The sequence below is a fragment of the Hyla sarda genome, unplaced genomic scaffold, assembly GCF_029499605.1.
Source record: "Hyla sarda isolate aHylSar1 unplaced genomic scaffold, aHylSar1.hap1 scaffold_1024, whole genome shotgun sequence".
Taxonomy (NCBI): Eukaryota; Metazoa; Chordata; class Amphibia; order Anura; family Hylidae; genus Hyla; species Hyla sarda.
This window is the reverse complement of record NW_026607643.1, coordinates 47,845-119,933: the sequence shown is the minus strand read 5'-3', so window position 1 is coordinate 119,933 and position 72,089 is coordinate 47,845. Positions and strand designations below refer to the sequence as shown.

Genomic DNA, 72,089 nt, shown 5'->3' with positions numbered 1-72,089 from the left:
AACCAAGAGATCTCAGCCCCTTTTAAGAAGGGGAGAGGGTCAACCATTCTTAAAAGCGGCCGAGACCTCTTGGGTCGCAGCGGCCAAGAACCCCTCCCCTTCATAAAAGTGTCCGAGACTCCCTCCCCTTCTTAAAAGCGGCCGAGACCTCTTGGGTCGCAGCGGCCGAGACCCCCTCCCCTTCCTAAAAGTAACCGAGACCTTTTGGGTCGCAGCGGCCGAGACCTTCTTCCCTTCTTAAGTGCGGCCGAGACCTCTTGGGTCGCAGCTGCCAAGACCCCCTCCTCTTCTTAAAAGCGGACGAGACCTCTTGGGTCGCAGCGGCCGAGAACCCCTCCCCTTCTTAAAAGCGGCCGAGACCTCTTGGGTCGCAGCGGCCGAGACCCCCTCCCCTTCTTAAAAGCGGCCGAGACCTCTTGGGTCGCAGCGGCCGAGAACCCCTCCCCTTCTCAAAAGCGGCCGACACCTCTTGGGTCGCAGCGGCCGAGAACCCCTCCCCTTCTTAAAAGCGGCCGAAACCTCTTGGGTCGCAGCGGCCGAAACCCACTCCCCTTCTTAAAAGCGTCCGAGACCTCTTGGGTCGCAGCGGCCGAGACCCCCTACCCTTCTTATAAGTAGCCGAGACCTCTTGGGTCGCAGCGGCCGAGACCCCCTCCCCCTCATGGGGAGGGCGTCTCCACCGCTGCAAACCAAGAGATCTCGGCCCTTGTTAAGAAGGGGAGAGGGTCAACCATTCTTAAAAGTGGCCGAGTCCTCTTTGGTCGCAGCGGCCAAGAACCCCTCCCCTTCATAAAAGTGGCCGAGACTCCCTCCCCTTCTTAAAAGCGGCCGAGATCTCTTGGGTCGCAGCGGCCGAGACCCCCTCCCCTTCTTAAAAGTAGCCGAGACCTCTTGGGTCGCAGCGGCCGAGACCTTCTTCCCTTATTAAATGCGGCCCAGACCTCTTGGGTCGCAGCGCCAAGAACCCCTCCTCTTCTTAAAAACGCCCGAGACCTCTTGGGTCGCAGCAGCCGAGACCCCCTCCCCTTCTTAAAAGTAGCCGAGACCTCTTGGGTCGCAGCGGCCGAGATCTTCTTCCCTTCTTAAATGCTGCCGAGACCTCTTGGGTCGCAGCGGCCAAGACCCCCTCGTCTTCTTAAAAGCGGCCGAGACCTCTTGGGTCACAGCGGCCGAGAACCCTTCCCCTTCATAAAATTGGCCAAGACCTCTTGGGTCGCAGCGGCCAAGACCCCCTCCCTTTCTTAAATGCGGCCGAGACCTCTTGGGTCGCAGCGGCCAAGACCCCCTCCTCTTCTTAAAAGCGGCCGAGACCTCTTGGGTCCCAGCGGACGAGAACCCCTCCCCTTCATAAAAGTGACCGAGACCTCTTGGGTCGCAGCGGCCAAGACCCCCTCCCCTTCTTAAAAGTAGCCGAGACCTCTTGAGTAGCAACGGCCGAGACCTTCTTCCCTTCTTAAATGCGGCCGAGACCTCTTGGGTCGCAGCGGCCAAGACCCCCTCCTCTTCTTAAAAGCAGCCGAGACCTCTTGGGTCGCAGCGGCAGAGATCCCCTCCCTTTCTTAAAAGCGGCCGATACCTCTTGGGTCGCAGCGGCCGAGAACCCCTCCCCTTCTTAATAGCGGCCGAGACTTCTTGGGTCGCAGCGGCCGAGACCCCCTCCCACTTCATGGGGAGGGCGTCTCCATCGCTGCAAACCAAGAGGTCTCAGCCCATTTTAAGAAGGGGAGGGGGTCAACCATTCTTAAAAGCAGCCGAGACCTCTTGGGTCGCAGCGGCCAAGACCCCTCCCCTTCTTAAAAGCGAACGAGACCTCTTGGGTCGCAGCGGCCAAGACCCCCTCCCCTTCTTAAAAGTAGCTGAGACCTCTTGGGTAGCAGCGGCCAAGACCTTCTTCCCTTCTTAAATGCGGCCGAGACCTCTTGGGTCGCAGCGGCCAAGACCCCCTCCTCTTCTTAAAAGCGACAGAGACCTCTTGGGTCGCAGCGGCCGAGACCCCCTCCCCTTCTTAAAAGTGGCCGAGACCTCTTGGGTCGCAGCGGCCAAGACCCCCTCCCCTTCTTATAAGTAGCCGAGACCTCTTGGGTCGCAGCGGTCGAGACCCCCTCCCCCTCATGGGGAGGGCGTCTCCACCGCTGCAAACCAAGAGGTCTCGGCCCCTGTTAAGATGGGGAGAGGGTCAACCATTCTTAAAAGCGGCCGAGACCTCTTGGGTCGCAGCGGCCGAGAACCCCTCCCCTTCTTAAAAGCGGCCGAGACCTCTTGGGTCGCAACGGCCGAGAACCCCTCCCTTTCTCAATAGCGGCCGAGACTTCTTGGGTCGCAGCGGCCGAGACCCCCTCCCACTTCGTGGGGAGGGCGTCTCCACCGCTGCAAACCAAGAGGTCTCAGCCCTTTTTAAGAAGGGGAGGGGGTCAACCATTCTTAAAAGCGGCCGAGACCTCTTGGGTCGCAGCAGCCGAGACCCCCTCCCCTTCTTATAAGTAGCCGAGACCTCTTGGGTCGCAGCGGCCAAGACCCCCTCCCCTTCTTAAAAGCGGCCGAGACCTCTTGGGTCGCAGCGGCTAAGACCCCCTCCCCTTCTTAAAAGTAGCCGAGACCTCTTGGGTAGCAGCGGCCGAGACCTTCTTCCCTTCTTAAATGCGGCCGAGACCTCTTAAGTCGCAGCAGCCAAGACCCCCTCCTCTTCTTAAAAGCGGCCGAGACCTCTTGGGTCGCAGCGGCCAAGAACCCCTCCCCTTCATAAAAGTGGCCGAGACCTCTTGGGTCGCAGCGGCCAAGATCCCCTCCCTTTCTTAAAAGCGGCCGAGACCTCTTGGGTCGCAGCGGCCGAGAACCCATCCCCTTCTTAAAAGCGGCAGAGACCTCTTGGGTCGCAGCGGCCGAGACCCCCTCCCCTTCTTAAAAGTGGCCGAGACCTCTTGGGTCGCAGCGGCCGAGACCCCCTCCCCCTCATGGGGAGGGCGTCTCCACCGCTGCAAACCAAGAGATTTCGGCCCCTGTTAAGAATGGGAGAGGGTCAACCATTCTTAAAGGCGGCCGAGACCTCTTGGGTCACAGCAGCCGAGAACCCCTCCCCTTCATAAAAGTGGCCGAGACCCCCTCCCCTTCTTAAAAGTAGCCGAGACCTCTTGGGTCGCAGCGGCCGAGAACTTCTTCCCTTCTTAAATGCGGCCGAGACCTCTTGGGTCGCAGCGGCCAAGACCCCTTCCTCTTCTTAAAAGCGGCCGAGACCTCTTGGGTTGCAGCGGCCGAGACCCCCTCCCCTTCTTAAAAGTAGCCGAGACCTCTTGGGTCACAGCGGCCGAGACCTTCTTCCCTTCTTAAATGCGGCCGAGACCTCTTGGGTCACAACGGCCGAGAACCCCTCCCCTTCATAAAAGTGGCCGAGACCCCCTCCCCTTCATAAAAGTGGTCGAGACCTCTTGGGTCGCAGCGGCCAAGATCCCCTCCCTTTCTTAAAAGCGGCCGAGACCTCTTGGGTCGCAGCGGCCGAGAACCCCTCCCCTTCTTAAAAGAGGCCGAGACCTCTTGGGTCGCAGAGGCCGAGACCCCCTCCCCTTCTTAAAAGCAGCCGAGACCTCTTGGGTCGCAGCGGCCGAGACCCCCTCCCCTTCTTATAAGTAGCCGAGACCTCTTGGGTCGCATCGGCCGAGACCCCCTCCCCCCTCATGGGGAGGGCGTCTCCACCGCTGCAAACCAAGAGATCTCGGCCCCTGTTAAGAAGGGGAGAGGGTCAGCCATTCTTAAAAGCGGCCGAGACCTCTTGGGTCGCAGCGGCAGAGAACCCCTCCCCTTCATAAAAGTGGCCGAGACCACCTTCCCTTCTTAAAAGCGGCCGAGACCTCTTGGGTCGCAGCGGCCAAGACCCCCTCCCCTTCTTAAAAGCGGCCGAGACCTCTTGGGTAGCAGCGGCCGAGAACCCCTTCCCTTCTTAAAAGAAGCCGAGACCTCTTAAGTCGCAGCGGCCAAGACCTTCTTCCCTTCTTAAATGCGGCCGAGACCTCTTGGGTCGCAGCGGCCAAGACCCCCTCCCCTTCTTAAAAGCGGCCGAGACCTCTTGGGTCACAGCGGCCGAGACCTTCTTCCCTTCTTAAATGCGGCCGAGACCTCTTGGGTCGCAACGGCAGAGAACCCCTCCCCTTCATAAAAGTGGCCGAGACCCCCTCCCCTTCATAAAAGTGGCCGAGACCTCTTGGGTCGCAGCGGCCAAGATCCCCTCCCTTTCTTAAAAGCGGCCGAGACCTCTTGGGTCGCAGCGGCCGAGAACCCCTCCCCTTCTTAAAAGAGGCCGAGACCTCTTGGGTCGCAGAGGCCGAGACCCCCTCCCCTTCTTAAAAGCAGCCGAGACCTCTTGGGTCGCAGCGGCCGAGACCCCCTCCCCTTCTTATAAGTAGCCGAGACCTCTTGGGTCGCAGCGGCCGAGACCCCCTCCCCCCTCATGGGGAGGGCGTCTCCACCGCTGCAAACCAAGAGATCTCGGCCCCTGTTAAGAAGGGGAGAGGGTCAACCATTCTTAAAAGCGGCCGAGACCTCTTGGGTCGCAGCGGCAGAGAACCCCTCCCCTTCATAAAAGTGGCCGAGACCACCTTCCCTTCTTAAAAGCGGCCGAGACCTCTTGGGTCGCAGCGGCCAAGACCCCCTCCCCTTCTTAAAAGCGGCCGAGACCTCTTGGGTAGCAGCGGCCGAGAACCCCTTCCCTTCTTAAAAGAAGCCGAGACCTCTTAAGTCGCAGCGGCCAAGACCTTCTTCCCTTCTTAAATGCGGCCGAGACCTCTTGGGTCGCAGCGGCCAAGACCCCCTCCTCTTCTTAAAAGCGGCCGAGACCTCTTTGGTCGCAGCGGTCGAGACCCCCTCCCCTTCTTAAAAGTAGCCGAGACCTCTTGGGTCGCAGCGGCCGAGACCTTCTTCTCTTCTTAAAAGCGGCCGAGACCTCTTGGGTCGCAGCGGCCGAGAACCCCTCCCCTTCATAAAAGTGGCCGAGACCTCTTGGGTCGCAGCGGCAGAGATCCCCTCCCTTTCTTAAAAGCGGCCGAGACCTCTTGGGTTGCAGCTGCCGAGAACCCCTCCCCTTCTTAATAGCGGCCGAGACTTCTTGGGTCGCAGCGGCCGAGACCCCCTCCCACTTCATGGGGAGGGCGTCTCCACCGCTGCAAACCAAGAGGTCTCAGCCCATTTTAAAAAGGGGAGGGGGTCAACCATTCTTAAAAGCAGCCGAGACCTCTTGGGTCGCAGCGGCCAAGACCCCCTCCCCTTCTTAAAAGCGGCCGAGACCTCTTGGGTCGCAGCGGCCGAGACCTTCTTCCCTTCTTAAATGCGGCCGAGACCTCTTGGGTCGCAGCGGCCAAGACCCCCTCCTCTTCTTAAAAGCGGCCGAGACCTCTTGGGTCGCAGCGGCCGAGACCCCCTCCCCTTCTTAAAAGTAGCCGAGACCTCTTGGGTCGCAGCGGTTGAGACCTTCTTCCCTTCTTAAATGCGGCCGAGACCTCTTGGGTCGCAGCGGCCAAGACCCCCTCCTCTTCTTAAAAGCGGCCGAGACCTCTTGGGTCGCAGCGGCCGAGACCCCCTCCCCTTCTTAACATCAGCTGAGACCTCTTGGATCGCAGCGGCCGTGACCCCCTCCCCTTCTTATAAGTAGCCGAGACCTCTTGGGTCGCAGCGGCCGAGACCCCCTCCCCCTCATGGGGAGGGCGTCTCCACCGCTGCAAACCAAGAGATCTCGGCTTCTGTTAAGAAGGGGAGAGGGTCAACCATTCTTAAAAGCGGCCGAGACCTCTTGGGTCGCAGCGGCCAAGACCCCCTCCCCTTTTTAAAACCGGCGGAGACATCTTGGGTCGCAGCGGCCGAGACCCCCTTCCCTTCTTATAAGTAGCCGAGACCTCTTGGGTCGCAACGGCCGAGACCCCCTCCCCTTCTTAAAAGTACCTGGGACCTTTTGGGTCGCAGCGGCCGAGACCTTCTTCCCTTCTTAAATGCGGCCGAGACCTCTTGGGTCACAGCGGCCAAGACCCCCTCCTCTTCTTAAAAGCGGCCGAGACCTCTCGGGTCGCAGCGGCCGAGAACCCCTCCCCTTCATAAAAGTGGCCGAGACCTCTTGGGTCGCAGCGGCCAAGATCCCCTCCCTTTCTTAAAAGCGGCCGAGACCTCTTGGGTCGCAGCGGCCGAGAACCCCTCCCCTTCTTAAAAGCGGCCGAGACCTCTTGGGTCGCAGCGGCCGAGACCCCCTCCCCTTCTTAAAATCAGCCGAGACCTCTTGGATCTCAGCGGCCGAGACCCCCTCCCGCTCATGAGGAAGGCGTCTCCACCGCTGCAAACCAAGAGATCTCGGCCCCTGTTAAGAAGGGGAGAGGGTCAACCATTCTTAAAAGCGGCTGAGACCTCTTGGGTCGCAGCGGCCGAGAACCCCTCCCCTTCATAAAAGTGGCCCAGACCTCTTGGTTTGCAGCGGCCAAGATCCCCTCCCTTTCTTAAAAGCGGCCGACACCTCTTGGGTCGCAGCGGCCGAGAACCCCTCCCCTTCTTAAAAGCGGCCGAGACCTCTTGGGTCGCAGCGGCCGAGACCCCCTCCCCTTCTTAAAAGTGGCCGAGACCTCTTGGGTCGCAGCGGCCGAGACCTTCTTCCCTTCCTAAATGCGGCCAAGACCTCTTGGGTCGCAGCGGCCAAGACCCCCTCCTCTTCTTAAAAGCGGCCGAGACCTCTTGGGTCGCAGCGGCCGAGAACCCCTCCCCTTCATAAAAGTGGCCGAGACCTCTTGGGTCGCAGCGGCCAAAACCCCCTCCCCTTCTTAAAAGTAGCCGAGACCTTCTTCCCTTCCTAAATGCGGCCGAGACCTCTTGGGTCGCAGCGGCCAAGACCCCCTCCTCTTCTTAAAAGCGGCCGAGACCTCTTGGGTCGCAGCGGCCGAGAACCCCTCCCCTTCATAAAAGTGGCCGAGACCTCTTGGGTCGCAGCAGCCAAGATCCCCTCCGTTTCTTAAAAGCGGCCGAGACTTCTTGGGTTGCAGCGGCTGAGACCCCCTCCCCTTCTTAAAAGCGGACGAGACCTCGTGGGTCGCAGCGGCCGAGACCCCCTCCCCTTCTTTTAAGTAGCCGAGACCTCTTGAGTCGCAGCGGCCGAGACCCCCTCCCCCTCATGGGGAGGGCGTCTCCACCGCTGCAAACCAAGAGATCTCGGCCCCTTTTAAGAAGGGGAGAGGGTCAACCATTCTTAAAAGCGGCCGAGACCTCTTGGGTCGCAGCGGCCAAGAACCCCTCCCCTTCATAAAAGTGGCCGAGACTCCCTCCCCTTCTTAAAAGCGGCCGAGACCTCTTGGGTCGCAGCGGCCGAGACCCCCTCCCCTTCCTAAAAGTAGCCGAGACCTTTTGGGTCGCAGCGGCCGAGACCTTCTTCCCTTCTTAAATGCGGCCCAGACCTCTTGGGTCGCAGCGGCCAAGACCCCCTCCTCTTCCTAAACGCGGCCGAGACCTCTGGGGTCGCAGCAGCCGAGACCCCCTCCCCTTCTTAAAAGTTGCCGAGACCTCTTTGGTCGGAGCGTCCGAGACCCCCTCCCCTTCTTAAAAGTGTCCGAGACCTCTTTGGTCGCACCTGCCGAGACCCCTGCCCTTCTTAAAAGCAGCATGAGAGCCTCTTAGGTTGCAGCGGCCGAGACCCCCTCCACTTCTTTAAAGCGTCCGAGACCTCTTGGGTCGCAGTGGCCTGGACCACTTCCCATTCCTAAAAGCGTCTCGGCCCCTGTTAAGAAGGTGAGGGGGTCAACCATTCTTAAAAGCATCCGAGACCTCTTGGGTCGCAACGGCCGAGACCGCCTCATCTTCTTAAAAGCGGCCGAGACCTCTTGGGTTACAGCGGCCGAGACCCCCTCCACTTCATGGGGAGGGCGCCTCCACTGCCGAAACCCAAGAGTTCTCGGCCCCTGATAAGAAGGTGAGGGGCTCAACCATTCTTAAAAGCGGCCGAGACCCCATCCCTTTCTTAAAATCGGCCGAGACCCTTTTCGGTCGCAGCGGCCGTGACCCCTCCCCCTTCTCAAATGTGGCCTCTGGACCTTATAATGCCTATAAATTGAATTTTTTTTTACACATATAGGAATTGGAGATTTATCCTTACCCCGGTAGAGATAGAGGGGGAGATTTATCAAAACCTGTGCAGAGGAAGAGTGGTGCAGTTGCCCATAGCAACCAATCAGATTGCTTTTTTCATTTTCCACAGGCCTCTAAAGAGGCCTGTGGAAAATGAAGGAAGCAATCTGATTGGTTGCTATGGGCAACTACACCACTCTTCCTCTGCACAGGTTTTGATCAATTTCCCCAAGAGTGGGTCAGCTTACCATAGCAACCAATCAAATTGTTTCATTTTAAAAAAAGAGGCCTCTGAAACATGAAGCAATCTGGTTGCTATGGTAACTACACCACTCTTCCTCTGCACAGGTTTTGATAAATCTCCCCAAGAGTGGGTCAGCTTACCATAGCAACCAATCAAATTGTTTAATTTAAAAAAAAAAAGAGGCCTCTGAAACTTGAAGCAATCTGGTTGCTATGGTAACTACACCACTCTTCCTCTGCACAGGTTTTGATAAATCTCCCCAAAAGTGGGTCAGCTTACTATAGCAACCAATCAAATTGTTTCATTTAAAAAAAAAGAGGCCTCTGAAACTTGAAGCAATCTGGTTGCTATGGTAACTACACCACTCTTTTTCTACACGTTTGGATAAGTCTTCATTATACAGCCTGCAAACACTGTACATATTTCTCTATGGGGCAGATTAGAACATTTTAGTCATTTAACATCCCCATCGACGCCATTTCAAATGTTATCTATGTGATGTACAGATTGGTTTTATAGCAGTCACTAAATTATATGGCACCTTATCATGAACAGCACCCCCATCTGTCCTTCACTGTACAATGTGGACGTATTGTCCTGTGTGTTTTGGGTGCAGCAGCACTTACTGTAGATAGTTCAGCGAATACAGGAGATCTGTGTTGTTAGTCAGGCATCTGAAAGAGAAAAATGACACAAATCCACACAAGAATCCCTAAAAAAAGGGAAAACACAGGACATCAGAGGAGTTGTTGTTGTGTCCTCCATCGTGGCAGTTGGTCGCTGACCTCACGAGCCAGTGCAGGTGCACAAACAAGTTTTTTTCTTTTTTTTTGTATTGTAAAAACTTTATTAACAACCAATCATCATCATAAACATGCATACAGTGTAATGCAATGCAGGCTGGAAAACATGCACAAATCATTTCAAATAGCATGCCTGTACCCTTTAATCAGGGCCGGATTGACCATCGGGCACATCAGGCAGTCCAGTGGGCTGTCAGCCTACCTCATTGCAATAGTTTTTTTTGCTTATTTTATTGATTTACTAATTTAAGTTTGCAGCTCTGGACGCTCTGCCTCTTCTCCGGCCGCTCGGAGGGAAGGGACTATGGCAGGTGCAGTGGCTGATGGAGGTAGACATGTCTGTTGTGTCCTGTTCCAACCCCTGTTGCACACTTTGGTGTTATCGCTGCCTTTACCTGATTACTCCAACCTCGCTACTTTGCCTAGGTCAGGAATGTGAGTGGACTGGGGAGGGGAAGAAGACAGACGATGGATGGGGGGGGGGGGGGTGTGTGTGATTGTATGGATGGTGTCTGTGTATGTAAAATAGGTGTGAGTTAGGGCTGCACAATATATCGCAAAAGCAATCGAATTGCGCTTCTTGCTGCAGGCGGGGGCTGGCTAGAGCAGGTAAAAACAAATGTAAATGCTAAAAGTCAGTGTTTCCCAACCAGGGTGCCTCCAGCTGTTGCAAAACTACAACTCCCAGCATGCCCTGATACAGCCTGTGGCTCAACAGCTGCCCCAAATGAAAACTACAACTCCCAGCATGTTGCATTATATAGTAGTATATAGTATAGATCAGTATTTTCCAAACAGGGTTGCCTCCAGCTGTTGCAAAACTACAACTCCCGGCATGCCCTGATACAGCCTGTGGCTCAACAGCTGCCCCAAACGAAAACTACAACTCTTAGCATGTTGGATTATAGATGATATAGTAGTATATAGTATAGGTCAGAATTTCCCAACAAGGGGTGCCTCCAGCTCTTGCAAAACTACAACTCCCAGCATGCCCGGACAGCCGTTGGCTGTCCGGGCATGCTGGGAGTTGTAATTTTGCAACAGTTTGAGGCGCTCTGTTTGGGAAACACTAGTATAGTATATGGTGTAACATTCAGGGAGTTGGAGGATTGGTTGGATAAATACCTGCAACGGTAGGTATTTTTGATATAAAAAATACTGGCAGGGTGGCCAAAATACCGGTGGCAATCCTAGCTATGTACCCTGTGTGAAACATACCCTTCCTTATCAGGATCCAAGAGGTCCAATGTATATGGCCAGCTTAAAAGGCTTATACTGGATTAGGAAATCATGGCTGCTTTCTTCTAAAAACAGCACCACACTTGACTTCAGGTTATGTATTGTATAGCAGCTCACCCCCACTGGGTGGCTAGGCTGCTATATGACCATGACAGCTGTGGTGATGGTTTCAGCAGAACCTTCATGTTCTTTTAATGGTGTCTCTAAAGGGTGAAAAACATCCAAAAGGCAAGTTCACACAAGTATGGTGAACTCCCCCCCCCCCCTCTAATGGCTTTATAGTAAGGCAGGCACCTGCGCAGAATAAAAAAGCGTCAGTCAGTTCAATAACGTTAATGGGATCTTTATGACTCTCTGCTCAGTGAACAGGAGCAGGGAATCCTCCCTTTGACAGTAGTCCCTGCTCCTGTATGCCATTTGTCTAAAGGAATCCTATAAAACTCAGACAAATCAGAATTTTGGGGGGAATATTCAGAGCTAACTCGATTTATTTATTATCGATTATTATCTCTTCCGGCTCGATGCACATATTTACTGTGTAAACCGGGAAAATCTTCAGGGGTAACAACCAAACTTATCTAAGAGTTTTCTCCAATTTTGCTGAATGGTTCTATATCATAAGGTAGCAATATTCTCACCTGACATTAGGAGGACCTGACATTAGGGGTACTCCACCCCTATCTAAAGGAGAGGGAATAAGATGTCTGCTCGTGGGGGTCCGCCGCTGGGGACCTCTGCGATCTCCCTGCTGCACCCAGCGTTCGTTTAGAGCGTTGGGTGCAGCCCCGGAGGCTCGTGACGCCACGGACACACCCTGCTTATGACGTCACAGCCACGCCCCCTCAATGCAAGTCTGCCCCCTCCCATAAACTTGCATTGAGGGGGCATTGCCGAAGTTTGCTCCGTGCACCGGATGTCTGGGGTACTGCAGCCAAGATCTTTGGATAGGGGATGAGATGTCTAAGGGCGGAGTACCCCTTTAATAGGTTTGGTTGGCATATCCGTCAAGGCTATTTCTTTGTGTATACAAAAGGTGCAGTGTGAATTGGGGTTCAGCTCTCCTAATGTATCTGCCATCACATATACATTATACAAGCCAAATGTATAAAAAGGACATTAAAGGACAATAGACTTTATATGGCAGTTCTGGGTATCCGTATACTCGTGCTCTTTCCACCAGCCCACCCTTCACCTCAGGTTAAGAAAACCCAGCAGCTTCATAGTGTCTCTGCACCCTGCAACCACCACACCGCACCCACATGTGGGAACGGAGGTTGGGTCATGTCACTCCTGGCATGAAGTTTGTTTTAAGCTTTGATCTTCAAAAGCTTTGCATCTATCAGAGATATACTGTCACCCTCCTGGGCCACTCGGTAACCTCTGTTGACTTATGTGTGTTTTTGTAAAGAAATAGAGTACTTAGGACTCAGTTACTAATATTAAACTGTTAGATATTGAGATGACTTGTCCCACCCAGTCAGCCCATTTCCGAGCTTGTTTGATCCCTGTCCACTCTCAGCAATGTCGGAGATATTGGGCAAAGTCCAACAGGTAAGACTCCATTTTGTCTCGGACAAGTCATCTCTATGGCCGACATTTATCAATTAGTTTTTTTTCTCCGTACAAAAGGCGCTATTTTGGCGCACTGTGTGTTATTTTGCGCCTTTTGGTGGTAGAATATTTTAGTCATTCCAGATGTTTTGGAGTAGCAGTACACGCTTTTCAATTCAGCGTATGCCATGGACTGAAATTTATGAACTGCGCCTTTTTGTAAAAAAGGCGCAAAAAAGGCGCAAAGCCACTGAAAAGTGTCTAAAACTACACCATCCCAGACCTGGCGTAGCTTTTTGGTGTATGTGAAGAGAGAAATTTCAGAAAATGTTTACCTGCACAAAATTTATCAAATGCTCTGTGAACATTTAATACATTTGGTGCTCCTACACATTATCAGCACACAAAAAAAGGTTGTAAAAAAATGCTTCACTTACACCTACAATGATAAATGTGGGCCTATATGAAGTTTAACCCCTTAACGACGAAGTTTAACCCCTTAACCCTTCAGATGCGGCGATCAAAGCTGACCACCGCGTCTGAAGTGAAAGTGACCCGGCTGCTCAGTCGGGCTGTTCGGGACCGCCGCGGTGAAATTGCGGTGTCCCGAACAGCTTACAGGACACCGGGAGGGCCCTTACCTGTCCCTATAGGACCTATAACACTGCAAAAAAATAAATAAAAAAAAGTGTTAATAAATGTCATTTAACCCCTTCCCTAATAAAAGTTTGAATTACCCCCCTTTTCGCATAAAAAAAATAAAACAGTGTAAATAAAAATAAACATATGTGGTATCGCCGCGTGCGAAATGTTCGAACTATAAAAATATGTAGTTAATTTAACCGCACAGTCAATGGCGTACACGTAAAAAAAATTCAAAGTCCAAAAAAGCGTATTTTGGTCACTTTTTATACCATTAAAAAATGAGTAAAAAGTGATCAAAAAGTCAGATCAAAACAAAAATGGTACCGATAAAAACTTCAGATCACGGCACAAAAAATGAGCCCTCATACTGCCCCCTACGCAGAAAAATAAAAAAGTTATAGGGGTCAGAATATGACATTTTTAAACGTATAAATTTTCCTGCATGTAGTTATGATTTTTTCCAGAAGTACGACAAAATGAAACCTATATAAGTAGGGTATCCTTTTAATCGTATGGACCTACAGAATAATGATAAGGTGTCATTTTTACCGAAATATGCACTGCGTAGAAACGGAAGCCCCCAAAATTTACAAAATGGCGTTTTTTCTTCGATTTTGTCGCACAGTGATTTTTTTTCCGTTTCGCCGTGAATTTTGGGGTAAAATGACTAATGTCCCTGCAAAGTAGAATTGGTGACACAAAAAATAAGCCATAATATGGATTTTTAGGTGGAAAATTGAAAGGGTTATGATTTTTAAAAGGAAAGGAGGAAAAAACTAAAGTGCAAAAAATGAAAAACCCTGCGTCCTTAAGGGGTTAAACTGCTCATTTAGAGATCACTTTAAAAAAAAACATTAAATTGTGTAATCTGGAATATGTTGACATCAATTCCAGCATATTCCCATCTCTACAATAACTAAATGCCGATTATGAGAAAGTTCCATCTAGAGGTTATGGCCAAATCTCGCGGTAAATGAGACCAGGTGGCCGCTGTCGTCTAACAAAGCCAAAATATATGACACTTGTTGACATACTGGTAGTGGTCCCATGTCTCAATTATATCTGTGTGGTCACTGGAAATTTTCCTGTAGATGGGTACTGCATAGCGCCATCTGCAGGGGAATTTGCACAGTGCTGTCATGGGGAGGCCATTTATACCCATTGGTTAAAGGTACAAACTGTTCCAAACGCTGGAGCCGGCGCCGGGAGCTCGTGACGTCATAGCCCTGGCCCCTCATGACATCACACCCCCTGATGTCATCAGGGGTGGGGCTATGACGTCATGATGACTGAATTAGATATGTTCATGTATACAATATGTAAATGTATCTGTCTGAAGATGGTACCGGTGAATGCCCTATAAAAAGGAAGTGATTGCTTGAGAAATGTCTCATTAGGTGAATAAAGCCACTTGTTTCTTTTATTTGGAGTGCTGTTTCCCTCTTCTTGGAATTTAGAATCTAGATCTACTCTAGAATCTACAGTAGCCGTTTGGACGCAGAACACCCACCTTCAGGGACTACAAGCTGTAGCACAGTACAGGTTTTACTGAACTATCTTTTGACCTTTTGAGGAATACAGTTGACATAAAGAGGTATACACAGGGCCAATTTTAGATATAGTGGCGTAGCTTTGGAGGACACAGCGGTTGCATTTGTGGTAGCCACGGGGTGTTAGTGGAAATACCTGATCATTTTGTGACGCCAGGGCACCGTTATCCTATACATGGTCCAAGTTTGGAGACAGCTTCTGCTGGGCCAGACCCGGGGAGTATATGAACACACCGACGGATTACGGATAACTGTCTTTACTGAGCTGGTGCAGATTATATTAAACAGACAGATGGCTTTGCGTGTAAGAGTGAAGCTTAACTCCTTGGGAGCCCTGTTGCCTTGCTGGGATTTGTGGTGCTTTTAACAATGGGATTTATACTTACTTGTAAGACAGGTAGATGAATCCTGGTAGGTAGAGTCCTGTCAAGATATCGAAGCCTTCTTTGCCGGGGCATGAACTTCCACCGTATGGGAGATTCTTGCAGAGAGTAGATTTGCCACTTCACTATATACAGCTGTAGACAGACCCAACAATACGACCAAATTGGCATGAGGTCAGTGTCTGCACCGCTGCTGCCTGCCATGACCTGTCTTCCTGTACACAAGTCTGCCTGCCCAAAACCTCTTTTAGTACCCACATTTGTCTCTGCTTAACCTCCTAGTGCCTTGCATGAGCATTTGTTGCCAGCTGCCACTTGGTAATCCACTGCTGCAAAGCCAGGCCCATCTTGAAGAGACTTAAAGGGTGAAACTTAGACAATGCCCTTGGCACAGCATGTCCACATCCGCTGCCCTTTACACATATATTCCAGGGCAGGATCTTGTGTCTGAAGGAGCAATCAAGTGCAGTCTAACAAGATGTTCCCATTAAAGGGGTACTCCGCCCCTAGACATCTTATCCCTTATCCTAAGTATAGGGGACAAGATGTTTGACCGTGGGGGTCCCCATATCTCGGCTGCGGCACCCTAGTCATCTGGTGCATGGAGGGAACTTCGTTCCGTGCCGGATGACTGGTGCGATGCGGGGCAGAGGCTTGTGATGTCACGGCTACGCCCCCTCAATGCAAGTCTATGGGAGGGGGCGTGACGGCATAGACTTGTATTGAGGGCTCGATCTAAACGAACGCCGGGTGCAGCAGGGAGATCGCAGGGGTCCTCAGCAGTGGGACCTCTGTGATCAGACATCTTATCTCCTATCCTTTGGATAGGGGATAAGATGTCTACAGGCAGAGTACCTCTTTAAGGGTTACACTTTGTCTCACATAGTGCTCATTCCATGTGCTGGCCATCCTCTTGGCCTGATCGTAGGTCAAACACAGGATAGCTATGGAGGAAGCTCCCATTGAGTTCTCAGCTGTCAGAATGCTGAAAATCATCAGCTAGAGAGATTAAGGAAACACAGCATTGAGCTCCTTATCTACAACAATCATACGGGCTGTGGGCCAGTTGGTCTTCCTCCTCAGTGGGTACCTGGCAGTGGGCCTAGGTGCTCTCCATGGATACATGTGGGACGGAGGTTGGTGGACCAAGAGCCAGGATAAATCTTAACCCCTATTGGCACCTCTAATATAAATAACCCTTCTCAGTAAATAAATGCTTCCCAACGCACCTTCCACAGGAAAACTAGAGTACACAATGAGAATGTTCAGAAAAACGCAGATTTCTAGACTAAATATCCTCCTCACTTTGAAGGATGTATTATATGCAGGATACTTCATAACACGTATTTTTCTTACATCATCTTCAGAGAAATACAACTTAGAAACCATGGATGCCAAGGCAATGACTGCTTATTTTTTCTATGACTCTCCCATTTTCACTTCTGAAGGATATACAGGGCAATACACATCAATAGGTTGCAACACTGTTTTTGTAGAATAGTCATCTAAAGAGCTATGTTAGTCAACACAAGATTCAACAAAGACTATAGGGGAGATTTATCAAAGCCTGTGTAGAGAAAGAGTGGTGCAGTTGCCCATAGCAACCAATCAGATCGCTTTTTTTATTTTTAGAAAGGCCTCTGAAACATGAAAGCAGCGATCTGATTGCTTGCTGTGGGCAACTGCTCCACTCTTCCTCTACACAGGTTTTGATAAATCTCCCCCTCTGTGCCTGCTTCCTAAATACCAAAAGAAAAAATAAAATAAATAAAAAAAACAATATGAACCTTGTATCCCCTTCTCCAGTGTAGGGCACCCATGGCCATCTTCCCTAAGAATGTCTTTCAGGTAGTAAATTATAAATATGTGACACCAGAGGCGTAACTAGAGTCCTGTGGCCTCCCTACTCTGTCCCCATATAGTAGTTAGGCTCTCCATACTGCCCCCATATAGTAATTAGGCCTCAAACTACCCTTGTATAGTAATTAGGCTCCCACTGCCCCTATAAAGTAATAAGACTCCCCACTGCCCCCATAAAGTAATAAGACTCCCCACTGCCCCCATAAAGTAATAAGAATCCCTACTGCCCCCATATAATAAGACTCCCTACTGCCCCCATATAGTAATTAGGCTTCATACTACCCCTGTATAGTAATTAGGCTCCCCACTGCCCCCATAAAGTAATAAGACTTCTCACTGCCCCCATGAAGTAATAAGACTCCCCACTGCCCCCATAAAGTAATAAGACTCCCCACTGCTCCATATAATAATAATAAGGCTCCCCACTGCCCCCATATAGTAATTAGGCCCTCCATACTTTCCTGAGGACTGTTGTTATCAGAATCACTGTGTTATTATAGTACAGTGTAATAGTATTGTTACGCCTAGCGCTCCGGGTCCCCGCTCCTCCCCGGAGCGCTCACGGCGTCTCTCTCCCCGCAGCGCCCCGGTCGGTCCCGCTGACCGGGAGCGCTGCACTGTCATGGCCATCGGGGATGCGATTCGCACAGCGGGACGCGCCCGCTCGCAAATCGCATCCCAGGTCACTTACCCGTCCCGGTCCCCTGCTGTCATGTGCTGGCGCGCGCGGCTCCGCTCTCTGGGGCGCGCGCGCGCCAGCTCTCTGAGACTTAAAGGGCCAGTGCACCAATGATTGGTGCCTGGCCCAATTAGCTTAATTGGCTCCCACCTGCTCCCAGACTATATCTGATCACTGCCCCTGCACTCCCCTGCCGGATCTTGTTGCCTTGTGCCAGTGAAAGCGTTTAGTGTGTCCAAAGCCTGTGTTACCTGAACCCTTGCTATCCATCTTGACTACGAACCTTGCTGCCTGCCCCCGACCTTCTGCTACGTCTGACCTTGCCTCTGCCTAGTCCTTCTGTCCCACGCCTTCTCAGCAGTCAGCGAGGTAGAGCCGTTGCTAGTGGATACGACCTGGTTGCTACTGCCGCAGCAAGACCATCCCGCTTTGCGGCGGGCTCTGGTGAACACCAGTAGCCTCTTAGAACCGGTCCACTAGCACGGTCCACGCCAATCCCTCGCTGACACAGAGGATCCACTACCTGGAAGCCGAATCGTGACAGTAGATCCGGCCATGGATCCCGCTGAGGTGCCGCTGCCAAGTCTCGCTGACCTTACCACGGTGGTCGCTCAGCAATCGCAGCAAATTGCCCAACAAGGACAGCAGCTGTCGCAGTTGACCGCCACGTTACAGCAACTTCTGCCTCTGCTACAGCAGCAACCATCTCCTCCGCCAGCTCCTGCACCTCCTCCGCAGCGAGTGGCCGCTCCTAGCCTCCGCTTGTCCCTGCCGGACAAATTTGATGGGGACTCTAAACTCTGCCGTGGATTTTTGTCTCAGTGTTCCCTGCATATGGAGATGTTGTCGGACTTGTTTCCTACAGAACGGTCTAAGGTGGCGTTCGTAGTAAGCCTTCTTTCAGGAAAGGCCTTGTCTTGGGCCACACCGCTCTGGGACCGCAATGATCCTGCCACAGCCACAGTCCAGTCCTTCTTCGCTGAAGTCCGGAGTGTCTTCGAGGAGCCAGCCCGAGCTTCTTCTGCCGAGACTGCCCTGTTGAACCTGGTCCAGGGTAATTCTTCAGTGGGCGAGTACGCCATCCAATTTCGTACTCTTGCTTCCGAGTTATCATGGAATAACGAGGCTCTCTGCGCGACCTTTAAAAAAGGCCTATCCAGTCGCATCAAGGATGTGCTGGCCGCACGAGAGATTCCTGCCAACCTGCAAGAACTCATCCATTTGGCTACCCGCATTGACATGCGTTTTTCTGAGCGATACCAAGAGCTCCGCCAGGAAAAAGACTTAGATCTCTGGGCACCTCTCCCACAGTATCCGTTGCAATCTACGCCTGGGCCTCCCGCCGAGGAGGCCATGCAAGTGGATCGGTCTCGCCTGACCCAGGAAGAGAGGAATCGCCGTAGGGAAGAAAATCTCTGTCTTTACTGTGCCAGTACCGAGCATTTCTTGGTGGATTGCCCTATCCGTCCTCCACGTCTGGGAAATGCACGCACGCACCCAGCTCACGTGGGTGTGGCGTCTCTTGGTTCTAAGTCTGCTTCTCCACGTCTCACGGTGCCCGTGCGGATTTCTCCTTCAGCCAACTCCTCCCTCTCAGCCGTGGCCTGCTTGGACTCTGGTGCCTCTGGGAATTTTATTTTGGAGTCGTTTGTGAATAAATTCAGCATCCCGGTGACCCGTCTCGTCAAGCCGCTCTACATTTCCGCGGTCAACGGAGTCAGATTGGATTGCACCGTGCGTTACCGCACAGAACCCCTCCTGATGTCTATAGGACCCCACCACGAAAGGATTGAGTTATTCGTCCTTCCCAACTGTACCTCTGAGGTCCTCCTCGGTCTGCCATGGCTCCGGCTTCATTCTCCCACCCTTGATTGGACCACCGGGGAGATCAAGAACTGGGACTCTGCCTGCCATAGGAAGTGCCTCTCCCCCCCTCCCAGTCCCGTCAGGCAAGCCTCAGTGCCTCCTCATGGCCCCCGTCCTGGTGTCACACTGCCCCGTGCCAGGCTTCGCCCTCTGCCCTCCCTCCCCATTCCCACTCCTGCTGTGCTGCCTGCCGTTGAGGAAACCCTCCATTCTTTCCCGGTGTCCTCATCCCAGGGGAGGCAGTTACCGGACAAAGAAAAGGGGAGACCTAAGGGGGGGGGTACTGTTACGCCTAGCGCTCCGGGTCCCCGCTCCTCCCCGGAGCGCTCACGGCGTCTCTCTCCCCGCAGCGCCCCGGTCGGTCCCGCTGACCGGGAGCGCTGCACTGTCATGGCCATCGGGGATGCGATTCGCACAGCGGGACGCGCCCGCTCGCAAATCGCATCCCAGGTCACTTACCCGTCCCGGTCCCCTGCTGTCATGTGCTGGCGCGCGCGGCTCCGCTCTCTGGGGCGCGCGCGCGCCAGCTCTCTGAGACTTAAAGGGCCAGTGCACCAATGATTGGTGCCTGGCCCAATTAGCTTAATTGGCTCCCACCTGCTCCCAGACTATATCTGATCACTGCCCCTGCACTCCCCTGCCGGATCTTGTTGCCTTGTGCCAGTGAAAGCGTTTAGTGTGTCCAAAGCCTGTGTTACCTGAACCCTTGCTATCCATCTTGACTACGAACCTTGCTGCCTGCCCCCGACCTTCTGCTACGTCTGACCTTGCCTCTGCCTAGTCCTTCTGTCCCACGCCTTCTCAGCAGTCAGCGAGGTAGAGCCGTTGCTAGTGGATACGACCTGGTTGCTACTGCCGCAGCAAGACCATCCCGCTTTGCGGCGGGCTCTGGTGAACACCAGTAGCCTCTTAGAACCGGTCCACTAGCACGGTCCACGCCAATCCCTCGCTGACACAGAGGATCCACTACCTGGAAGCCGAATCGTGACAAGTATAGTGTAATATACAATTTGTGCCTTGAAATATAAAAGGAAACTGGAAGTAAATGTGTATAGTCTCCTGTAGTCCCCCTTTCTACCAATAATCAACAACAGACCGGACCTGGCTGCCTATTAATCACTTAAGGACCCGGGGTTTTTCCGTTTTTGCATTTTAGTTTTTTCCTCCTTACCTTTAAAAAATCATAACTCTTTCAATCTTTCACCTAAAAATCCATATGATGGCTTATTTTTTGTGCCATCAATTCTAATTTGTAATGACTTCAGTCATTTTACCCAAAAATATACGGCGAAACGGAAAAAAAATCAATGTGAGACAAAATTGAAAAAAAAATACGCCATTTTATAACTTTTGGGGGCTTCCGTTTCTGCACAGTACATTTTTCGGTAAAAATGACATCTTCTTTTTATACTGTAGGTCCATACGGTTAAAATGATGCCCTACTTATGTAGGTTTGATTTTGTCATACTTCTGGAAAAAATCTAAACTACATGCAGGATAATTTATACGTTTAAAATTGTCATCTTCTGACCCCTATAACTTTTTTATTTTTCCGCGTATGGGGCAGTATGAGGGCTAATTTTTTGCGCCATGATCTGAAGTTTTTATCGGTACCATCTTAGCATTGATAGGACTTATTGATTGCTAATATGATATAAAAAGTGACCAAAAATGCACTATTTTGGAATTTTGAATTTTTTTGTGCGCACGCCATTGACCGTACGGTTTAATTAATGATATATTTTTATACTTCGGACATTTCTGCATGCGGCGATACCACATATGTTTATTTTTATTTAGGATGAAGCAAAAAAGAGGAAAATCCGGCTCCCAGGACTGGATAAAAAAGTAGCTTTAATGAATCATATTAAAATCCAAAGTAGAAAAAAAGAATAGGCTAAAAGCACAAACGAAACGCACCAATGCGTTTCGTTTGTGCTTTTAGCCTATTCTTTTTTTCTACTTTGGATTTTAATATGATTCATTAAAGCTACTTTTTTATCCAGTCCTGGGAGCCGGATTTTCCTCTTTTTTGCTTCATCCTCTGTACCTGGGAACACGGCCCTTGCTCATTTCGTGGCTTCCGCTGGAAGGTGTGCTGAGTTCATTGTGATCTGGGTCTGCATGCTGCTTATGGTGAGCTGAACCTTTACCTATACTTTTTTGGACTTATTTTTATTTACACAGTTTTTTTTTATGGGAAAAGGGGGGGTGATTCAAACTTTTAATAGGGGAGGGGTTAAATGATCTCTGTTCACTTTTTTTTTCACTTTTTTTTGCAGTGTTATAGCTCCCATAGGGACCTATAACACTGCACACACTGATCTTTTACATTGATCACTGGTTTCTCATAAGAAACTAGTGATCGATGATTCTGCCGCTTGACTGCTCATACCTGGATCTCAGGCACAGAGCAGTCATTCGGCGATCGGACAGCGAGGAGGCAGGTAGGGACCCTCCAGCTGTCCTGTAAGCTGTTCGGAATGCCGCGATTTCACCGCGGCTATCCCGAACAGCTCCCTGAGCTAACCGGCATACTTTCACTTTCATTTTAGACGCGGTGTTCAACTTTGGTTGATGGTTCCATCTGTTGTTTGGCAACGCTAAGCCACAGTAACCAAGGGCAAACACTACACAGTGATTCCCAATGGGGGGCACTGCCCGGGGTGCCGCGGGATTATGCCGTGAATTTCTAATTATTATATATATTTTTTTTTATTTCCCGCCCCAGCCTGCGCGCCTGTGACTCACAGCGCACACAGCGTCTCTCAGCATCCCCCAGCGTCTCCCTCCCTCCCCCCAGTCTCCCCTGTCCATCCCCCCCGTCTACCCCCCCCCCCTGTCTCCCTTTTCCACCCCCTCCTGGTCTCCTCTGTCCACCCTCCCGTCTCCCCTGTCCACCCTCCCCTGTCCACCCCCGTCCACCACCCCTGTCCACCCCCCTTTCTCCCCTGTCCACCCCCCCTGTCCACCCCCCAGTCTACTCCCCAATCTACTTCCTGTCACCCATGTCCACACCCCTATTCACCCCTTTTAATCCCCTTGTCATCCTTGTCCATCCCCCGTTATCCATGTCCACCTTGGCCACCCCTCTGTCACCCACGTCGTCGTCGTCGTCCCCCCCCCCCCCCGGGCAACTCTCAGACCCCCCCTCCAGTCTACCCCCCTGTCTCCCATGTTCACCCCCCTCTGCCACCCATGTACACTACTCTACACTCCCTCTGCCTACCATGGACACTCCTCTACACCCCTCTGCCCCCACTGTAAACCCCACTATAACCTCCTACACCCCGTATACTCCTCTACACCCCTCTGTCATCCCCTACACCCACCTGTCACCCATGTATACTCCTCTACACTCCCTCTGCCACCAATCTAAACTCCTCTTGAACCCTCTGTCACCCCTGTACACTCTTCTACACTCCCTCTGCCACCCATGTACACTCCTCTACAACGCTCTGTCACCCATGTACATTCTTCTACACCCATGTACACCCCTCTTTCACCCCCTACACCCCTCTGCCACCCATGTACACTCATCTACACCCCTCTGCCACCCATGTGCACTCTTCTACACCCCTCTGTCACCCCCTACACCCCCTTGCCACCCATGTACACTCTTCTATACCCCCTCTGCCACCCATGTACACTACTCTACAACCCTCTGTCACCCATGTACACCCCCTCTGTCACCCATGTATACTCCTCTACACTCCCTCTGCCACCAATCTAAACTCCTCTTGAACCCTCTGTCACCCGCTGGAACCCCTGTACACTCTTCTACACTCCCTCTGCCACCCATGTACACTCCTCTACAACGCTCTGTCACCCATGTACACCCCTCTTTCACCCCCTACACCCCTCTGCCACCCATGTACACTCCTCTACACCCCTCTGCCACCCATGTGCACTCTTCTACATCCCTCTGTCACCCCCTACACCCCCTTGCCACCCATGTACACTCTTCTATACCCCCTCTGCCACCCATGTACACTACTCTACAACCCTCTGTCACCCATGTACACCCCCTCTGTCACCCATGTACACTCTTCTACACCCATGTACACCCCTCTGTCACCCATGTACACTCTTCTACACCCATGTACACCCCTCTGTCACCCCCTACACCCCCCCCCCCCCCCTGTCACCAGGGCTGGACTGGCCTACCGGGATACCAGGAAAATCCCCGGTGGGCCGGTCACCTTGACTGCCGAATGGCCGGCCGCACCATGTTAAAGAAGACTTCTTGGCCCGGCCCCTGACAGTGGTTGTCGCACGGCCGGCCGCAAGGCTGGCCGTGCCGGAAGCAATGAGGCTTCCTGGGCTGACTGCAGCAGGCTGGCCAGCTGACAGCAGAGGTGGCTCTAGTATAATAGGCCATCGCCTCAGTCCTCGCGTTAGTGGGGGGCCTCGCTCAGGGCCCCGACTAGCGCAAGTTACTCCTCACTCTCCGGCTGACCGCCGGGATTGAAGTTTAATACAGCAGTTCCGGTTCCATCCTGCCTGCAGGCGGCGAGCCCCAGCGCTGCACCCGACCAGCCCCTGCTGATCCTCTGCCACTTTAAGAGAAAGGGCTGCTGGGGCTGGTCGCCTGCCATAGAAACTGCTGCTGGGGCTGGTCGCCTGCCATAGAAACTGCTGTGATTAGTTCCCTGACCTCCTGAACCCCCCCCCCCCCCGCCCGCTGCTCACCTCAGAGAGACAACATACGGACACTTCCTCACACCCTCTGTGGCTCTGCCTCCCCACCTGTAAGAGGAGCTCCAGGATCCCCCAGTAACGGTGACGGCATCTTTGTAAAAAGCAGCAGGTCAGTAGGAGGTCAGCACGTCCTGAAGTCCCAGTGACTGTGGCCGGGCCTGGCAGCATGCATGATGAAATGTCAATCTGTGCTGTGCCCTACAACCTGTCTGGCCTATACTATATACAAAGTAGTATATGCAGTATGGGGCAGCCGGAGGGCACAGCACAGACATTGGTATAGAGTGCTATACTGTTAAGCTGTGTGAGGTACCTGCTATATATATATATATATATATATATATATATATATATATATATATATGTGTTTATATAGCAGCCAGGGCTAGCCCATACTACACAATGTGGGCATACTGGGAGTTATAGTTTTGCCACAGCTGGAGGCACCCAGGTTAAGAATCAATGAGAGAGTGTCTACAAACCTCCATCTCATTGCTTCTCAACCAGGGTGCCTCCAGCTGTTGGAAAACTACACCTCCCAGCATGCCTTTGGCAATGTGGACATGGTGGGAGTTGTAGTTTTGCCATAACTAGAGGCACCCTGATTAAAGGACAAGTTTCATGCTCAAAAACATTTCCCCTATCCAAAGTTTTAGATTGCGGGAGGTCCGACCACTGGTGCCCCCTGCGATCACCTGTTTGGAGCCCCCATGGACTAGCACAAGAGCGCAGCTCTCCCATAGAACTATATGGTGGGGGTGTGGGGGCCTCCGCTTCAGGCGAAGGTCGTGATGCGCTCCTGTGCTAGTGCACGGGGGTTCCAAACAGGACATTGCAGGGGGCCCCAGCGGTCGGACCCCCCCCCCCCTTGCGATCTAAAGCTTATCCCTTATCCTTCGGATAAGGGAAAAGATTTTGAGCATGAGACTTTTCCTTTAACCCCTTAAGGACTCAGGGTTTTTCCGTTTTTGCACTTTCGTTTTTTCCTCCTTACCTTTAAAAAATCATAACCCTTTCAATTTTCCACATAAAAATCCATATTATGGCTTATTTTTTGCGTCGCCAATTCTACTTTGCAGTGACATTAGTCATTTTACCCAAAAATGCACGGCGAAACGGAAAAAAAAATCATTGTGCGACAAAATCGAAAAAAAAACGCCATTTTGTAACTTTTGGGGGCTTCCGTTTCTACGCAGTGCATATTTCGGTAAAAATGACACCTTATCATTATTCTGTAGGTCCATACGGTTAAAATGATACCCTACTTATATAGGTTTGATTTTGTCGCACTTCTGGAAAAAATCATAACTACATGCAGGAAAATTTATACGTTTAAAAATGTCATCTTCTGACCCCTATAACTTTTTTATTTTTCCACGTACGGGGCGGTATGAGGACTCATTTTTTGCGCCGTGATCTGAAGTTTTTATTGGTATGATTTTTGTTTTGATCTGACTTTTTGATCACTTTTTATTCATTTTTTAATGTTATAAAAAGTTACCAAAATACGCTTTTTTGGACTTTGGAATTTTTTTGCGCGTACGCCATTGACCGTACGGCTTAATTAATGATATATTTTTATAGTTCGGACATTTACGCACGCGGCGATACCACATATGTTTATTTTTTTTTTTTTTTACACTGTTTTATTTTTCTTATGGGAAAAGGGGGGTGATTCAAACTTTTATTAGGGAAGGGGTTAAATGACCTTTATTAACACTTTTTTTTTACTTTTTTTTTGCAGTGTTATAGGTCCCCTAGGGACCTATAACACTGCACACACTGATCTTTCATCCTGATCACAGGCGTGTATTAACACGCCTGTGATCAGCATTATCGACGCTTGACTGCTCCTGCCTGGATCTCAGGCACGGAGCAGTCATTCCTCGATCGGACACCGAGGAGGCAGGTAAGAGCCCTCCCGGTGTCCGATCAGCTGTTCGGGACGCCGCGATTTCACCGCGGCGGTCCCGAACAGCCCGACTGAGCAGCCGGGATACTTTCAGTTTCACTTTAGAAGCGGCGGTCAGCTTTGACCGCCGCTTCTAAAGGGTTAATACCGCACATCGCCGCGATCGGCGATGTGTGGTATTAGCCGCGGGTCCCGGCCGTTGATTAGCGCCGGGACCCACGCGATATGATGCGGGATCGCGGCGCGATCCCGCTTCATATCGCGGGAGCCGGCGCAGGACGTAAATATACGTCCTGCGTCGTTAAGGGGTTAAGAGACAATGAGATAGTGCCTATTTACCTCCATCTTATTGTTTCTCAACCAGGGTGCCTCCAGCTGTTGCAAAACTACAAAACTATGTATCTATCTCATATCTATCTCATATGTATCTATCCATCTCTCTCATATCGATCTCTCTATCTCATATCTATCTATCTCATATCTATCTATCTATCTATCTATCTATCTATCCCATATCTATCAATCCATCTATCTCATATCCATCTATCTCATATCCATCTATCTCATATCTATCCATCTCATATCTATCTATCGCATATCTATTTATCCCATATCTATGTATCATCTCTCTCATATCTATTTATATTCTATCTATATCTATCTATTTCATATCTATCTATCTATCTTGCTTCCAGCCCCTAATCCTGGGTCTTCCACCTAACACCCCCCCCCCACTCCCTTCCTATGCCTATATTCACTTAGATGCCAAGATGGGCTGCAGGTCCTTTAATATCAGCACAGAGGCAGCAACTACAGAGTTGCCTACTATATACTGGAGACAGTATCTACTTGGTGTATTACCTGGGGAAACTTCCTACTGTTGGTACTACCAACTAGGTACATTACCTACCTGAGAAGCACTATCAACTGGGGACGTTACCTAATGGGGGCATTACCTACCTGATGAAACTACCTACTGGGGGCGTTACCTATCTGGGGGTACTACCTACTGGGGGCATTACCTTCTACATACCTACTGGGGGCATTACCTACTACATGCTTACTGGGGGCAATAAATACGACCTACCTGGAGGCATCAACTACTACCTACTGGGGGCATCAACTACTACCTACTGGGGATATTACCTACCTGGAGGCATCACCCCCCAGCCCACTTTTCTGCCCATTATACTGAGCACTATAAGTGCTGGAAAAGTGCAGAGTCTTAAATGTTTGTTTGGCAAGTTCTGTGGAGTTGTGGCTGGAAGAAATAGTTATGACGGTCTGGGCCGAATGGATAAGAAAAGGAAATTGACTGACACCAATCAGAGAAGACGTCACCTGATGTAACTGTATGTAATCTCTTATATGGTCTGTAGAGCCTGTGTAGAGCTGAGGCACTAACTTCTGTGTAAAGTGGTTTATTCAGTATTTGTATGGTAATATTATCCTGTTACTATGTGGGGATAATGTTTAGTCATAGGGTGGTACAATTATTTGAACCTTGTATAGAGCTGTTGTTGGTTATACTGGACTGTGGTCTATGGTCTATTTATCATCTGCTGGTTTGGTGTATGTTGAGTAACTCATACAAAGTAAGAGATTATTATTATTATTATTGTCTTCTATTCTTTAAAGTAAACGTTTTTGGATTATTCTTAGTTCTGACCCAGTTGCATGGGATAATGGTCTACTGTAGTGTTTCCCAACCAGGGTGCCTCCAGCTGTTGCAAAACTACATTTTCCAGCATGCCCGGGCAGCCAAAAGCTGTCTGGACATGCTGAGACTTGTAGTTTTGCAACTGCTGGAGGCACCCTGCTTGGGAAAAGCTGGTCTACAATAGAGCTATTCAGTGGCGTTGCTAGGGTTGGTGTCACCTGGTGCGGTAGAAAATGGTGTCACCCCAACATGCTGGGAGTTGTAGTTTTGCAACAGCTAGCGGCACCCTGGTAGGGAAACACTGACATAGATAGATAGGAAATATATATAGACCAGGGGTACTCACCTATTTTTAGTGAGGGTCCGCTTATCCAGGTCTGCCATCCGGTAAAGGTCCAAGCTGTATGCTAAGGCTTGGTGCACACCTAGCGACCTCAGTGCCATGAAGGCAATAGCAAACTAACAACTGAAGTGTGGAGGATGTATGACATGAATACTGCTGCGCACTGTAACCTCTGACTATAATACTGCCACACACTGTACCCACTGAATATAATACTGCCACACACTGTACCCACTGAATATAATACTGCCACACACTGTATCCCTGAATATAATATTGCCACACACTGAACCCCCTGAATATAATACTGCCACACACTGTACCCCTGAATATAATACTGCCACACACTGTGCCTCTGGTATATTACTGCCACACACTGTACCCCAGAATATAATACTGCCACACACTGTACCCTTAAATATAATACTGCCACACACTGGGGCCCTGAATATAATACTGCCACACACTGTGCCTCTGGTATATTACTGCCACTCACTGTACCCCTGAATATAATACTGCCACACACTGTATCCCTGAATATAATACTACCACATACTGTGCCCTAAATATAAAACTGCCACCCACTGTGCCCCTGGTATATTACTGCTACCCACTGTGCCCCTTAAAATAATACTGCCATCCACTGTGCCCCTGAAAATAATTCTGCCACACACTGGGCCCCTGTTATATTACTGCCACACACTATTCCCCTGCAACATTACTTGCAGATGCTATGCTCTAACGCTGACTAATGTACCTCTGTGTCTCTTAAAACAATAAAATGAAGCCACTGTGCCTATAGAATGAATGACGCCACTGTGACCCCAGAATTAATGATGCCAGTGACCACAGAATTAATTATGCCACTGTGACCACAGAATTAATGATGCCACTGTGACCACAGAATTAATGATGCCACTGTACCCACAGAATTAATGATGCCACTGTACCCACAGAATTAATTATGCCACTGTGACCACAGAATTAATGATGCCACTGTACCCACAGAATTAATGATGCCACTGTACCCGCAGAATTAATGATGCCACTGTGACCACAGAATTAATGATGCCACTGTACCCACAGAATTAATGACACAACTGTATCCCCAGAATTAATGATGCCACTGTGCCTACAGAATTTATGATGCCATTGTGCCTCCAGAATTAATGATGCCTATGTGACCGCAGAATTAATGATGCCACTGGACCACAGAATTAATGATGCCACTGTGACCACAGAATAAGTGATGCCACTGTACCCATATAATTAATGATGCCACTGTACCCACATAATTAATAACACAACTGTATCCCCAGAATTAATGATGCCACTGTGCCTACAGAATTTATGATGCCATTGTGCCCACGGAAGTATTGATGCCACTGTGCCTCCAGAAGTAATGATGCCACTGTGACCACAGAATTAATTATGCCACACTACCCACAGAAATGATGATGCCACTGTGCCTCCAGAAGTAATGATGCCACTGTGCCTACAGAATTAAGGATGCCACTGTGCCTACAGAACTAAGGATGCCACTGTGTCCCACAAAATTAAGGATGCCACTGTGACCACAGAATTTATGATGCCACTGTGCCCACAGAATTTATGCCACTGTGTCCACATAATTAAGGATGCCACTGTGCCCACAGAATTAAGCATGCCACTGTGTTCCAAAAAATTAATGATGCCACTGTACCCACAGAATTAATGATGCCACTGTGCCCACAGAATTAATGCCACTGTGCCCCCATAGTTACATAGTTAAATAGTTAGTATGGTTGAAAAAAGACATACGTCCATCAAGTCCAACCAGGGAATTGAAGTGAAGGGTGTAAGAGGATAAGGGGAAGGGATGTAGTTTTATAATTCTGCATAAGCATTAATGTTATTTTGTTCCAGGAATGTATCTAACACTTTTTTAAAGCTGTTAATTGTTGCTGCTGTGACCAGTTCCTGAGGTAGACCGTTCCATAAATTCACAGTCCTCACGGTAAAGAAGGCGTGTCGCCCCTTTAGACTAAACTTTTTCTTCTCCAGACAGAGGGAGTGCCCCCTCGTCCTTTGGGGGGTCTAACCTGGAACAGTTTTTCTCCATATTTTTTGTATTGGCCATTTATATACTTATATAAGTTTATCATATCCCCCCTTAACCCCTTAAGGACTCAGGGTTTTTCCGTTTTTGCACCTTCGTTTTTTCCTCCTTACCTTTTAAAAATCATAACCCTTTCAATTTTCCACCTAAAAAAGCCATATTATGGCTTATTTTTTGCGTCGCCAATTCTACTTTGCAGTGACATTAGTCATTTTACCCAAAAATGCACGTCGAAACGGGAAAAAAAATCATTGTGCAACAAAACCGAAGAAAAAATGCCATTTTGCAACTTTTGGGGGCTTCCGTTTCTACGCAGTGCATATTTCGGTAAAAATTACACCTTATCATTATTCTGTAGGTCCATACGGTTAAAATGATACCCTACTTATACAGGTTTGATTTTGTCGCACTTCTGTAAAAAATCATAACTACATGCAGGAAAATTTATACGTTTAAAAATGTCATCTTCTGACCCCTATAACATTTTTATTTTTCCACGTACAGGGCGGTATGAGGACTCATTTTTTGCGCCGTGATCTGAAGTTTTTATCAGTATGATTTTTGTTTTGATCGGACTTTTCGATCACTTTTTATTCATTTTTAATGGTATAAAAAGTGACCAAAAATGCGCTTTTTTTGAATTTGGAATTTTTTGGCGCGTACGTCATTGACCGTACGGTTTAATTAATGATATATTTTTATAGTTTGGACATTTACGCACGTGGCGATACCACATACGTTTATTTTTATTTTATTTTACACTGTTTTATTTTTTTATGGAAAAGGGGGGTGATTCAAACTTTTATTAGGGAAGGGGTTAAATGACCTTTATTAACACTTTTTTTTTACATTTTTTTTGCAGTGCTATAGGTCCCATAGGGACCTATAACACTGCACACACTGATCTTTTACACAGATCACAGGCGTGTATTAACACGCCTGTGATCAGTGTTATCGGCGCTTGACTGCTCCTGCCGATCGGACACCGAGGAGGCAGGTAAGGGCCCTCCCGGTGTCCTGTCAGCTGTTCGGGACGCCGCGATTTCACCGCGGCGGTCCCGAACAGCCCGACTGAGCAGCCGGGTCACTTTCACTTTCACTTTAGAAGCGGCGGTCAGCTTTGACCGCCGCTTCTAAAGGGTTAATACCACACATCGCCACAATCGGTGGTATTGGTGGTGTGGTATTAGCCGCGGGTCCCGGCCGTTGATGAGCGCCGGGACTGACGCGATATGATGCGGGATCGCGGCGCGTAAATATACGTCCTGCGTCGTTAAGGGATTGAACGTCTCTTCTCAAGACTAAACAATTGTAACTCCTTTAATCGCTCCTCATAGCTAAGATGTTCCATGCCCCATATTAGTTTAGTCGTGCGTCTCTGCACCCTTTCCAACTTCGCAGTGTCCCTTTTATGAACAGGCGACCAAAACTGAACAGCATATTCCAGGTGAGGCCGTACCAATGCTTTATAAAGGGGGAGTATTATGTCCCTGTCCCTTGAGTCCATGCCTCTTTTTATACATGACAATATCCTGCCGGCCTTGGAAGCAGCAGCCTGACATTGCATGCTATTCTGTAGTCTGTGATCTACAAGTACACCCAGATCCTTCTCTACCAGTGACTCTGCCAGTTTAATCCCCCCTAAGACGCATGCAGGTTATTAGTACCCAGATGCATAACTTTACATTTATCCATATTGAACCTCATTTGCCAAGTGGATGCCCAGACACTTAGTCTATCCAAGTCATCTTGTAACTTATGCACATCCTCTATAGACTGTACCGTGCTACAAAGCTTGGTGTCATCTGCAAAGATAGAAACATAGCTGTTAATGCCATCCTATATATCATTGATAAATAAATTAAACAATAGCGGGCCCAGTACTGAACCTTGGGGTACACCACTAATTACCGGGGACCAATCAGAGTACGAATCATTGACCACCACTCTCTGGGTAAGATCCATGAGCCAGTGTTCAATCCAGTTACAAACTAAAGTTTCCAAGCCCAAGGACCTTAACTTACCTGTCAGACGCTTTGGCAAAATCCAGAAACACTATATCCACAGCCATTCCTCTGTCAAGGCTTCTACTCACCTCTTCATAAAAGCAAATCAGATTGGTTTGACAACTTCTATCCTTAGTAAACCCATGCTGGCTATCACTTATAATACAATTATCCCCTATGTATTCCTGTATGTAGTCCCTTATAAGTCCTTCAAACAATTTACCCACAATGCACGTTAGACTTACCGGTCTATATTTGCCTGGCGAAGACCTAGAGCCCTTCTTGAAGATTGGTACCACATTAGCCTTGCGCCAGTCCCTTGGCACAATACCAGACACCAGAGAATCTCTAAATATCATGAACAAGGGTACAGATATTACTGAACTTATCTCTCTAAGAACTCTTGGGTGTAGTCCATCCGGCCCTGGAGATTTGCTTACATTTACTTTACTTAACTTACCTTGTACCATCTCTACATTAACCCCTTCCCGACCTATGACATACCTGTACGTCATGGGTGGCAAGGTGTTCCCGACCCATGACATACAGGTACGTCATGAACATTTTTGCCGCTACTCGCGGCATCCCGCAGCGCCCGGTAAGATGGTGGCTATCACTGATAGCCAGCCATCTTACCATGCGACCACGGGGGGTTTCATCCCCCCCCCCCCCCCCAGAGCGATCGCTGCTATCAGCTGGTCAAATCTGACTAGCTGATAGCAGCGTTTCGCTATCAGAATACTTAGCAGCGCGGTGTGTAAGTTCCGATCACGGGGATCGGGACACACACCACTCTGCTAAGTGTCCCTGACCCGTCCCCTGGCGTCACTTACCCGTCCATGCGGCGTCCCGAGCGGTCCCGGCGCGAGCGGCGTCCTCCAAGCGGTCCCGGCGGCGCTGCGTCCCGGAGGTGAGTTTCCGGCAGCAGTGCGGCATCTTCATTGGCAGCAGTGAGATCACCGTAAAGCGATCTCACTGCTGCCTCTGGGAGTTTCCAAACTGCAACTCCCAGCATGCCCAGACAGCCTTTGGCTTTCTGGGCATGCTGGGAGTTGTAGTTTTGCAACATCTGGAGGTCCTCAGTTTGGAGACCACTGTATAATGGTCTCCAATCTGTGCTCTTCCAGATGTTGCAAAACTACAAATCTCAGCATGCTCAGTCTGTCCAGGCATGCTGGGAGTTGTAGTTCTCTAGCATCTGGAAGAGCACAGAATGGAGACCATTATACAGTGGTCTCCAAACTGTGGACCTCCAGATGTTGCAAAACTATAACTCCCAGCATGCACTGACAGACCATGCATGCTGGGAGTTGTAGTTTTGCAACAGCTGGAGGCACACTGGTTTGGAAACACTAAGTTTGGTTGCAAAACACTTGAAAGTTTATTACTTAACTTAGTGTTTCCAAACCAGTGTTCCTCCAGCTGGATGTTTGCCCCCTCCCCCCAATGTGAATGTACAGGGTACACTCACATGGGCGGAGGTTTACAGGGAGTGCTGCAAGTTTGAGATGGCGCAAATTTTGCTCTGCAGCTCAAACTTCCAGCGGGAAACTTGCTGTGAACCTCTGCCCATGTGACTGTACCCTAAAAACACTACACTACACTGACACTAACCTAAAATAAAAAGTAAAAAACACTACATATACACATACCCCTACACAGCCCCCCCTCCCCAAAAAAATGAAAAACGTCTGGTACGCTACTGTTTCCAAAACGGAGCCTCCAGCTGTTGCAAAATACTAACTCCCAGTATTGCCGGACTGCCATTGACTGTCCAGGCATGCTGGGAGTTTTGCAACAGCTGGAGGCACCCTGTTTGGGAATCATTGGCATAGAATACCCCTATGCAAATCCCTAATTCAGGCCTCAAATGCGCATGGCGCTCTCTCACTTTGGAGCCCTGTCGTATTTCAGGGCAACAGTTTTGGGACACATATGGGGTATCGCCGCACTCAGGAGAAATTGCCTTACACATTTTGGGGGGCTTTTTCTTCTTTAACCCCTTATGAAAAGGTGAAGTTGGGGTCTACACCAGCATGTTAGTGTAAAAAAATTAATTTTTTACACTAACATGCTGGTGTTGCCCTATACTTTTCATTTTCACAAGAGGTAAAAGGGAAAAAAGACCCTTTAAATTTGTAATGCAATTTCTCCCGAGTACGGAGATACCCCATATGTGGGCGCAAAGTGCTCTGGGGGCGCACAACAAGGCCCAGAAGGGAGAGTGCACCATGTACATTTGAGGCGATTTGCACAGGGGTGGCTGATTGTTACAGCAGTTCTGACAAACGCAAAACAATAAATATCCATATGTGACCCCATTTTGGAAACTACACCCCTCAAGGAATGTAATAACGGGTGCAGTGAGCATTTACACCCCACTGGTGTATGACAGATTTTTGGAACAGTGGTCTGTGAAAATGAAAAATAAAATTTTTGATTTGCACAGTCCACTGTTTCAAATATCTGTCAAACGCCAGTGGGGTGTAAATGCTCACTGCACCCCTTATTAAATTCCATGAGGGGTGTAGTTTCCAAAATGGGGTCACATGTGGGGGGGTCCACTGTTCTGGCACCATAGGGGCTTCCTAAATGGGACATGCCCCCCAAAAACCCTTTCAGAAAAACTCACTCTCCAAAATCCCATTGTCGCTCCTTCCCTTCTGAGCCCTCTACTGCGCCCGCCGAACACTTTACATACGCATATGAGGTATTTCCTTACTCGAGAGAAATTGGGTTACAAATTTTAGGGTGATTTCTCTCCTTTTACCCCTTGTAAAAATTCAAAAATTGGGTCTACAAGAAAATGCGAGTGTAAAAAATGAAGATTTAGAATTTTCTCCTTCATTTTGCTGCTATTCCTGTGAAACACCTAAAGGTTAAAACACTTACTGAATGTCATTTTGAATACTTTGGGGGGTGCAGTTTTTATAATGGGGTAATTTATGGGGTATTTCTAATATGAAGACCCTTAAAATCCACTTCAAACCTGAACTGGCCCCTGAAAAATTACGATTTTGAAAATCTTGAGAAAAATTGGAAAATTGCTGCGGAACTTTGAAGCCCTCTGGTGTCTTTCAAAAGTAAAAACTTGTCAATTTTTTTTATGCAAACATAAAGTAGACATATTGTATATGTGAATCAATATGTAATTTATTTGGAATATCCATTTTCCTTTCAAGCAGAGACTTTCAAAGTTAGAAAAATTCAAAATTTTCATGAAATTTTTAGATTTTTTACCAAGAAAGGATGCAAATATCAGTGAAATTTTACCAATAACATAAAGTAGAATATGTCACGAAAAAACAGTCTCGGAATCAGAATGATAAGTAAAAGCATTCCAGAGTTATTAATGTTTAAAGTGACAGTGGTCAGATTTTCAAAAAATGCCCAGGTCCTGAAGGTGAAAATGGGCTGGGTCATGAAGGGGTTAAGCCAGTTCAGTACATTACATGATGTGTAACCAGCACTGACCTGTCCAATGTCAGCTCCTTTATCCATAGTGTATACAGAACTAAAGAACCCATTCAGTAGCTCCGCTTTCTCTTGATCGCCTGTGACAACCTTCCCATTATCATTATTAAGGGGTCCTACATGCTCTGTCCTTGTTTTTTTTGCATTTATATATCTAAAAAAATATTTAGGATTAGTTTTGCTTTCTTTGGCCACCTGTCTCTCATTTTGAATTTTTGCTGTTTTTATTACATTTTTACAGATTTTATTAAGCTCCTTGTACTGTTTAAATGTTATAGCTGACCCATCAGATTTGAATTTTTTGAAGGCTATTTTTTTCTTGTTTATTGCTCTTTTAACATCATTTGTCAGCCATGTAGGATTTAGTTTTAATCGTATATATTTGTTCCCCTTTGGTATATATTTAGCTGTATAGTTATTTAGAGTTGATTTAAAGATGTCCCATTTACCTTCTGTATCAGTATTTGAGAACACCTCCCCCCAGTCTATGCCCTGTAGTGTAGATCTCAGCCCAGGGAAATTTGCCTTTTTAAAGTTACCGTATTTATCGGCGTATAACACGCACTTTTTAGGCTAAAATTTTTAGCCTAAAGTCTATGTGCGTGTTATACGCCGATACACCCCCAGGAAAGGCAGGGGGAGAGAGGCCGTCGCTGCCCGCTTCTCTCCCTCTGCCTTTCCTGGGGTCTAGAGCCCTGCTGCCGACCCTTCTCTCCCCCTAGCTATTGGCGCCGCTGCCCGTTCTGTCCCCCTGACTATCGGTGCCGGCGCCCCACTGCCGGCGCCGATAGCCAGGGGAAGAGAAGCGGCGCCGACAGCCAGGGGGAGAGAAGGGGCAGCGGCACCCATTGTCGGCGCCGCTTCCCCGTTGCCTCCCCCCATCCCCGATGGCATAATTACCTGGGTCGGGTCCGCGCTGCTGCAGGTCTCCGGCGTGCGTCCCCTGCGTCGTTGCTATGCACGGCGCGGCGCACTGACGTAATGCGCCACGCCGTGCAGCGCATAGCAACGACACAGGGGACGCACGCCGGAGGCCTGCAGCAGCGCGGACCCGACCCAGGTAATTATGCCACCGGGGATGGGGGGAGGCGACGGGGCAGCGGCACCGGCAATGGGTGCCGCTGCCCCTTCTCTCCCCCTGGCTGTTGGCGCCGCTTCTCTCCCCCTGGCTATCGGCGCCGGCAATGGGGCACCGGCACCGATAGTCAGGGGGACAGAACGGGCAGCGGCGCCGATAGCTAGGGGGAGAGAAGGGCCGGCAGCAGGGCTCTAGACCTCAGGAAAGGCAGGGGGAGAGAAGCGGGCAGCAACAGCCTCTCTCCCCGTGCCTTTCCTGGGGGTATATCGGGGTATACACGCGCACACACGCACCCTCATTTTACCATGGATATTTGGGTAAAAATCTTTTTTTACCCAAATATCCTTGGTAAAATGATTGTGCGTGTTATAGGCCGGTGCGTGGTATACACCGATAAATACGGTATATGTTTTTGCCTTCCCCGTCTGTCTTTGTTTTCTACATTTTAAGTCAAAAGTAACTATATTGTGGTCGCTATTACCAAGGTTTTCCCGCACAGTTAAATTACCAACCAGCTCTGCGTTGTTGGAAATGATCAGATCCAACAAGGCATCACTTCTTGTTGGGTCCTCCACAAACTGGCCCATAAAATTATCCTGCAATAAATTTAGGAATTTTCTCCCGTTTGTAGTTTTAGCCAGCCCCCGGCCCCAATCTATATCTGGATAGTTAAAATCTCCCTGTCACGATTCGGCTGGCAGGTGGTGGATCCTCTGTGCCAGAGAGGGATTGGCGTGGACCGTGCTGGTGGACCGGTTCTAAGTTGCTACTGGTATTCACCAGAGCCCGCCGCAAAGCGGGATGGTCTTGCACCGGCGGTAGCAACCAGGTCGTATCCACCAGCAACGGCTCAACCTCTCTGACTGCTGAAGATAGGCGCGGTACAAGGGAGTAGACAAGAGCAAGGTCGGACGTAGCAGAAGGTCGGGGCAGGCAGCAAGGATCGTAGTCAGGGGCAACGGCAGGAGGTCTGGAACACAGGCTAGGAACACACAAGGAAACGCTTTCACTGGCACGATGGCAACAAGATCCGGCGAGGGAGTGCAGGGGAAGTGAGGTATAAATAGGGAGTGCACAGGTGAACACACTAATTAGGCTAACTGCGCCAATCAGTGGCGCAGTGGCCCTTTAAATTGCAGAGACCCGGCGCGCGCGCGCCCTAGGGAGCGGGGCCGCGCGCGCCGGGACAAGACCGACGGAGAGCGAGTCAGGTACGGGAGCCGGGATGCGCATCGCGAGCGGGCGCCTCCCGCATCGCGAATCGCATCCCGGCTGGGAGAGGTATCGCAGCGCACCCGGGGGCTGCAATTGCGAGGATGTAGCGAGCGCTCCGGGGAGGAGCGGGGACCCGGAGCGCTCGGCGTAACACTCCCATTATTACCACTGTACCTGCCCGGGCGGCCCTCTCTATTTGTTTATACAGCTGACCTTCTATCTCTTCAGTGATATTAGGGGGTCTGTAGATTACACCAAATACAATTTTTTCAATATTTCCCTCCTTTTGTAATTCTACCCACAGTGATACCACATCCTCAGAATCATCACACACTATGGCATCGTTCACACTGACTTTCATACCACTTCTTACATACAGACAGACTCCACCACCTTTTCTGTTCATTCTATCCTTGCGAAACAATGTAAACCCCTGCAGATTAACAGCCCAGTCATGCGAGGAGTCCAGCCATGTCTCAGTGACCCCAACTATATCAATATGTTCCTCCAGTATCAAGGCCTCAAGATCCCCCATTTTATTTGCTAGGCTTCTGGCATTTGTGAACATACACTTTACATTTCCATTAAGTTTTACACATATAGTCTCACTAATGGGATTTTTAGAGTTATTGGGGTTAATGTTATTTTTTGAGTTATAAGGGCTAATTGTACTATTTAAGTTATTGGGGCTAATGGGATTTTTTGCGTTATTGGGTCTAACGTTGTTATTTAAGTTATTGGGGCTAATGGTATATGAACTTTGCCACTGTAACTCTCCATCTGTTGTAAACTACAACTCCCATCATGCACAGACAAAAGGTCATCATGGTGGCTGTAGTTCTACAATAACTGTAGAGTCACAGATGGGGGAACACAAATTTTTACCTGAGAGCTTAGGCTCGCCGTCCCAGGTCCTCCACTGCTCCACTGCTCTGGCCTCTTCTAGTCAGGCCTGGCCAGAGCAGATGATGCAGGCAGCTAATCGTGCTGCCTGCATCATAGGAGAAGCGCCGGGCAGGGACACATCGCTCCCTTGCTCCAAGCCACGGCTATTCATTTGTATTGGCATCTTAAAGACACCTCTACAAATGAATAAGGGGAGATCCAGCAGATGGTCCGAATGACTGGCGGACGCAGTTCGGATCTGGACCGTGGTCTGCCAGTTGATTACCCCTGATATAGGACATAGATCAATGTTTCTTAACCAGGCTGACTCCAGCTGTTGCAAAACTACAAAACCTAGCATGCTGGGAGTTGTAGTTTTGAACAGCTGGAGGCACCCTGTTAAGGAAACACTGATCTATGTCCTATCTCAGTGTTTCCCAATTAGAGTTCCTCCAGCTGTTACAAAACTACAACTCCCAGCATGCATGGACAGCATTGTAGCTTTGCTTTGGAGACACCTTGGTTGGGAAACACTTATTTATGTCAGTGTTTCCCAACCCTCCAGCTGTTGCAAAACTACAACTCCCAGCATGCTAGGAGTTGTAGTATTGCAACAGCTGGGGGCACCCCTGGTGAGAAAGGGGTGGGGGGGGGAGTGAGCAGGGATTGTGCTGGGAAGGGGGAGGGATGATGCTGGAAAAGGGTGGGCATGGATGGTGGGGGGTAGTTTACCTTACCTGCCTTGGAACACTGCTGGGCTCCTGTATCCTCCAGGAACTTCCTGCTTGCTGGGGTCATGTGATGTTTTGGTGTCACATGACCCAAGCAGAGCAGTAGAAAGCTGCCAATCAGGGGAAAGAGAAGCCGAGTAAGTGCCCGATAACTCCACAGACTCACTGTGTGCACGCTTGCTCTGCACTGCAGACTGAGTACAGTATACAAAAATAGCTTGTGGCAGGGATGAACGCTGGGACAGGGTGTCACCCCACCAGAGGGTGTCTCCCGGTGCGGCCCGCACCCCTTGCACCCCCCTAACAATGCCACTGCAGAGGGGTGTAGAGGAGTGTACATGGGTGGCAGAGGGGTGTAGAGGAGTGTACATGGGTGGCAGAGGGGTGTAGAGGAGTGTACATGGATGACAGAGGGGTGTAGAGGAGTGTACATGGGTGACAGAGGGGTGTACAGGAGTGTACATGGGTGGCAGAGGGGTGTAGAGGAGTGTACATGGGTGACAGAGGGGTGTAGAGGAGTGTACATAGGTGGCAGAGGGGTGTAGAGGAGTGTACATGGGTGGCAGAGGGGTGTAGAGGAGTGTACATGGGTGACAGATGGGTGTAGAAGAGTGTACATGGGTGGCAGAGGGGTGTAGAGGAGTGTACATGGGTGACAGAGGGGTGTAGAGGAGTGTACATGGGTGGCAGAGGGGTGTAGAGGAGTGGACATGGGTGACAGATGGGTGTAGAAGAGTGTACATGGGTGACAGGCAGGGCCGGACTGGGGATAAAAACCAGCCCTGGAAAAAGTTGCATACCAGCCCCATATTGCGTAATTTTTCAAGCTCATGGCATATCGTAATTATATACTTTTTTTTATAAAAGGGGAAAGCATTCATTTTAAAACACATAAATAAACACGAATATGAACTTTGCACTTCAATAGCTCCAGTGGCGTTGCGAACCGGGTGCGGGGGGTGTGGCCCGCACCGGGTGACACCAACCTAATGGGGTGACACCAAGACGGTCCGCAGCACCCATCCCCCCTCCCCAGCTACACCGACACCCCCCATCTGTGCCCGACCGGCCTCCCATCCGTCAGCACCCCCCCCTTCATCTCCGCTGTGTGTGCGGTGCGCCTGTCCGTCAGCAACCCCCCCCCCCTTTCACCTGCACTGTGCCCGGTCTCCGCTCCCACGTCTGCGCCGGCCTGACGTCACACCGCATGGCCACGCAGGAGGACGTCAGTTACGTTACTCGCAGGGCGCCCGGTGAGAAGGAGCGCTGCGCTGGATGGGTGAGTGTGTGTGTTTGTCTCTCTGTCTGTCTCTATCTATGTTTGTGTGTGTGACTCTGTGTGTGTGACTGTGTATGTGTGTGACTGTGTGTATGTGACTGTGTGTGTATGTGACTCTGTGTGTGTGACTGTGACTCTGTGTGTGTGTCTGTCTGTGAGTGTGTGTCTCTCTGACTGTGTGTGTGTTTGTGTGTGTGTCTCTCTGTGTTGTATGTGTTTTTTGTGTGTGTGTGTGTCGGGGGGGGGGGGGTGAACCAGCGATCTAATGTGGGTAGACTTTGACCTATTGTGGGGAACCTGCAAGGGAACCTGCGGCCTAATGTGGGGAAACTACTAACAAATGTGCGAAGTCTATGCTACCTAATGTGGGGAGTCTATGCTACCTTATGTGGGGAATCTGTGTTACCGAATGTGGGGAGTCTATGCTACCTAATGTGGGGAAATTGCTACCTAATGTGGGGAATCTGTGCTACCTAATGTGGGGAATCTGTGCTACCTAATGTGGGGAATCTGTGCTACCTAATGTGGGGTAACTGGTACCTACCTAATGTGGGGGAACTGGTACCAAATGTGGGGAATCTATGCCTAATGTGGGGAAAAGATGCTACCTAATGTGGGGAAACTGCTACCTACTATGTAACTATGTAACTACCTAATGTGGGGGAACTGCTGCCTACCTAATATGGGGGAACTGCTGCCTACCTAATGCTCCCCCCCTTGCAGTAGCACCCTCATTATCCACCAGCAACACCCCCCCCCCCCCCCCCAGCAGCACCTCCATCAGCAGATCCTGATGGTGGATGATGGCGGTGCTCCTGCCAGGAGGATGATCCTGCCGATGGATGAGGGGGGTGATACTGCTAGGGGGGATGGCCAGTAGCACCCTCATCCTCCTCCAGCAACACCCCCCCAGTAGTAGGTTGTGGTATTATATTCAGAGGGTGCACTGTATGGCAACGTTACCTTCTGAGGGCGCAGTTTGTGATAGTATTATATTCAGAGGGCGCAGTTTGTGGTAGTATTATATTCAGAGGGGCAGTTTGTGGTAGTATTATTAGAGAAGAGCGAACTTACAGTAAATTTGATTCGTCACGAACTTTTCGGCTCGGCAGTTGATGACTTATCCTGTGTAAATTAGTTCAGCCTTCAGGTGCTCCGGTGGGCTGGAAAAGGTGGATACATTCCTAGGAAAGAGTCTCCTAAGACTGTATCCACCTTTTCCAGCCCACGGGAACACCTGAAAGCTGAACTAATTTATGCAGGAAAAGTCATCAACTGCCGAACCGAGAAGTTTGTGACGAGTTGAATTTACTGTAGTTCGCTCATCTCTAAGTATTATATTCAGAGTGTACAGTATGTGTTGGTATTATATTCAGAATGTACAGTGTGTGGTAGTATTATATTCAGTGGGTATGGTGTATGGAAGGTTTATAATCAAAGAGTATAGTGTATAGTAGTATTATATTTAGAGGATACAGTGTCTGGCAGGTTTATAATAATAATTGTTTTCATATAGAGGATGAGAATGCGCTGACAGTGAGGAGACGTCTGGGCGTCACATTCTACAGACAGAAGTTTTAGCTGGAACAATTCCTGGCGGTATGTACCATCTGAATTAGATAAGGAAAGACTATCAGACATGTGTCAGGAAGTGACAACGGCATGAGCTAGGGCCGCGCGCTCCGGTGCTCCGCCCCCAGCCCCTGAGCCCTCGGGACGTGGAGGCGAGGTGAACCACGGGATGCCGTGATGCCGATACTGATGCCGGGATGCTGGTGGGGGAATACCGCTGCGAATGTGCTCATGCCCGGACGACTAGCATGAGCTAGGAGCCCTGTTCTCAGGGACGGGCCGTGGAAGGATGGAGGAGTGAGGCGCAGATGGCTGCCGACTCGCGCGATGCCCTCCGTTTGAGGCGATGGTATGTTGCTGTCCCACTGGAGGCGGATGCGGCATGGCGGATGTTTGCTCTCCCCACGTGTGGCATGGGAAGAGGCGACGTTGTGAAGGTGAGAGAGAGGGAGGTGTGGACTGTGCAGCCAATACAAGCGTGGAGTGCCGGGTCTGTTCCGGAAGCCCATATATTGCAGCTCCTGCCTCGCAGTATTGTGTGGTGGTGTTGGGGTGGAGAGGCGCACATGTGGGATCCTGCTGCTCCGTGATGGGACTCTCTTAGGCTGGGCCAGTTCCTCTCTTTGTGGAAAGGAGAAAAATATAAAGAAAAAAATCCGATGCCACATTGTTAAATAGTTTGGCAGCCTCTAAGCTGGTGAGTTATTCCCCTCCTCTTTGGGGTGGCAGGACACTCAAGTTGGTTGCCTCCTTGGACAGAGGAGCCCAGTCCGGGGAGAGACTGTTATTAAATTTACTTATTGATCTCCTTTAATAGGTTAAATCAGTCATCAAAAACTCTGCAATAATATGAACAGCAGCAGCCCCCAGTACCGGTCCCATGTGGAATAGACAACATTGGACTCTTGATACTCTGCCTGGTTACTCCCTCTAGCGACTTGGTGAGTCAAAGTCGTGGTAACATATATGATCAAGCCCTCCTTCTCCTCCCTTTGGTGGTTGGTAGTTGTGGTGCAGCCACTGAGCTTTGATAAATGCATGTAGGAGGCAGATATGCACCTTGGTAATTGATCCCTCCTGTGGGGTATATGTGGTTAAGCATGTGAAGGGAGCTAAAATATCTCCAACTATAGCAGTAGCGGTGCCTCAATCCTGTCCTACTTAGGCCAAGCCCTATTGGATAACAGGGGTCTTGGGAAATGAAATCTACTGCGGGTCGTGTGATTGGAGTCTTCCCTCCTTCTCCTGGGCACTTCTTCCAGACATGAAGATAGTGCTGCCCATAATGAAATTCATATGGACTCTAAGGTTCAAGGGGTAATATAACCATGGCCATGCAGACATAACTATGGCCTATCCTACTGCTAAACCGACGTCTTCTGAAGACTTATCCCTCCCTCTCTCTCTCCCATATATAGGAGAACTCTGGACTTTTGGATTAATTTGAATAATTGGACATCAGTAGACCCCTTCCTCCATGAAAGTGGACTTTTTGCCCTGGATCCAACAGAGGGCTTATAAGATCAGTGACTTTAGGGGGAGGCTGGACTGTCTATGAAGGGGAGTTTGAATATCCTAATGAGTTCTTAGTTATAAATCACTGTGTTATATCTGGTGGTGGATACTGATAGATCAGGCTGTGACATCTCCTGCCTGGAGCGTATCCCTGAACCGATAGGGGCCACGGATTCCCACCTTTGTATGTTGTAAATCATTGGATGCAAATTATTGAGTGGGAGGGGCCTATGGTTTATATTCCTTAAAATAATAGGTGGCACCTGGGTGGTGTTACATATACCTTATAAGGTTAAAGCGATAAAGCGGGGAAAATGGCCCCTAAGGTGAACCCCAGAAGATCAGGGGGTAGCTCGCCACAGAAAGATAAGGGGGCAATGGGTAAATTGGATAAAATATGGAAGTCTCCAGCTGTGGGTATCAAAACTAGAACCCAGAAAGATCAGCTCTAGGTACTCGGTTCTGGAGGTGGAGGAAATTGAGGATAGACAGACCGGGCCCCCCATGGGAACTCAGCTTTTGGAGGAGATTTTGGGAGGGGTAAAAAAATCTAATTGTGCAATTGAAGAGATAAACAAACAACTGGGTGTGGTATCTACTGAGGTATCACTGATAAGACACAATATGACTAAGATGAGAGATAGGATCTCCAGACTAGAGGAAGAAGCCCCAAAAACAGAAAAAAGGATCAATGTTCTGGAAGAGGAGGTTAATAATTTGAAAAAGGATAAGATAACCATTAAAGATAAGCTCACTGACCTCGAAGATAGATCTAGACGTTGCAACATAAGGATGGTGGGGTTCCCTGAAGGGGCGGAGGGGGGGGGGACTCTATTATCCAGTTCTGCAGTGGATGGTTGAAGGATGTGATAGGTGAAGGGCATTTTACCCCAATGTTTGGGATTGAACGAGCTCACCGGGTTCCAAGGCGGATACCCCCCCCCCCCCGGGGGGGCCCCCCTAGGACAATCCTAATCAAATTATATACATCCCAGGATAGGGATATGATCCTTAGGAGGGCAAGAGAAGTGAGGGACCTACTGTACAATGGGCAAAACATTTTTGCATACCCGGATTTCTCCTGGGAGACTCAGAAGAAAAGGGCATCCTTTCGGGAGGTAAAAAGGCGTTTAAAAAATGTGGGGGTGCCCTTCTCTCTTTTGTTTCCAACGAGACTCCGTGTAGAGCATAAGGTGAAAGGTAACTATACTTGGAACCTCACAGGAAGTTTCAGATTGGATGGATAAAAAAGGCATGTAGTACAAGATATTATTGTGGCATTAGGGTTCGGAAGTATTAGTCGAGTATTAAAATCTACGTCTGGGGGGGGATGGGGGGGGGCCTGTGGGGTGTCACTAGGATAGGGATGCACAGTAAAAATACGGCGCATCATGGGGATGGGGGAGAGGGGGGGGTGTGGGGGGTTGGGGGGGTGTGGGGGGTTGGGGGGGGTGTGGGGGGTTGGGGTGGGATGGGAGGAAGGGAGTGGGAAGGGGGAGGGATGGTGGAGGGAAGGAGAAAGACCTTTTTTTTTTTTTTTCTTCTCTGTTAGGTTAACATGTCTTCTTTTAAGTTGCTAGTTTGGAATGTGCGAGGTATGTCTGATAAAATAAAAAAGTGTGCAATCTTTGATTATATTCGGAGGTGCCTCCCTGCGATCATATGCTTAATCGAGACCCATAGGTCAAGAGATGAGAAGATACTACAAAGGAGGTGGGCTAAAGAAGAATACCACTCCAGACTGTCTTCGCATTCCGCGGGAGTATCAGTATATGTTCATAGGAAGATACCATTCGAAACAATAGATGCAAAGGTAGACAAGTATGGTCGATATATTTTTCTTTATGGAATGTGGGAAAATAGGGCTATTATTTTGGCCTTTGTCTATATTCCTCCACCTTTTAGAATGGATGTTTTGAGGGACCTTGTGAGTTACAGCGAAAGGAAAATACACGAGGCATTATGGGTAATCGGAGATATGAATAACGTAATGGACCCTAGTATGGATAGATTCAAATTAGGTAGGAATGTAGGGGGGAGGGAAACAGCATTGGCGAGATACTGTGGAGAGATGAATTGGGTTGATGGGTGGCGGAAACTAAACCCAGGAGTAAGACAGTACTCATGTTTTAGTACTTCATATAATACTGCCTCTCGTATTGACTTATGTTTGTGCGATACGAACGCGATGATCTGGACCAGCAGGGTGCAGTATAGAGCTAAAACCCTATCGGACCACTGCCCAGTGGCGGTGGAAATTGGAGGTAAGGCAATAGGTGGGAAGAGAGTGGGCTTCCAGCTCAACCCCCACTGGATAGAATTGGTGGGAGATCAGGATTGGTTTAGACAGGAAATAGAAGCATTCTGGGAGATTAACCATAATTCAGCGAGCCCTCAGATAGTATGGGATGCCATGAAGGCGTACTTGAGGGGCCTATATATAGGGCGAATTAATAAAAAGAGAAAGGAATTTGCCCGGAAAGAATCATTACTGAACAGCAAAGTGGCACAATTAGAAGCAGGGATAGATGGGGCTATTGGAGGAGAACAGCTGTTAGAACGGAAGGCAGCTCAAGATGAATATAAAGAATATCTACTTAAAAAGCACAAAATAAACTGTTTTTTAGTGGACAATTAAATTTTTTTGAGAAAGGGAAACCAAATAAGACATTGTCAAGATTACTTAAGAACCAAGGTGAGGAATGTGGCATTGTGGCTTTGAGGAGGGCTGATGGCAGCATAACTACAGAAAGAGAAGAAATAGCTCAAATGGTTAGCTCCTTTTTCTCCAATCTCTATACAAGTAGTAACACTAATAGGGCTGAGGTAGTGGAATTTCTGGGAGGAATTAATATTCCAAGTCTAACAGAGGACATCAGGGATTCTTTGGAAGACCCAATCTCCCTCCAGGAATTGGAGGAAGCATTGGCATCAATTCAAGGGAATACATCCCCTGGGTCCGATGGTATTCCTTTCCAGATATACAGGACATATTCAACCCTGCTACTTCCAAAACTGCTGGGTACTATTAATGAATCCTGGAGGGGGGGGGGGGGGTGTTCTCCCTAAGTCGATGTGTGAGGCTAACATCAGACTTATTAGGAAGAAAGATAAAGATCCTTTGGATTTGGGTTCATATCGCCCCATCTCCTTGCTCAATACAGATATAAAAATAATAGCGAAGGTATTGGCAAGGAGATTAGATAAAGTGGTGGAAGTAGTGGTGGGGAGAGACAAAGGGCGGTTTAGGTGGGGAAGAACGGTCCACGATAATATCCACCAGGTGTATGAGGCAATCCAGAGTGGTGCTCGGGGCCCCCGCTCCATCCTGTCATTGGATGCAACTAAAGCCTTTGATAGGGTGGAGTGGGGATACCTTTGGGAAGTGCTGAGGAGGGTGGGGGTGGGCCCGGGATTATTGAGTTATATTCAGTTACTGTGCACTAATCCGGAGGCGAGTGTAGTGGTGGATGGAATTCCCTCTTACCCATTCAAATTAAGTAGAGGAACAAGACAGGGGTGCCCCCTCTCCCATTTTTTATTTATATGGAACCCCTAGCAGCTTGGATAAGAGATAGCAATGTTTACGAGGGATTTGGAGTAAACGGAGAAAGAAATAAGATTTTACTATTTGCAGATGATATTCTCCTTTTTGTAACTAACCCACAAGAAAAAATACACCAGATTATGAAAATGTTTGATGTATTTGCCCCTCTATCGGGGTTGGAGATAAATTGGAGTAAATCTAATATGCTCCCCCTGGAGGTAGGAAGATTGTCCGTGCTGAAAAAAACTGAATGTTTCCCATATTTGGGAGTGAAAATAGCAGCCACAAATGATAAGTTTGTGAGTAATAATATACGCCCCCTATTACCGTATATACTCGAGTATAAGCCGACCCGAGTATAAGCCGAGACCCCTAATTTCAACCCAAAATCCCAGGAAAAGTTATTGACTCGAGTATAAGCCTAGGGTGGGAAATACCTCATCCCCCCCTGTCATCATCCAGACCCGTCATTAACATCCTCATCATCCCCTTGTCATCATCCCACACATCCCCCCTTCATCATCCCCTTGTCATCATCCCACACATCCCCTTGTCATCATCCCACACATCCCCCCTTCATCATCCCCTTGTCATCATCCCACACATCCCCTTATCCCACACATCCCCCCTTCATCATCCCCTTGTCATCATCCCACACATCCCCTTATCATCCCACACATCCCCCCTTCATCATCCCCTTGTCATCATCCCACACATCCCCCCTTCATCATCCCCTTGTCATCATCCCACACATCCCCTTATCATCCCACACATCCCCCCTTCATCATCCCCTTGTCATCATCCCACACATCCCCCCTTCATCATCCCCTTGTAATCATCCCACACCCCCCCCCTTCATCATCCCCACCCCCCTTCATCATCCCCACACCCCCCCCCCCCTTCATCATCCTCTTCTCATCATTCGCCCTCAGTGGTCTTCAACCTGCGGACCTCCAGAGGTTTCAAAACTACAACTCCCAGCAAGCCCGGGCAGCCATCGGCTGTCCGGGCTTGCTGGGAGTTGTAGTTTTGAAACCTCCGGAGGTCCGCAGGTTGAAGACCACTGCGGCCTTCAACATGCGGACCTCCAGAGGTTTCAAAACTACAACTCCCAGCAAGCCCGGGCAGCCATCGGCTGTCCGGGCTTGCTGGGAGTTGTAGTTTTGAAACCTCCGGAGGTCCGCAGGTTGAAGACCACTGCGGCCTTCAACATGCGGACCTCCAGAGGTTTCAAAACTACAACTCCCAGCAAGCCCGGGCAGCCATCGGCTGTCCGGGCTTGCTGGGAGTTGTAGTTTTGAAACCTCCGGAGGTCCGCAGGTTGAAGACCACTGCGGCCTTCAACATGCGGACCTCCAGAGGTTTCAAAACTACAACTCCCAGCAAGCCCGGGCAGCCATCGGCTGTCCGGGCTTGCTGGGAGTTGTAGTTTTGAAACCTCCGGAGGTCCGCAGGTTGAAGACCACTGCGGCCTTCAACATGCGGACCTCCAGAGGTTTCAAAACTACAACTCCCAGCAAGCCCGGGCAGCCATCGGCTGTCCGGGCTTGCTGGGAGTTGTAGTTTTGAAACCTCCGGAGGTCCGCAGGTTGAAGACCACTGCGGCCTTCAACATCATCCAGCCCCCTCTCACCCCCTTTAGTTCTGAGTACTCACCTCCGCTCGGCGCTGGTCCGGTCCTGCAGGGCTGTCCGGTAAGGAGGTGGTCCGGTGAGGAGGTGGTCCGGGCTGCTATCTTCAACGGGGGCGCCTCTTCTCCGCGTTTCCGGCCCGGAATAGAGCCGTTGCCTTAACAACGACGCATCTGCGTCGTTGTCAAGGCAACATGACTATTCTGAGGCCGGGCCCGAAGCACTTAGAAGAGGCCTCCCCGGTGAAGATAGCAGCCCGGACCACCTCCTCACCGGACCACCTCCTTACCGGACAGCCCTGCAGGACCGGACCAGCGCCGAGCGGAGGTGAGTACTCAGAACTAAAGGGGGTGAGAGGGGGCTGGATGATGTTGAAGGCCGCAGTGGTCTTCAACCTGCGGACCTCCGGAGGTTTCAAAACTACAACTCCCAGCAAGCCCGGACAGCCGATGGCTGCCCTGGCTTGCTGGGAGTTGTAGTTTTGAAACCTCTGGAAGTCCGCAGGTTGAAGACCACTGCGGGTGGGGGAGTTCACTCGAGTATAAGCCGAGGGGGGTGTTTTCAGCACGAAAAATCGTGCTGAAAAACTCGGCTTATACTCGAGTATATACGGTAAATAGTTTAGAGAAGAGAGTGGAAGTGTGGATTAAAATGCCCTTCTCGATGTCAGAAAGGATGGCGATAGTAAAAATGGTGGTCCTCCCACAGATCCTGTTCTTTCTTAGCGCATCGCCAATGTGGATCGGTAAGGGTTGGTACCGGAGGATTGAAGTGATACTGGGTAGACTTCTATGGGGAAGGAAAAGGGTTCGTTTGAAGTACAGATATTTTATGGCCCCTGGAGAGAGGGGTGGACTGGGGATGCCCAATTTTTTCATTTAATTTTGGGTGCGCAGTTAGCACGAGTCGTAAATTGGAGGGATTCTAGATATTTGGAAAAGATTGTAGTGGATAAGAAGAAAGATAACATATATGAGGTGTTGGAACTAGATGATTACGATGAGAATGGTCTAAATGGCATGTTGTTATTGCACAAATTTAGAAGAGTATGGGAAAAATTAAAGGAAGAATTACATATAGAAAATAGTTTTGGGTTTACACCTTTGTGGGGTAACAATAAATTTTAAGAACTTGTGGATTGTGAGTCAAGTTTTTGGGATAGTAAGGGTATAAAACAATTGGATCAAATATTTGATAATAATGAATTGGTATACTTTTTAGATGTAAACAAGTATAAGTTGGTTATATGGTCTTTTTGACTGGTGCTGCTATGTATATCTGAATTGTATACTGTAGTTCTGGAAATTTTACTATTACAATAAAGTGTTAAATTACAAAAAAAAAAAAAATGATAAGGAAAGACTATAGAGAAGACGTCACCTGTAGTCACTGATATCATTGTACATTCTCCTCACTATGTCCTATCAGAGCTGTAGTCGCTTGTCAGTTCTACAGTTAGGTCAGTGAAACTACAACTCCAAGAATAACCTCACCACTGCATAAAGGGGTACTCTATTGGAAAAAAATTTTTTAATCAACTGGTGCTACAAAGTTAAACAGATTTGTAAATTACATCTATTTAAAAATCTTAATCCTTCCAGTACTTATTAGCTGCTGTATAAGCGATTCACAGGAAGTTATTTTCTTTTTTAATTTATTTTCTGTCTGACCACAGTGCTCTGTGCTGACACCTCTGTCCATGTCAAGAACTGTCCATAGTAGGAGCAAATCCCCATAGCAAACCTGTCCTGCTCTGGACAGTTCCTGACATGGACAGAGGTGTCAGCAAATAGCACTGTGGTCAGACTGGAAAGAACTACGCAACTTCCTGTGGAGCATACACCAGCTTATAAATACTGTAAGGATTAAGATTTTAGATAGAAGTAATTAAAAAATCTGATTAACTTTCTGGCACCAGTTGATATAAAAGTAAATGTTTTCCAGTGGAATACCCCTTTAAGTAATTCTGGGAGCTGTATATTTAAATGGTGAAAACTTCTTTAACACTTTCCCATTCTGTGGCAACTGGTATATCTGATTATTATACTGGAATTTCTCACAATGCGCTACAACAGTGGTGTCTGTCACAACAGGCTAAAAACTTACTGGGGGAAGGGGTAGGTATGGGGGTGACACCATTTTCTACCGCACCGGGTGACACCTACCCTAGCAACGCCACTGTGCAGGTCCTTTAATATCAGCACAGAGGCAGCAACTACAGGGTTGCCTACTATATACTTGAGACAGTATCTACTTGGTGTATTACCTGGGGGAACTTCCTACTGATGGTACTATCAACTAGGTGCAGTACCTACCTGAGGAGCACTATCAACTGGATATGTTACCTAATGGGGGCATTACCTATCTGGGGGCACTACCTACTGGGGACATTACCTTCTACATACCTACTGGGGGCACTACCTACTACATGCTTACTGGGGGCAATAAATACGACCTACCTGGAGGCATCAACTACTACCTACTGGGGATATTACCTACCTGGAGGCATCACCTACTAGGGACATTATCGATCTACTTGGGTGTCCTATCTTATAGGGGTGTTCCCTACCTACCCACTGTGGGCTTTACCTGTGTGATGGGGGAAACAATGTAAAGGGACCTGTCTACCCCCTTGAGTGACCAACTGCCTAAAGGGGGGGGGGGGCTACCTACTCTTCCCCCCAACCCACTTTTCTACCCAGAAGAAATAGTTATGACGGTCTGGGCCGGATGGATAAGAAAAGGAAATTGATTGACACCAATCAGAGAAGACGTCACCTGATGTAACTGTATGTAATCTCTTATATGGTCTGTAGAGCCTGTGTAGAGCTGAGGCACTAACTTCTGTGTAAAGTGGTTTATTCAGTATTTGTATGGTAATATTATCCTGTTACTATGTGGAGATAATGTTTAGTCATAGGGTGGTAGAATTATTTGAACCTTGTATAGAGCTGTTGTTGGTTATACTGGACTGTGGTCTATGGTCTATTTATCATCTGCTGGTTTGGTGTATGTTGAGTAACTTATACAAAGTAAGAGATTATTATTATTATTATTATTGTCTTCTATTCTTTGAAGTAAACGTTTTTGGATTATTCTTAGTTCTGACCCAGTTGCATGGGATAATGGTCTACTGTAGTGTTTCCCAACCAGGGTGCCTCCAGCTGTTGCAAAACTACATTTTCCAGCATGCCCGGGCAGCCAAAAGCTGTCTGGACATGCTGAGACTTGTAGTTTTGCAACTGCTGGAGGCACCCTGGTTGGGAAAAGCTGGTCTACAATAGAGCTATTGAAGTGCAAAGTTCATATTCGTGTTCATGTATGTGTTTTAAAATGAATGCTTTCCCCTTTTATGAACAAGTATATAATTACGATATTCCATGAGCTTGAAAAATTACGCAATATGGGGCTGGTATGCAACTTTTTCCAGGGCTGGTTTTTATCCCCAGTCCGGCCCTGCCTGTCACCTATGTACACTCTTCTACACCCATCTGTCACCCATGTACACTCTACACCCCTCTGCCACCCATGTACACTCCTCTACACCCCTCTGCCACCCATGTACACTCCTCTACACCCCTCTGTCACCCATGTACACTCCTCTACACCCCTCTGTCACCCATGTATACTCCTCTACACCCCTCTGCCACCCATGTACACTCCTCTTCACCCCCCTGTCACCCATGTACACTCCTCTACACCCCTCTGCCACCCATGTACACTCCTCTACACCCTTCTGTCACCCATGTACACTCCTCTACACCCCTCTGCCACCTATGTACACTCCTCTACACCCCTCTGTCACCCATGTACACTTCTCTACACCCCTCTGCCACCCATGCACACTCCTCTACACCCCTCTGTCACCCATGTACACTCTTCTACACCCCTCTGCCACCTATGTACACTCCTCTACACCCCTCTGCCACCCATGTACACTCCTCTACACCCCTCTGCAGTGGCGTTGTTAGGGCGGTGCATGGGGTGCGGGCCGCACCGGGTGACACCCTCTGGTGGGGTGACACCCTGTCCTAGCGTTCATCCCTGTCACAAGCTATTTTTGTATACTGTACTCAGTCTGCAGTGCAGCGCAAGCGTGCACACAGTGAGTCTGTGGAGTTATCGGGCACTTACTCGGCTTCTCTTCCCCCTGATTGGCAGCTTTCTACTGCTCTGCTTGGGTCATGTGACACCAAAACATCACATGACCCCAGCAAGCAGGAAGGTAGGTAAGGTAAACTACCCCCCACCATCCATGCCCACCCTTTTCCAGCATCATCCCTCCCCCCTTCCCAGCACGATCCCTGCTCACCCCCCCACCCACCGCTTTCTCACCAGGGATGCCCCCAGCTGTTGCAATACTACAACTCCTAGCATGCTGGGAGTTGTAGTTTTGCAACAGCTGGAGGGTTGGGAAACACTGACATAAATAAGTGTTTCCCAACCAAGGTGTCTCCAAAGCAAAGCTACAATGCTGTCCATGCATGCTGGGAGTTGTAGTTTTGTAACAGCTGGAGGCTCTCTGGTTGGGAAACACTGAGATAGGACATAGATCAGTGTTTCCTTAACAGGGTGCCTCCAGCTGTTCAAAACTACAACTCCCAGCATGCTAAGTTTTGTAGTTTTGCAACAGCTGGAGTCACCCTGGTTAGGAAACATTGATCTATGTCCTATATCAGGGGTAATCAACTGGCAGACCACGGTCCAGATCCGAACTGCGTCCGCCAGTCATTCGGACCATCCGCTGGATCTCCCCTTTTTCATTTGTAGTGGTGTCTTTAAGACGCCAATACAAATGAATAGCCGCAGCTTGGAGCAAGGGAGCGATGTGTCCCTGCCCGGCGCTTCTCCTATGATGCAGGCAGCACGATTAGCTGCCTGCATCATCTGCTCTGGCCAGGCCTGACTAGAAGAGGCCAGAGCAGCGGAGAAGTGCAGGACCTGGGACGGCGAGCCTAAGCTCTCAGGTAAAAATTTGTGTTCCCCCATCTGTGACTCTCCAGTTATTGTAGAACTACAGCCACCATGAGGACCTTTTGTCAGTACATGATGGGAGTTGTAGTTTATAACAGATGGAGAGTTACCGTGGCAAAGTTCATATGGGGGCACAGTGGCATTAATTCTGTGGGCACAGTGGCATCATTAATTCTGTGGGTACAGTGGCATCATTAATTTTGTGGAACACAGTGGCATCCTTAATTCTGTGGGCACAGTGGCATCCTTTATTATGTAGGCACAGTGACATAAATACTGTGGGCACAGTGGCATCATAAATTCTGTGGTCACAGTGGCATCCTTAATTTTGTGGGACACAGTAGCATCCTTAATTCTGTAGGCACAGTGGCATCCTTAATTCTGTAGGCACAGTGGCATCATTACTTCTGGAGGCACAGTGGCATCATCATTTCTGTGGGTACAGTGGCATAATTAATTCTGTGGTCACAGTGGCATCCTTAATTCTGTGGGCACAGTGGCATCCTTAATTATGTAGGCACAGTGACATAAATACTGTGGGCACAGTGGCATCATAAATTCTGTGGTCACAGTGGCATCCTTAATTTTGTGGGACACAGTGGCATCCTTAATTCTGTAGGCACAGTGGCATCCTTAATTCTGTAGGCACAGTGGCATCATTACTTCTGGAGGCACAGTGGCATCATTAATTCTGTGGGTACAGTGGCATCATTAATTCTGTGGTCACAGTGGCATCATTAATTCTGTGGGTACAGTGGCATCATTAATTCTGTGGGTACAGTGGCATCATTAATTCTGTGGTCACAGTGGCATAATTAATTCTGTGGTCACAGTGGCATAATTCATTCTGTGGTTACTGGCATCATTAATTCTGGGGTCACAGTGGAGTCATTCATTCTATAGGCACAGTGGCTTCATTTTATTGTTTTAAGAGACACAGAGGTACATTAGTCAGCGTTAGAGCATAGCATCTGCAAGTAATGATGCAGGGAAATAGTGTGTGGCAGTAATATAACAGGGGCCCAGTGTGTGGCAGAATTATTTTCAGGGGCACAGTGGATGGCAGTATTATTTTAAGGGGCACAGTGGGTAGCAGTAATATACCAGGGGCACAGTGGGTGGCAGTTTTATATTTAGGGCACAGTATGTGGTAGTATTATATTCAGGGATACAGTGTGTGGCAGTATTATATTCAGGGGTACAGTGAGTGGCAGTAATATACCAGAGGCACAGTGTGTGGCAGTATTATATTCAGGGGCCCAGTGTATGGCAGTATTATATTTAGGGGTACAGTGTGTGGCAGTATTATATTCAGGGGTACAGTGTGTGGCAGTAATATACCAGAGGCACAGTGTCTGGCAATATTATATTCAGGGATACAGTGTGTGGCAGTATTATATTCAGAGGGTACAGTGTGAGGAAGTAGTATATTCAGTGGGTACAGTGTGTGGCAATATTATATTCAGGGATACAGTGTGTGGCAGTATTATATTCAGTGGGTACAGTGTGTGGCAATATTATTTTCAGGGATACAGTGTGTGGCAGTATTATATTCAGTGGGTACAGTGTGTGGCAGTATTATATTCAGTGGGTACAGTGTGTGGCAGTATTATAGTCAGAGGTTACAATGTGCAGCAGTATTCAGGTCATACATCCTCCACACTTCAGTTGTTAGTTTGCTATTGCCTTCATGGCACTGAGGCCGCTAGGTGTGCACAAAGCCTTAGCATACAGCTTGGACCTTTACCGGAAGGCAGACCTGGATAAGCGGACCCTCACTAAAAATAGGTGAGTACCCCTGGTCTATATATATTCCCTATCTATCTATGTCAGTGTTTCCCAACCAGGGTGCCTCCAGCTGTTGCAAAACTACAACTCCCAGCATGTTGGTGTGACACCATTTTCTACCGCACCGGGTGACACCAACCCTAGCAACGCCACTGCCCCTCTGCCACCCATGTACACTCCTCTACATCCATCTGCCACCCATGTACACTCTTCTATACCCCCTCTGCCACCCATGTACACTACTCTACAACCCATGCACACCCCCTCGGTCACCCATGTACACTCTTCTACACCCATGTACACCCCTCTGTCACCCCCTGTCACCCATGTACACTCTTCTACACACCTCTGTCACCCCCTACACCCCCCTGCCACCCATGTACACTCTTTTATTCCCCCTCTGCCACCCATGTACACTACTCTACAATCCTCTGTCACCCATGTACACCCCCTCTGTCACCCATGTACACTCTTCTACACCCATGTACACCCCTCTGTCACCCATGCACATGCCTCTACACCCCTCTGCCACCCATGTACATTCTTCTACACCCATCTGTCACCCATGTACACTCGTCTACATCCCTCTGCCACCCATGTACACTCCTCTACACCCCTCTGCCACCCATGTACACTCCTCTACACCCCTCTACCACCCATGTACACTCCTCTACACCCCCCTGCCACCCATTTACACTCCTCTACACCCCTCTGTCACCCCCTACACCCCCCTGGCACCCATGTACACTCTTCTATACTCCCTCTGCCACCCATGTACACTCCTCTACAACCCTCTGTTACCCATGTACACTCCTCTACACCCCTCTGTCACCCCCTACACCCCCCTGGCACCCATGTACACTCTTCTATACTCCCTCTGCCACCCATGTACACTCCTCTACAACCCTCTGTTACCCATGTACACTCCTCTACAACACTCTGTCACCCATGTACCCTCTACTACACCCCTGTCACCCATGTACACCCGTCACTCATGCACATGCCTCTACCCCCCTCTGCCACCCATGTACACTCTTCTACACCCATCTGTCACCCATGTAGACCCCTTTGTCACCCCCTACCCCCCTCTGCCACCCATGTACACCCATCTATCACCCATGTACACCCCTTTGCCACCCATGTACACTCTTCTACAACCCTCTGCCACCCATGTACACTCTTCCATACCCCTCTGCCACCCATGTACACTCTTCCACACCCCTCTGCCACCCATGTACACTCTTCCACACCCCTCTGACACACATGTACACTCTTCCACACCCCTCAGCCACCCATGTACACTCTTCTACTCCCCTCTGTCCCCCATGTACACTCTTCCACACCCCTCGGCCACCCATGTACACCCCTGTCACCCCCTACGGCCTTCTGTCACCCATGTACGCTCTTCTACACCCATCTGTCACCCATGTGCACCTCTTTGTAACCCATGTACACGACTCTACACCCCTCTGTCACCCACGGAAAAAAGTGCAGAGCCAAATATGTTTATTTTGCAGGTTTAATGGTGAAGAATTGTCGCTGGAAGAAATTGTCATGATGGCTGGGCCAGATGGAGAAGAAAAGGGAACAACGCTGATTAGAGAAGATTTCATTTGTGAGTTGCTGTATAAAGCAGCACTTTAATCTACATACCCACAGATAAATAGACATTGAGCATTTTGTGTACTGCGGCGATTTTTCCCTTTTTTTTTTTTTTCTTCAACCTTGGTAGGGGTGCTCCAGGAAAAAAAAATTTCGAAGGGTGCCCCGAGCCGAAAAACATTGGGAAATACTGCACTACACAGTATATGAGTATGTCTGCTTCCTGCCCTGTTTATTGTGTATATGCCAGATATGCAGCTGTAGTAAACAGCTGATTGGTGGGGTGTGCCGGGTGTTGGCACGCATCCATTAGATATTGACGGTCTTAATGTTCTCTTATTAAATTAAAGTAAAATACTCCTATTAAAATCACTCTTCAGACCAGTGGCGTACCAAGGGGGGGGGCGGGGGGCGGCACGCCCCGGGTGCTACTCTCAAGGGGGGTGCCAGGGTCGGACTGACCCGCCGCCGCAATTACTGAGGATCTGGGACACTCGTCCCAGATCCCCAGCACACAGCCCTACATTCTCCTGTATCGTGTATCATGCACATACAGGAGAAGACGTCCCCTCTGTGTGAGCCGCATCTTCAGCTACACAGAGGAGACGTGACCTCCGCCCCCACGCAGCACGCAGTACAGGCGCCGGGGATGTCACTCATCCGGCGCTTGTACTGTGGAGGGGAGAGGATGCGGGACCTGCAGCTGAGGAGATCGCTGCGTGGGATATCAGGTGAGCATCCTTTTTTTATTTTATTAACCCTGCCTATACCTATGGGGAAGGTGGGTGCTCTGTATATACCTATGGGGAAGGGAGGGAGTGGGGGGGGGTGCTCTGTATATACCTATGGGAAAGGGAGGGAGAGGGGGGGTGCCCTGTATATACCTATGGGAAAGGCAGGGAGAGGGGTGTGCTCTGTATATACCTATGGGAAAGGGAGGGAGAGGGGGTTGCTCTGTATATACCTATGGGAAAGGGAGGGAGAGGGGGTGCTCTGTATATACCTATGGGAGAGGGGGTGCTCTGTATATACCTATGGGAAAGGGAGGGAGAGAGAGGGGGGGTGCTCTGTATATACCTATGGGAAAGGGAAGGAGAGGGGGGTGCTCTGTATATACCTATGGGAAAGGGAGATAGAGGGGGGAGTAGCTTTGCATATACCTATGGGGAAGGTGGGGTTGCTCTGCATATATCTATGAGGAAGGGGGGTGTAGCTCTGCATATACCTATGGGGAAGGGGGGGGTGTAGCTCTGCATATACCTATGGGGAAGGGGGGGTGTAGCTCTGCATATACCTATGGGGAAGAGGGGGGGTGTAGCTCTGCATATACCTATGGGGAAGAGGGGGTTGTAGCTCTGAATATACCTATGGGAAAGAGGGGGGGGTGTAACTCTGCATATACCTATGGGAAAGAGGGGGGTGTAACTCTGCATATATCTATGAGAAAGAGGGGGTTACCTGGCTACCCAAAATGTAATTGTAATAGCTTATATGGTGTACACATCCTGTGTATAGCTGATATCTACCGCCATATGGTCCTGTATATAATCACTTATATTGTATACAGATTCTTTATAGTATACTGGTCTGTGTATAGTGGTTTTATTCAGTACAGTATGGCGGTATTATTCAGTTATTGTGTGGTGGTATATATTTACTCCTTGTATACCAGTATTATTGGTCATTGAAATTTACCTACTTTAACCCCTTAAGGACCCAGCCCAAATATACCTTAAGGACCCGGCCATTTTTTGAACATCTGACCACTGTCACTTCAAGCATTAATAACTCTGGGATGCTTTAACCTTTCATTCTGATTCCGAGATAGTTTTTTCGTGACATCTTCTACTTTATGTAAGTGGTAAAATACTTGCATCATTTCTTGTTGAAAAATTCCAAAATTTGATGAACAAATTGAAAATTTAGCATATTTTTTTTACTTTGAAGCTCACTGCTTGTAAGGATGGATATTCCAAATAAATTATACATTGATTCACATATACAATATGTCTACTTTATGTTTGCATCATAAAATTGACGTGTTTTTACTTTTGGAAGACATCAGAGGGCTTCAAAGTTCAGCAGCAATTTTCCAATTTTTCACAAAATTTTCAAAATCGGAATTTTTCAGGGACCAGTTCAGTTTTGAAGTGGATTTGAAGGGCCTTCATATGAGAAATATCCCACAAATGACCCCATTATAAAAACTGCACCCCTCAAAGTATTCAAAATGACATTCAGTAAGTGTGTTAACCCTTTAGGTGTTTCACAGGAATAGCAGCAAAGTGAAGAAGAAAATTCAAAATCTTCATTTTTTACACTCGCACGTTCTTGTAGACCCAGTTTTTGAATTTTTATAAGGGGTAATAGATGAAAAATCCCCCCAAAATTTGTAACCCAATTTCTCTCGAGTAAGGAAATACCTCATGTGTGTATGTCAAGTGTTCGGCGGGTGCACCAGAGGGCTCAGAAGGGAAGGAGCGACAATAGGATTTTGGAGAGGGAATTTTGCTGAAATGGTTTTTGGGGGGCATGTCACATTTAGGAAGCCCCTATGGTGCCAGAACAGCAGAAAACCCCAACATGGCATACCATTTTTGAAACTAGACCCCTCAAGGCACGTAACAAGGGGTCCAGTTAGCCTTAACACTCCACAGGTGTTTGATGACTTTTCGTTAAAGTCGGATGTGTAAATGAAAAAAAAAAATTCTCACTAAAGTGCAGTTTTCCCCCCAAATTTACAATTTTTACAAAGGGTAATGGGAGAAAATGCCCCCCCAAATTTGTAACCCCATCTCTTCTGAGTAAGGAAATACCACATGTTAGGACATAAAATGCTTTGCGGGCGAACTACAATGCTCAGAAGAGAAGGATTCACATTTGGCTTTTTGAAAGCAACTTTTGCTGAAATGTTTTTTTGGGGGCATGTCGCATTTAGGAAGCCCCTGTGGTGCCAGAACAGCAAAAAATACGCACATGGCATACTATTTTGGAAACTACACCCCTCAAGGAACGTAACAAGGGGTCCACTGAGCCTTAACACCCCAAAGGTGTTTGACGACTTTTCGTTAAAGTTGGATGTGTAAATGAAAAAAAATTTTTTTTCTAAAATGCAGATTATGGAAATACCCCATGTTAGGACGTAAAATGCTCTGTTGGCGAACTACAATGCTCAGAAGAGGAGGAGCGCCATTGAGCTTTTGGAAAGAGAATTTGTTTGGAATGGTAGTCAGGGGCCATGAACAGTGGAACCCGTGGTGCCAGAACAGTGGAACCCCCCACACGTGACCCCATTTTGGAAACTACACTCCTCACAGAATTTAATAAGGGGTGCAGTGAGTATTTACACCCCACAGATCTTTGGAACAGTGGGCTGTGCAAATGAAAAATTAAATTTTTCATTTTTACGGACCACTGTTCCAAAAATCTGTCAGACACCTGTGGGGCGTAAATTCTCAATGTACCCCTTATTACATTACGTGAGGGGTGTCGTTTCCAAAATGGGGTCACATGTGTCGGGGGTCCATTGTTCTGGCACTATGGGGGCTTTGTAAACACATGTGGCCTTCAATTCCGGAAAATTTTCTCTACAAAATCCCAATGGCACTCCTTCTCTTCTGAGCATTGTAGTTCGCCCGCAGAGCACTTTAAATTCACATATGGGGTATGTTCTTACTCAGAAGAGATGGGTTTACAAATTTGGGGGGGCTTTTTTCCTATTTCCTGATGTGAAAATGAAAAATTTAGGGTAACACCAGCATTTTAGTGAAAAAATATAATTTTTTTCATTTTCCCATCCAACTTTAATGAAAATTCGTCAAACACATGTGGGGTGTTCAGGCTCACTATACCCCTTGTCACGTTGGGTGAGGGGTGTAGTTTCCAAAATGGGGTCACATGTGGGTATTTTTTTTTTTTTGCGTTTGTCAGAACCGCTGTAAAATCAGCCACTCCTGTGCAAATCACCAATTTAGGCTTCAAATGTACATGGTGCGCTCTCACTCCTGAGCCTTGTTGTGTGCCCGCAGAGCATTTTACGCCCACATCTGGGGTATTTCTGTACTCAGGAGAAATTGCGTTACAAATTTTGGGGGTCTTTTTTTCCTTTTACCGCTTGTGGAAATAAAAAGTATGGGGCAACACCAGCATGTTAGTGTAAAATGTTTTATTTTTTTACACTAACAGGCTGGTGTAGCCCCCAAATTTTCCTTTTCAAAAGCGGTAAAAGGAAAAAAAACCCCCCCAAAATTTGTAGTGTAATTTCTCCCGAGTACGGAGATGTGGCGCATATGTGGCCCTAAACTGTTTCCTTGAAATACGACAGGGCTCCGAAGTAAGAGAGCACCATGCGCATTTGAGGACTAAATTAGGGATTGCATAGGGGTGGACATAGTGGTATTCTACGCCAGTGATTCCCAAACAGGGTGCCTCCAGCTGTTGCTAAACTCCCAGCATGCCTGGACAGTCAGTGGCTGTCCAGAAATGCTGGGAGTTGTTGTTTTGCAACAGCTGGAGGCTCCGTTTTGGAAACCCTGCCGTACAAGACGTTTTAAATTGTTTATTGGGGGGGGGGGGACAGTGTAAGGGGTGTATATGTAGTGTTTTACCCTTTATTAGGTGTTAGTGTAGTGTAGTGTTTTTAGGGTACATTCACACTGGCGGGTTACGGTGAATTTCCCGCTAGGAGTTTGCACTGCGGCGAAAAATTTGCCGCAGCCCAAACTTGAAGCAGGAAATTTACTGTAAACCCGCCTATGTGAATGTACCCTGTACGTTCACATGGGGGGAGGCAAACCTCCAGCTGCTTCAAAACTGCAACTCCCAGCATGTACTGACAGACCGTGCATGCTGGGAGTTGTAGTTTTGCAACAGCTGGAGGCACACTGGTTGGAAAACCTTCAGTTAGGTTCTGTTACCTAACTCAATATTTTCCAACCAGTGTGCCTCCAGCTGTTGCAAAACTACAACTCCCAGCATGTACTAATCACCGAAGGGCATGCTTGGAGATGTAGTTATGCAACAGCTGGAGGTACCCAACTACAACTCCCAGCATGCCGAGACAGCTGTTTGCTTTCTGGGCATGCTGGGAATTGCAGTTTTGCAACATCTGGAGAGCTACAGTTTTTAGACCACTGCACAGTGATCTCCAAACTGTGGACCTCCAGATGTTGCAAAACTACAACTCCCAGCATGCCCAGACAACAAACAGCTATGTGGGCATGCTAGGAGTTGTAGTTATGCAACATCTGGAGGGATATCGTTTAGAGACCACTGTATAGTGGTCTCAAACTGCAACCCTCCAGCTGTTGCAAAACTACATATTCCAGCATGCCCAAACAGCTGTCTAGGCATGCTGGGAGTTGTAGTTTTGCAACATCTGGAGGGCTACAGTTAGAGACCACGGTCTCAGACTGTAGCCCTCCAGATCTACTTACCGGCTTCCGTAGGATCCCGGCAGCCGTCCTCTTCAGACGCACGTGACGCCGCCCGCCGATCAACGTCGCCGCAGCCTCCGGACGGGTAAGTGGACGTCGGCGCCCGATCCCCTTTGGTTTCCCGTTCTTCCCCGCCTACTGTGGGTGTGCAGGACGGGGATAACGAAAGTTAACCCCCCCCCGCCCCCGGTCTGCTATTGGTCGTCGCCTCTGACGATCAATAGCAGACCAATAGCAGGGATAGGAGGGGTGGCAACCCTGCCACCTCACTCCTATGCCTACAGGGGGATCGTGGGTGTCTTAGACAACCGCGATCCCCCTTCTATTTTGGGTCACAATAGACCTGTATGACCCGGAATCGGCGCAAATCGCAAGTGTAAATTCACTTGCGATTTGCGCGGATCGCCGACGGGGGGGTCTGCTGAACCCCCCCCGGGCATTTGCACGGGGTGCCTGCTGATTGATATCAGCAGTCACCCCGGCCACTATACCGGTGTATAGTGCGGGAGAACCTCCCTCATCATTCCCCCTTTTCCTGCTTTTTATAGTTTTGTTTATTTTCCTTACCTGGCTGCGCTTCGGCAGGTCAGGTCAGGTGGAGGGTCTTGCGGGGTCAGTGAAGCAGATGAGTTATGTCCTCTGCCGGCTTTTCTGTGCGGCATCACTAACGTCACTTTTCATTTCCTGTAGTCGCCGCCGAAAAGTGACATCCCTGATGCTGGACAGAGAAGCCGGGAGAGGACGTAACTCATCTGCTTCACTGACCCAGTAGCCCGCAAGACAGCCGAAGCGCAGACAAGTAATGAAAGGGGAAGAGTGGTCTTCAACCTGCGGACCTCCAGATGTTGCAAATCTACAACTCCCAGCATGCCCGGACAGCAGTTGGCTGTCCGGGCATGCTGGGAGTTGTAGTTTTGCAACATCTGGAGGTCCGCAGGTTGAAGACCACTGGATGCCATAGGAGGAACATGATGGGGGGATGATGAGACGGGGAAATGATGAGTGGGGGGAATGATGGGGGGATGATGAGACGTGGGAATGATGGGGGATGAGACGGGGAAATGATGAGGGGGGATGACGAGGCAGGGTGGGGGGATGATGAGAGAGGGTGGGGGGATGATGAGGGGGGAATGATGAGGGACATGATGAGACAGGGTGGGGGGATGATGAGGGGGAATGATGGGGGACATGATGAGACAGGGTGGGGGGAGGATGAGGGGGAATGATGGGGGACATGGTGAGACAGGGTGGGGGGATGATGAGGGGGGAGTGATGAGGGACATGATGAGACAGGGTGGGGGATGATGAGGGGGAATGATGAGGGACATGATGAGACAGGGTGGGGGACGATGAGACAGGGTGGGGGGATGATGAGGGGGAATGATGGGGGACATGATGAGACAGGGTGGAGGATGATGAGACAGGGTGGGGGGATGATGGGGACATGATGAGACAGGGGGAAATGATGATGGGGGAGGCACTAAATGCTTAATGTCTGTATGGCTAGTGGTGGTCTATGATAGGGGGAAATTATGAGACAAGGGGGGAGATGATGAGACATGGGGGGTGGCGATGAGAGGGGTAAATGTGGCACAGGGACTGATAAAAGGGAAGGAATGATGTGGCACTGGAGGGGACGGGACCAAACAGGTGCAGAAGAAAACGAAGTTGGGGGGATGATGTGGCATTTAGTCCAAGTCATTTATTTAACATTTTATTTTTTTTTACTTAAATTTCCCTGTTAAAATGGGGGTGCGTGTTATACGCCGATAAATACGGTATATAAATTAAAATTTATTGTGTGTGGGATTTGGGTGGAATAGGAGCGTGGCAGAAGATTGACGAGTTGCAGAGCCTAGCAGGGGCCCTTGCCTTTTTTTTGGTCCAGGGAGTGTTGTCAGTCCGCTCCTGGGGGGAGCGGAGGGGGTGTAATTAAGGGGGGGGGTGCATGTGTGTTTGTGTATGTGGGGGGGGGTGCCAAGCAAAGGGTCCGCCACGGGTGCCAAATGCTCTAGGTACGCCCCTGCTTCAGACCCTACAATATTAGTGATAATGGTGACAAATCAAGTGTAAACAAAATAAGTGTGAACCAAGTCAGGGGCATATATGTCAAGGTGTAATCACACTGATCACTAGACTGCACAGCCAGGCTTCATCTTTCACAGTTGCCTTTTCTGAGTACTAACAATAGCTCCCACTTCTCAGATACCACCATGAATTACAGTAGAACCACAGAATGAGACACATCAGCAGTTGCACAAATATTAGAAGCGTCAACAAAAGGCAACCTACAACAGATGCCAGGGGCTATTGGAAGTAGTAGATAAAGATAAAGTACAAGATCAAACACACAACAGGACAAGATTTATGAAATAGATTTACAGGAGAGGATAGATTTAGTAAATTTCTGACAAACCATAAGTGCATAACACCAGAGAAACACCCAAAAGCATATCCCAAAACACACACAGACAGAATTCATGTTACAATCTGCTGACACTGTTTGCTGTTAGGGCAGGCAAGGAGATACCATTTATGTATCTGTCAACCACCCCCGCCCCACCCCCCAATCTTTGATTGACAGTCAGCTGAAAGCCAAGCGCTGTTTCCAAATCTCACACCTGCAGAGCAAGAATAAGTTTTGAAGGCTAAGATCTGTCTCTCAAACAAGCAGGGATAGGGATGGGAGAAGGGCCGAGGAGGCCTTCCAGCCCCCAAAACTTTTTAGGAACTCCTCTTTACACTTTACACCCAAAATCATATGCCAAAACACACACAGACTGGACAAGACAAAGACAAAATTCCTGTTCCAGTCTGCTGACACTGTTAGCGGTGAGGGCAAGGAGACACATGGTGCCTTTTCTAAATCTGTAACTCCTCCCCCCTCCTTGATTGACAGTCAGCTAGAACCCGAGCCATGTTTTCAAATGTCACAGAAATAAGATTTGTAGGGAAGACCTGTCTATTAATCAAGCAGGAATATGGATGGGAGAGGGGGCAAGGAGGCGTTCCAGACCTCAACATTTTAGGGACTCCACTTTACAGCCAAAATCACAGGCCAAAACAGACAGACAGAATTCAAGTTTCAATCTGTTGGCACTGTTAGCCGTTAGAGCAAGGAGACACATGGTATCTTGTATAAATCCATCACCCCCCATCCTTGATAGAAAGTCCGCTGGAAGCCAAGCCCTGATTCCTAATGTCATACCTGCAGATAAAGAATAAGATTTGAGTGCTAAGATCTGTCTCTCAGTCAAGCAGGGACAGGGATAGGAGAGGATAGGAGCCCTGAACACTTCAGAGACTCCTCTTTGACACTTTACACACAAAAAAAAATAAAACACATTTTTTTTTTTACATTATGGAAGCATATACATATCTATAAAACTTACCCTGTGCCTCCTTGCCCTAACAGCATGTAACAGTGTCAGCAGTTTGGAATGTGACCTAAAACCAGACACAGCAAAAACCCGGCATGGACCAAACGCAGCAAATACTTACTCTGTTGCCATCAAAAGTCAGAAGAAAATGACATGGCATAATGGGCTCTGCCATGCATAACACTGGGGTACAGAGGTAGCAGTCATACCCAGGCCCTGTTAGGCGATCTAAAGGCTCAGGTGCCATATAAACATAAGAATTATTTAACCGCTTAACGACCATGGACGTAAATGTACATCCTGGTTTGGCGGGACTTCCCGCACCAGGATGTACATTAACCGCCATTAACCCCTCAGATGCCGTGATCAATACAGATCATGGCATCTGCGGCAGTGCGGTACTTTGAATGGATGATCGGATCGCCCGCAGCGCTGCCGCGGCGATCCGATCATCCAGCATGCCGGCCGGAGGTCCCCTCACCTGGCTACGGCCGTCTCCTGGGATCTTCTGCTCTGGTCTAAGATCTAGCAGACCAGAGCAGAAGATGACCGATAATACTGATCAGTGCTATACATAGTACTGAACAGTATTAGCAATCAAAGGATTTCTATAAATAGTCCACTATGGGGACATAAAAAGTGTAAATAAAAAAAAGGTGAAAAATGTAAAAATAAAGTGAAAAATCCCCTTCCCCAATAAAAATTAAAATTGTCAGTTTTTCCCATTTTACCCCTAAAAAGCGTGAACATTTTTTTAATAAACATATTTGGTATCGCCGTGTGTGTAAATGTCTGTACTATCCAAATACAATGTTAATTAGCCTGTACAGTGAATGGCGTAAACGTAAAAAATGAAAAAAAAAGTCAAAAAATGCAGCTTTTTTGTCCCATTTTATTAAAAAAAAATGTATAAAAATTATCTAAAAGTTTTGTATATGCAAATGTGGTATCGATAAAAAGTAAAGATGACTGCGCAAAAAATGAGCCCTCATATCGCCCTATATATGGATATATGAAAAAGTTATAGGTGGTCAAAATAGGGCGATTTTAGATTACTGATTTTGTACAAAAAGTTTTAGATTTTTTTTAAGCGGTACAAAAATATAAAAGTATCTATCCATGGGTATCATTTTTATTGTTTTGACCCACAGAATAAAGATCACATGTAATTTTTACCGTAAAGTGTATAGTGTGAAAACTAAACCCTCCAAAATGTGCAAAATTGTGGTTTTCATTTAAATTTCCTCCCTAAAAAAAAGTTTTTTGGGTTCGCCGTACATTTTATGGTAAAATGAGAGATTTTATTACAAAGTACAATTGGTCACGCAAAAAACAAGCCCTTATATGGGTCAGTAGATGGAACTATAAAGGAGTTATGGATTTTAGAATGCGAGGAGGAAAAATCTAAAACGAAAAATAAAATTGGCCTGGTCCTTAAGGTTAAAATGGGCTTGGTCCTTAACCCCTTAAGGACCAAGGACGCACCGGTACGTCCTTGGTCCTGCTCTCCCGATATAACGCGGGGTTACACAGTAACCCCGCGTCATATCACGGCGGGCCCGGCGTCATAGTGAAGCCAGGACCCGCCTCTAATAGCTATTAACCCTTTAGCCGCGCGCTCAGAGCTGAGCCGCGCGGCTAAAAGTGAAAGTTGCCGGCTAGCTCAGTCGGGCTGTTCGGGATAGCCGCGGCTAATCGCGGCATCCCGAACAGCTGACAGGACAGCGGGAGGGCCCCTACCTGCCTCTTCGCTGTCCGATCGCCGAATGACTGCTCAGTGCCTGAGATCCAGGCATGAGCAGTCATGCGGCAGAATCGTTGATCACTGGTTTCTTATGAGAAACCAGTGATCAGCATAGGAGATCAGTGTGTGCAGTGTTATAGGTCCCTATGGGACCTATAACACTGCAAAAAAAAAAAGTGGAAAAAAAAAGTGAATAAAGATCATCTAACTCCTCCCCTATTCAAAGTTTGAATCACCCCACTTTTCCAATAAAAAAAAAAAGTGTAAATAAAAGTGTAAATAAAAAAAAAAAAAAAAACATATATGGTATCACCATGTGCGGAAATGTTCGAATTATAAAAATATATCATTAATTAAACCGCTCGGTCAATGGCGTGCGCGCAAAAAAATTCCAAAGTCCAAAATAGTGCATTTTTGGTCACTTTTTATATAATTTAAAAATGAATAAAAAGCGATCAATAAGTCCTATCAATGCAAATATGGTACGGTTAAAAACTTCAGATCACGGCGCAAAAAATGAGCCCTCATACCGCCCCATAAAAAAGTTATAGGGGTCAGAAGATGACAATTTTAAACGTATTAATTTTCCTGCATGTAGTTATGATTTTTTCCAGAAGTCCGACAAAATCAAACCTATATAAGTAGGGTATCATTTTAATCGTATGGACCTACAGAATAAAGATAAGGTGTCATTTTTACCGAAAATGTACTACGTAGAAACGGAAGCCCCCAAAAGTTACAAAGTTTCAATTTTGTCGCACAATGATTTTTTTTCCATTTCACCGTAGATTTTTGGGCAAAATGACTGAAGTCATTACAAAGTAGAATTAGTGGCGCAAAAAATAAGCCATCATATGGATTTTTAGGTGCAAAATTGAAAGAGTTATGATTTTTTAAAGGCAAGGAGCAAAAAACGAAAATGCAAAAACGGAAAAAAACCCCGGTCCTTAAGGGGTTAAGGGGTTAAAAAAATAAATGCAGTGTGGAGACCATATTACGGGTTTTTGTTCTCATTACACCTATAAATCCAGCATAAAAGATATATATATATATATATATATATATATATATATATATATATTTCCCATAACTACATTGGAATTACATCTATTATGCCTATTTCAGCTATTTCACACCTGCTGGTTAACATCATCTCAGACCGCTGATGTTGGTACATCCTGTCCTTTTCCCAATTTAATGGGAGCCAGAACTGACTGCCGGGATTATTTAAATAGTTAATAAAAAGTGCCCAAATCCATCAGTCTTTTGGCAGCCTCCGCAAGTCTGAAAAAGCAGTTTCGAGCAAGAACTATAACAAATCTCCCCCTTTGGTTTATCTGGAGAGGGAATGACAGATTATAAATACAGAAGAAAAATATCTCCTCCTTGCACCTCCTCCTCCTCTCTCCCTCGTCCCGCCATGTCACCCCCCATTACTTCTTCCTACCCAAAAAACTGCGGGAACAAGATTTAACATTAATTCAGTATCTGACAAGTGACTTTATCAAGGAGCCATCCACTAGCCCTGGCCTTGAGTAGAATAAACTGTACGGATAGGAGCCATGTAGGGGTCCAGCCCCTGTAGGCTAACTTCTCCATGTTACCCATGGACCCTATATGAACAGACTGGAATGTAATGGTTGTACGATCCAGCTTTTCGGAGACTCAGAATGGCATAAAATGTGCATTATGTGACAAAGTTATATCATCCCTGCTTCTTCACCTCTCATAAGTATTCACTGTAGGCCTGGAAATATATTCATGGACCTTTAATATTATATTTAAATGATATTTAGTAAATACACACACATATATATATATATATATATATATATATATATATATATATAAAATTATATTGATTAAATTATATTTAGTGTGTGTATATATGTATATATATATATATATATATATATATATATATGCGCATGTGTATATATATATATATATATATATAAGTATAAATTCTATTTATAAATCTTTTATATTATATAAAATTATAAATTTTATTTAATTTTTATTAATTATAATTAAAATGTTATATAATATTTAAATATAATAGATTTATAAATAGAATTTATACTTATATATATATGTATAGGGAATATACGTGTGTGTGTATATATATATATATATATATATATATAGATTAGTAAATATGTGACTCTCCGGGCATGCTGGGAGTTGTAGTTTTGCAATAGGGGGAGGCATACTGTTTGGGAAACAACATTATAAGTTAACAAAATTTTACATTTTGCTGTTACAATATTTAGGCTATATATTTGCAGGTTTAAGACGTACATATACAGTGAAGAAAGAAATTATTTGACCCCCCCCCTGATGATTTTGTATGTTTTCCCACTGACAAAGAAATGATCGGTCTATATTTTTATTGGTCGGTTTATTTGAATAGTGAGAGACGGAATACCAACAAAAAAATCCAGAAAAACACATTTCATTTTATTTTTATATTGATTTCCATTCTAAGTATTTGGTCCCCTATCAATCAGCAAGATTTTTGGGTCCCAGGTGTCTTTTATATAGGTAGGGAGCTTAGATTAGGAGCACTCTCTCTTAATGGGAGTTCCCCTAATCTCAGCTTGTAACCTGTATAATAGACACCTGTCCACAGAAGCAATTGATCAGATTCCAAACTCTCCAAAGAGTGGTCCAAGGATGTCAGGGAGAAGATTGTATATCTGTATAAGATTGTAGATCTAATATTACCTGTATCTTAGCTGTGTAGTCTCCAGGGGCTCCCGGCCTCTAGTGATGATATCTGCGGCCACTAGAGGCCGGAAATGTCCCTTCTACTGGGACACGCACAATGATGTCATCTTGCACGTCCTCTAGGTATAACAGCTTCCACGCCTCTAGTGGTTGCAGGAAGGAGCTTTAGGGTGCGTTCACATGGAGTAATTCAAGAGGAATTTACTCGAGTAATTCCTCATGAATTCTCCACTCCAAATTAGTTAACACCCCCTCTGCCCATTGACTTCAATGTTATTTCTGCTGTCCTGTTCACACAGCGTAAATTCCACTAGCGGAATACCGACGCTGAATTCCGTTCCGTTTGAAGAAAGAGCATGTTCATTCTTCAAGTGTAATCCACTAGCAGAATTCAATAGAAGTCAATGGTAAAAAAAAATTTACGCCTGACATTGTTTCCGCGTGGAATTTGCGTGGAAATTGTAGAAGAGACAGCCCATGAAAAAAGGATGACACCCCTTCTCCACCACATACTCCACCCTTTTTTTACTCGGCAGTCATTTTCTACACAAGCCAGAAGCAAAGTAAATTGCTGTCTTTAAAAAATCTGAGAAACATGAGCGAAAACAATCAAAATGTTGCATCTACTCAGGGTGGAGTTGTGGAACAGCGCATCACAGTACACCCCCTGCAACTTCGGCTGCTATTAACCATCATGGTTAGTGTGATTAGTCGTCGCAGACTACGTATGGTAAGCAAGTGTTCCATATTACCAAAGTTAATGTTCGCAATTTTATGTTTTTTTTAACCAAATATAGTTAACATTTTTATGCTCTTTTGTATCAAGAGACAAGCCAGGCTTCAGAGGTACTGGGTGCACCCAATCAATACCCTTCGGGATTCACATGGCCACATCGGGAAACTATATGTTGAGCTGAGAAGGTACGTGTATATGGTTTAACCACCAACGCCTTGTTATTTTTGTTTAAATCTGTGCCATTTTTAACAATCTCTGTCTTCGTAGGTATCCTGAAAAATGTAACAACTTTGTGAGGATGCCTATGGAGGCCCTAGACAAGCTGCTGGACATTCTTGGTCCACACCTGCGTTATCAGGACACAGTGATGCGTCAAGCAATCTCACCCACAGCCCGTTTGTTGATCACATTGTGGTAAGTAGAGTTTGCAATATTTTAAATTTTCACGTTCATCAACCTCTCTCTGCAAACAGTCTAGTTGCTACAGGACAGGCAAACCAAGCAATTGCTTGGGGCCACGAGCTGGCTCGAGGCCCCGAGCAGAGCCGTTGCTTGTCCTGCCAAGCCGTCCTCCTGCCCCTATCCCGTTTCAGCAGCTAGCCCTGTCGACCGACCGAGCCAGCAGTGCGAGAGCCTGGAGCAGGACGGGAGGCTAAAATGCTGTCCTATAGCGTGGTGGAGCTTTCAGCTGTCCCGCTCCACCATTCTCTCACCTTTCTCACATGTAGCTCCGTTCACGCAGTGTGAGCCGCGGGGATGCCATCCACTGCAGGCCGGCGCCATGACGTCACACCATCGCGCCGGCGCCCGAACATCACATCGCCAGGGTTCACACTGCAAGAACGGAGCAGCGTGTGTGAAAGGTGAGAGCTGCTCGGGTGCTTTGGTACAGGGGAATTATTAAAGGGGGGGCACAAGAGTGTGAAGTATACAAGTGAGTGAGTATAAAAGTGAGGGGACTTAAAATTAAGGGTATACTGTAAAGTATTGTGAGCATTTTGAGTGCATTTCTGTGTTTTTTTCTTTCTTTCTTTTCCCTCTCTTTCTCTGTCTGGGAGGATTACAGGTGGAGAGAGGGTGGAGTAACTAAATAATTAGAAGCTGATAAATTGCAGCTGTTTGCAGCCAGCTGGCCATTTGGATTCACTTCCAGGCAC

General features: G+C 48.1%; 1 long non-coding RNA gene across 1 annotated transcript; it reads left to right on the top strand.

Annotated features, from left to right (window-relative positions):
• Positions 1-23,138: 23,138 nt before the first annotated feature.
• LOC130298807 (uncharacterized) lies at positions 23,139-71,605 on the top strand. The gene is made up of 4 exons (XR_008850100.1): positions 23,139-23,706; positions 56,823-56,920; positions 71,023-71,117; positions 71,200-71,605. It is a non-coding gene; the product is annotated as an uncharacterized LOC130298807 (long non-coding RNA).
• Positions 71,606-72,089: the final 484 nt, after the last annotated feature.